Source organism: Lepidochelys olivacea (assembly GCF_965140295.1).
Source record: "Lepidochelys olivacea isolate rLepOli2 genome assembly, chromosome: 1".
Lineage (NCBI taxonomy): Eukaryota > Metazoa > Chordata > Testudines > Cheloniidae > Lepidochelys > Lepidochelys olivacea.
The window spans coordinates 241,110,693-241,179,432 of NC_140411.1; the positions used below are offsets into that span (position 1 = coordinate 241,110,693).

At 43.6% G+C, this 68,740-nt stretch overlaps 1 protein-coding gene across 3 annotated transcripts; it reads left to right on the forward strand.

The window, feature by feature from the left end:
* Nucleotides 1–7,385: 7,385 nt before the first annotated feature.
* Nucleotides 7,386–36,715, forward strand: LOC311517215 (aldo-keto reductase family 1 member C3-like). Of its 3 annotated transcripts, none has more exons than XM_084621852.1 (10): nucleotides 7,386–7,504; nucleotides 15,750–15,909; nucleotides 20,034–20,201; nucleotides 21,605–21,721; nucleotides 23,000–23,077; nucleotides 25,857–25,979; nucleotides 32,577–32,686; nucleotides 32,925–33,090; nucleotides 34,047–34,129; nucleotides 36,429–36,715. In XM_084621852.1, the coding sequence occupies exons 1-10, from the start codon at nucleotides 7,401–7,403 to the stop codon at nucleotides 36,466–36,468; spliced, it is 1,149 nt and encodes a 382-aa protein (XP_084477978.1). In that variant the 5' UTR covers nucleotides 7,386–7,400; the 3' UTR covers nucleotides 36,469–36,715. The 3 variants fall into 3 exon arrangements, with proteins under 3 accessions (XP_084477978.1, XP_084477979.1, XP_084477980.1); XM_084621853.1 differs by lacking the exon at nucleotides 7,386–7,504 and adding an exon at nucleotides 7,577–7,692; XM_084621854.1 differs by lacking the exon at nucleotides 7,386–7,504 and adding an exon at nucleotides 15,297–15,328.
* Nucleotides 36,716–68,740: the final 32,025 nt, after the last annotated feature.

A 68,740-nucleotide genomic window follows, 5' to 3' on the forward strand; every position in this document is an offset into this window, starting at 1 on the left:
CTTGAACATGGGTGACCAGACTTGCACAAGTATTCCAAATGAGGTCTGTCTTGTGCCTTGTACAATGGCATTAATACTTCTCTAGCTCTGCTGGAAATGCCCTGCCTGATGCATCCTGGAATTGCCTTTGCCTTCTTTGCGCATCACATTAATGGTTCATAGTCATCTTGTGAGTGACCAACGCAACCAGGTCTCTCATCTTCTGTTGCTTCCAACTGACAAGCCTCCGGCTTAAAGCAGAAACTCTTATTATTCGATCCTAGGCGCATGACCTGACACTTGTTCTGCTGAATTTCATCTCCAGTTTCATCCAGATTCCTATATAATATTAAGATCCTTTTCTGTATTGATGATAGTTGCATCCCGATTTTGTATTATCAGCAAATTTCATTAGTACACTCCTACTTTTTGTACCAAGGTCATTAATCAAAATGCTTAATAAGATTGGTCCCAGGACGGATCCTTAAGGAACTCCAGTAGGAATCTCCCTCTTGTTCGATATTTCAGCACAATCCATTGCCATCTCCCCTTTAGCCAGTTGCTTACAATGCTTGTCCTAATCCCCAACTTCTCTAATTTAACTCAGTTTCCCACATGCTACCATGTCAAATGCTTTACTGAAGTTCAAGTATATTAAATCTACTGCATTTCCCTTGTCTAAAAAATCAATTTATTTTCTCAAAGCAATCAGATTAGTCCAGCATGATCTCCTTTGGGAGATCCTTATTGCGTTATTTCCCCTTTCCCAGTTACCTTCTCTTCCTCGGCACTTTCCAGCCCTCTTGCCCCCCGCCCCCACTTCTCCACTCTTCCACAAGGAATTACTATACTGGGGTAGCAAACTTACTGACCCTTCAAGCCACATACAACAATCTTCAGAAGTTTGAGAACCAGGGCACTCCTGCCGGGTCCCAGGGCTTAAGCCCTGAGCTGTGGCAGGCATCTCCTGCAGGGCTGAAGCCTCAAGACACCCCTCCCAACTGGGCAGAAGCCAGATTTTTACCAGGGTTTACTGGCCCCGCTCGGTCACATGGTGCTGCTAGGTCCCCTCCCTGTGTGGCAGCTGCTGGAGCCAGCAAGCTGGGAGCTGTGGCCATAAGGAGAGGCAACTAGAATGACCAGACAGCAAGTGTGAGAAATCGGGACAGGGGTGGGGGGGTAATAGGAGCCTATATAAGAAAAAGACCCAAAAATCGGGACTGTCCCTATAAAATTGGGACATCTGGTCATCCTAGAGCAGTGGTGAGGTGAAGCCGGTTCCCACCGGTTTGCTAGAACCAGTTGTTAAATTTAGAAGCCCTTTTAGAATCAGTTGTTCCGTGAGGGACAACCGGCTCTAAAAGAGCTTCTAAATTTAACCGATCAAAAGTGATGCCTTAGGCACCGACTCCATGGGTTCTCCAGGGCTGGAGCACCCAAGGGGAAAATTTGGTGGGTGCAGAGCACCCACCGGCAGCTCCCCACCCCCCCCCCCAAGCCCTAGCTCACCTCCACAGAGTGATGTGGTGCTTTCAGGGGCAGATGCGGAGCGGAGGTGAGCTAGGGCCAGGAGCAGGGCCAGGAGCTGCCAGTGGGTGCTCCAGCCCTGGAGCACCCACGGAGTTGGCGCCTAAGGCACCACTTTTGATGTGATCAGTGGGGGGGGGGGGAGCGGCCGCTCCCCCTGCTCCCCTCCTAGCTACGTTCCCCTGCCCCTAGGAGCCAGAGGGGCCTGCCAGATGCTTCCTTGGAGCTGCCCCAGGTAAGCACCTCCGGGACTCCCCACCTCACCCCCCAGCAGGTCTCTTTGGCTCTTAAGGGTGGGGTGGGCACCCAGTACGGTGGCCCACAAGACCCTCCTGCCCGGTTCTTGGGGCAGTCAGGGGACGGGGGAGGTGGGGGGGGGGTGGATGTGGCAGGGGTCCTGGGGGGGGCATCAAGGAACATGGGGGATTGGATGGGGCAGGAGTCCTGGGGGGCGGGGGTGGGCCATGACCCCTTCATGGGGTGTGGAGAGAACCAGTTGTTAAGATTTTGGCAGCTCATCACTGCCCTAGAAGCAACAGCTGGGAGCTGCAGGGAGAGCCGCTGAGGGTAAAAGGGAGGCTGTGCTTGGGGGCATGAGTCAAGCTTGGGGGGGGAGGGGGGACAAACCTTTCAATTGTGCCCCACCACCACCAGCAGCAGCAGCAGGCACCAGTGGTCTCTGGCAGAAGCCCCTAGCCCCATCATCCCACCACAGGGAAGAAGCCCTAAGGTTCCACCCCCTCTGGTAGGTGAAGAATGGGAGGCATGGGGGGCTCTGCAAGCCGCACTTTAACTGTTAAAGAGCTGCATGCGGCTCATGAGCTGCAGTTTGGCTCCCCCTGTACTATACAGTAGAACCTCAGAGCTATGCACACCAGCATTACAAACTGACAAGTCAACCACCTGTAACTCCCAAGGAGATGACATAGATTCCTGGGACTCTGTCTGTGGGCAGCTCAGGGAGAGGCACACTGTCCCTGGTAGGGTGGGGAAGCCAAGGCAGACTCAGAGTCTGCCCAGCAACCAATAGGGAGTGAGAGGCCCTCCCAGGGAGAAGCCATTTGGGAGTCAGTCTGGAGCCAGCCAGGAAAAGGGCAGGACTGGCTGTGTAGGGAGCTGGGGAGTCCCAGGCCTGCATGTAGGGTTCCCCCTGAGAACAGGCCTCTAGGGACCTGACAGCAGATCCCTCCGCAGGGTTTTTTCCTTCCCCACTGATGATTCCCAATGTGTAGCATTTGCTGGGAAACTTCCCAGCCAGGCTGAGTTCGCCCTCCAGCTCCCTAGGTGAGACCAGCCACCACATGGTCAGCTCTGCTCTGTCTGCTAGTCCAGGGAAGCTGCCTGCTGAGTGTGTGACTGGAGGCTAGCCTAGGAGGCTACCGTTTGGTTCTTAGTGTAGTTGTGTAATCTACACCTTGAGCCCTGCACCCCTTTGTGGTGAGGGGAAATCCTGGGACCCACGCAGCCTGATTCCTGCCTGAGGAGGATCCCTGCCAGGAGAGAGTGGCCCCTCTGCAGTGACTGAGGAGTCAAGAGTTATCTTTCGAACCTGAGGATCATTCATGGAGTTTGTGAGTGCACCATTGTTTAGTTAGTTAGTCAGGGAATTTGTTCTGGGGACCCCCTACTCCTGAACTGTGTCCTCAAGCCAGGGAGTAAGGGTTTGAGGATTTTATAACCTGCTGCATATTACGCCTGTGGATGGATTTATCGCCTTCTCCCACTTAAAGAAAAGGAGTACTTGTGGCACCTTAGAGACTAACCAATTTATTTGAGCATGAGCTTTGAGCATGAGCTCCCACTTGTGAGTCCTTTGGGCTGTGCTGAACCCAGTCAGCCACGCTGCTAAACCACTGCAGAGAAGAATTTTGTGGTTATAGGTCATCAAGGGCCCCAGCAAAGTATGCATACCAACGGGACCCTAATTTTACATTTTGCTACATCAAGTCACGGGTATTTGCAGTGTGGGCACTGGTGACCCTAAAAATAGTGTTTTACCCTGTTATGTTGTATTTTTCTCCTGTTTAATATCATTATTGTGTTTGTTTCTTGGAAGTCTCCAACTATCTGGCAAGTAAGTGGGGATTAGTCTGTAGTTAGAATTTTCCGCCCAAGCTGCCCTGGTGACCCTGCCAGGAAGGAGTAAGGGGGGTGGAGGCACGGCCAAATAATTTCATAGGAAAAAAAGAAAGAAGATACACCCCACTGAGTGGGTGGTGGGATCCAAAAAAACCCAGACCTGTCCATCAAAACCTGTAAGCGGTTTGGCATTAAAGAAGGTAACCAGGTAGAGAGGGGGCGCTATACACACATCATTTGGAACAGAAAATACACAATCGGGCAGCAGCAGAGGCAGAAAAAAAAGCAAATACAGTACAGAACTGTGTTAAACATAAACTACTGAAAAAAGAGAGAATTTAAAAAAGAAAAAGATTTGACAAGGTAAGGAAACAATTTGTGTTTTTCATTTAAATTGAGATGCTTTAAAGCAGTATTTTTCATCTGCATAATAAAGGTTCAAAGCTGTATTAAATCAATGTTCAGTTGTAAATTTTTGAAAGAACAACCATAACATTTTGTTCAGAGTTACGAACAGCCTCCTTTTCAAGGTGATCATAACTCTGAGGTTCTACTGTATTAGGAATAGAGTTTAGCAAACAATTGATTTTTTTAGTTCAGGGCCTTAACCAAAAAATCTGAAAGAAAATTCTGGTTTGATTAGAATGGAAAACACATTTTTCAAAAAATTTCTTCAAATCAAAAATTCAAATTTTGTATTGACAAAAATATTTTAAGTCCATTCAGTTTTTGATTCATTTTGAGTTCACCAAAATGCTTTCCCTCAAAGCAACATGATTTTGTTTAGTTTTTCTTTGAATTAGGCAGTTTGAGGTGTGCACCCTTTCTGTGTGTGTGCATTTTTAAAAGAAAGTCAACTTTTTGATTTGAAACACTTTTATTTAAAATAAAATGTTTCAAATGAGAGAGAATTTTCAACTGAAACCATTCACTGAATTTGACCTGGATTCAACAAATAGTTTTGGGCCCCGAAAAATTCATTTTTCAATGAAAAACTAATTCATGAAAAAAACTTCACCTAGCTCTCTCTACTTAAGAATATCTTACTCCCAAGAACCTCACCCATGTGTCCCCCAAATATATTACAGTACGAAAAACAAATACAAAATGATTTGCCCTGCTGGAGAATATAGATCCATCTTTAAGAATTTTTTTCAAAAAATTCTTTCTATTGCCAGCACCAATTCAGACCCTCAGCTGTTAGCAACGTTGGAAGCCATATCGTAACCCACCTGTCAGCTGCCACCATCACCATGTTAAACAAGGAAGGAGAGAATTTGGTGCTCTTTAACTTCCTGTCTGCATATAGTAACATAATATTAATCTGATGCAGATATGACTCGCACTTTGAGAGGATCAAATGCCTTCTCTATACTCATTGTGGTGGATCTACGAGCGCTTTTTTATTTGTCCTGAGTCTTTGTTTGATTTATAATGGAAGAGAACAGCCAGATTTACAAGAGTATGTTCTGATAAACAAAGATTTATCAAGGTATTTTCCCTGTTAATCCATGACTGGTGTTCAGAAAATATGTATGCTGTGAATATTAGTTGTTTTTTCTTTTTGCCTCTCAGCAGAGATGAATCCAGATTCAGTGGTTCACTCTGAAACTGTCCTGGGAGGAATAAGATATTGAGTTTGCAGGAAGTGGCAGAAACCAAGAAACATTGCTACCAAGGCTGTAAATGGCAGTTTAGAGTCACAGACTCATGTCGTGCTCAGGGCTTAAGTAAATGTGTTTGCTATTCTGGTATGCAGTATTATCCACTCTGAGAGCTCTCATGGGGATTGATGTCCCTCAGCCTACCATCCGCACTATTTGAGTTTGGATGCTTCTGTCCACGGGGAAGAGATACATTGCTCTCCTCATTAAAATCCTGGGACCTTTGCGAGGCAACAGATTTGGTGAGGTTTAAGGTGTCCCTGATACGTCTCTGAAAGGATCCAAAACAGGTAAATCCAGGATAGTTTGGATGCTGACAGCAGTTGAGAGGCTGTGTGTGTCATCCTCTCAAAATCACCCGTTGACTTTTCACAGAGCTGCATGAAGACTTCTGGGGTGAGCATGTATTGCTGGATTTGCTGTGATTCAGTGGGGCTAAGGACAATCCTCTTTGATTCATAGACTGTGTGTATTGTCTACTCCATCTCTGAGCCAAGGACAGCATGGCCCTCCTCCTTTCCCTCCTGTACCTCAGAGGAACAAATGTAGCATAACAGTGCTGTGCTTCAGCCAGTAGCTAATGTGCCAATAAGCTAATGTGCACTTCCCAGTTTAGTGGCCAGCCCCTTAATGATTGCCTGGCTCTGTCCTTTGGAAGCATTCACTTTCTCTCTACTGAAGTGCTCCAGGGAATTTGTTTCAAATATCCCCTAAGCAACCAAACATATGCTGAGACCCAATCAGTGCACACAGCAGGCCATTCTCACCCCGAAAGCCTTGGCAAGTGCTGGCATTCAACTTTATTCTAAAACCAATTACCTCAAAGAGACCTTAAAAAGAGATTTCTGAAGTTCCTAATTTGTTGTTAAAAATTATGGGTTTTGACTGGACATTCTGTGGAGTCTGTGCTTATTATGAAGAAATTTACCTCAATCTTTCTAAAGACTGATTGAGGTGCCAAACTTAATATGGTATCAAAAATTCCTGTGTCACATTGGGTCCTCTGAGGAGTCTGTGCATTTTAATTCCTTTTCTGAAAAAGCTTTACATCAGAAAATCTCTTCTGAAGCCTGTTTTGAGGCTCCTATTTGAATACGTTGGAAATGCAGCAGGCTTCTCCATTGGGCTCACGGGCAAGAAATTTGTACAAGACCATTTTCTTTGTTTGATGGCACGAGGCCAGGACTGTCTTTTCAGCAAGGCACTGCACAGCTGCAGCTTTGATTCAGAGAAGGTCTTGATGAAGAGCCAAGTCCCTCTTAGCCAGTCAGATTGCTTTAGGAATGGAATTTGGAGAGCACCATCTTCTCTGGCCCTGAAAGGACAGAGGGGCGAGTTCTGACATTCAGCCTGGGGAAGGAATGGCTTAACTAAGGCCAGGATAAGAATCATCTCACCTTGAAGAGGGGTGTTTCTTACTGATCTCCCTATGAAGAGCAGCCCAAAAAGGGAGAGCTACAGGAAGGCTCCAAAGAACCCAGTTAAGGGCCAGAGAGAGCCTCACTTCACAGGGTCAGAAGGACAATAACTACAGTTGAGAGCCACCAGCCCAGCACATATCATCCTTAAAGACTTTAGAATCCCTGATACGGTTCTTCTGCAGAAATATGTGGGGCCACAGGCGGCAGAACCCATCTAGACCCAAGGAGTTCTTGTGATCAGTAGTTATTATGCATATTGTTAAGTGTTATGCCCTAATGTTGTTCACCGAGTTCGGTGGTGTTTAGTGTAAACAGTCTCATTAACCAATGTCTTTTCACTGAGTGTAAAGGTCCTGTTTAATGTCTCATCTGTGCATCATTCTTGGGTGAATGATCACAAGGCAAATCACTTAACAAGTCTGACTCTGTTTAATTTCAGAATCAGTTTAATTTATTAATCACCAAAAAAGAAGAAACTCTACAAAATATTTTTCTCATTAATAAATTAAAGTTGATAGTGTGACTTTTGGGAGGGATTTTTTTTTTTTACTGGCCAAACTTCAGCCTGAAATGGACATTAATGTCCAAGTGATATTAAGCTGCTATAACGTATTTATGAGTTACCCAATACTGACTCCATTAATGCCAAAATAACTCTTTCCTGTTTCCTTTAATGTTTCTTGGAACTGAAGAACATCTGAGGGTGAGGATCTCAGCCAGAGATCAAGCAATGGAATTAACACGGTTTGCTGTTTCTACCTCAGCACTTCTTTTCAGTGAGACTCAGAAATCTCAAGAGCAAGAGAGGGAAGAGAGAGGTTACCAGTGCCAGCAGTAAGTCTTCTATAACTCTGCTTTTGGCCTTTTCTGTTTGTTTTTCTTGAAGGTCTTGCTGTCTGTGAATGGCTGCATTCCTTGGTCTAGGCGAGAGCATGAATATATTTCTGCCTCATGCAGTGTGTGAAAATTCCTTTCCCCCTAAGAGAGAGCCTCAAGGAGACATCCTGTAACTTCCTGCAGAGGTATGGTTTTGTGGCTTTATTCCACACAAATCATGCTATTAGTCCAATTCATATCAATGATGGCTGTTTTAGATCGTCCTCAAATGTTACCAATCAAACACATTCCCATTGTATCTCACATAGGACAGATAGCGTGCATCTTTTTCATTCTGCTGACCCTGTGACCCTGCCATGCAGCAAAAACGGTTTCACTTCTGCATCTATGCTTCCTGGGTTTAGCAGGGCTGTGAATGCCAGAAATGCAGCACAATCAGATCCTGATATGAGAAAATATATTCTATCAATCAAAGGAGACACCAGCTACTTAAGCAGTAGTGTTGACAGGCTCCCTTATTGGCAGAGGTGAAAGTAAGCTGGTACGGCATATCAGCAAGAGCCGGTAAGCTGTGCTGGACCGGACCAGCTTCCCCAGACTGGCAATTTAAAGGGCCTGGGGCTCCCTGCAGTGGCCAGAGCCCCGGGCCCTTTAAATTGCCACCCAAGCCCTGCTGCCAGAGCCCTGGGGTAGTGGCGGCAGGGCTCCAGTGGTGATTTAAAGGGCCAGGGGCTCCCAGCTGCTGCTACCACAGTGGAGCCCCAGGCCCTTTAAATCTCCGAGCCCTGGGTTAGTGGCAGCAGCCAGGAGCCCCTGAGACTTCCGGCGATTTAAAGGGCCCAGAGCCCTGCTGGGGTAGTGGCAGCTGGAGCCCCGGGCCCCTTAAATCGCTCCTGAACCCTGGGGCTCCGAGCTGCCTCTGCAGCTGGTAGCTCTGGGGGTGATTTAAAGGGCTAGCGCAGCTGGAGCTCGGGGGCCTTTAAAGGCCCCACCTCTTCTGGTTGAGGCCACGCCCCCTGCTCAGGACTCCGGTGTACCGGTAAGTCCTTTAAGTTACTTTCACTCCTGCTTATTGGTGAAAGTGATGATGTCCATAATCCAAAGAAGAGGCTCCATTGCAGGAAAAGTAGGTGAAGTGCATTCTTTGAGGTTTTTTGAGGGTAAATTGATCAATGCCTATGAGGTGCTCCGATACCAACGTGATGGCAGCCATATAAGTAACTAATGGCATAGTTGTGGACAAACTAATATCTTGTTTGCAAGGAAAAAATAAGTACATTGTTATGTGGACTCCATTTTATACCTAGGCAGTGAAGAATGTCATTAATGCTGTTTGTCCTAGTATTTAGCAAGTCTATTATCTTTGTACATTAGTTTACATACAGTGTTGCGTACAACCACCTTACAGTATGACCCTTTTGATAAATAGGCAAAGATGGCGGCATTACAGAGAGATTTTAGAAAAACTGTCCTTAGATATTCAGCCTTGGAGAAAGAACAGATTTGGTGACATTCTATTTTGTTCTTTAATTCTTAAAGACTTGACATATTTTTCACCACCCTGAGCTAGTCTGGAAATCCGGGAACAATAAATGCTTGACTCTTAAGTTTGACTCTATTGATCTCCTCATTATCCACACTCCCTGTTCTCTAACAGTAAATATTTATATCCTAAAACATACTCCAGAAAACTAAGTCCAACTTCCTTCTTGAAGAATTAGCCTATGATGACTGCTTCAAGGAACCCAAAAAACAAATGACAGACTAATGTATATAGTACAATACAATATTTTGAGGGGAAATTCTTCCTGTCTCCAGTTGGTAATCAGTTTATATTCTGCTTCATCTGGATTAATAGCCTTGTAGATTTAATTATTGCTAGTAAAACAATAGATGCTACCTGTTCTTTATACTATTTTGGAAATTATATTCCTTTAAGGTAAGCCATCCACTAAGGGCCTGATCCAAAGCCCATTGGAATCAATGGAATTATTTTTATTGACTTATTTGGGCTTTAATTCAGACCCTAAGGTGCCAAATATTTTAAACTTTCTCACATAAAATATCATGAATGCAGTAAAATAGAACAGGAAATTATTCTCACTGATGGTTTTTATTCCTAAATTAAAAGGTGATTAAAAAAAAAAACTAATTGTCATTGTTTTATGGTTTACATTCCTCATTGCCTCTCCAAATAATGTCTTATCCAAGACCATTTTTTGCACATGAATACAAACATTCTATATTAAACCCAAGTGTGCACTTTGATTCAAAGCTAACCCTAGTGCCTCAGAAAATTCAATAGTAGATATAACAAGTAGTTTATAAATCTTATCTTGGTTTACTGTATTGAAGCCCATGTATAGGCTTTTTTAACTTAGATATATACTTTCTGAAAAGTGTTTAACTTGTATTAGCCAAACTTTCACTTGAGTAGAAGGCTATAGAGGTATACAATTCCTTGTATAGATAAATTCTCCAACTCGGTTTGAAAATTTGCAATAACTAGTATCGGGAGAAGCAGAAACTTCAGTTCAAGGTAGCTTTTGATTCAGGTGAAATGTCCTGTTACAATGGAGAAGAAATTTAATAAAAAATTTAATCTTAAATAACTCTTAGGTGTTATCAGTAGGGAGAACTCTTCATGGTGAATGCCCTAGTGCAAACAAGTGTACCTAGGAGTATAACAATTAGGGTTGGAACAGGACTTTGCAGGTCATCTATTCAGTTGTCCACTGTAGGCAGGATTGAGTTAAATAAATCAAATTCTGCTCTACATTACTCTAACATAAATCCACAAGAAATGACTGCAACTGAGTTACTTTGGACTTAAACACGTGTAACTCTTATGGAGCATATGTAACACCTAAGCTCCTGTGTAATTCCTTCCCTTAGCATTGCTCAGCAGCTACTGGGCACAATGCAGAATTGAATCTTCTGCATCCTAACATTCCTGTGGGGAAGTTTGCGTCTAGTTTCAAAATTGTCAACTGGCCCTTTTGTCTATAAATGGTGGAAACAAATTCCCAATTTCTGGAGAAGTTTGGATCCAAATCTGGAGCTGAATTTAGAGTTTGAATCGTGTGTGTTAAACCTAAATAATTCCAGCTGCATCCAAAATCCATTATTCTAGGTTCAATGTTTACTAAGAATAAACATCCCCTGTAACAGCCTTCTACTTTCTGTGCCTACAGACAGTTATAGGTATGACCCAATTCAGCTTTATATGTTTATAAATAAATGTGTATGAATAATGTTTATATATAAGCTTTATATAATGTTTGACAATTATTATATTCTGAGTCTATTTTACTTCCAAGTGAATAAAGCTATTGGTTATAAACTCTGCTGCAATGTAATATAATCTCAATGAAGACTACACAGTAGGGTTGTTTATTATTGTATTTATTAGTTGTATTACCACAGTGCCAGGAGACCTTGTCATGGAGTAGAACCCTATTGCACTAGGTGCCATCCAAACACAAAAGAAAGAGGTGCTCCCTTTCTTATGAAGTACTACACAAGAGAGAACAGATGGATACAGGAAGACCATGGAGAACAAGGAAACAATATACCCCCCAGGCTGGGAGAATCGTGGCCAGCACTCTCAAGAGAAATCAAAGGGTGGTGGTTAATGACTCCCTTCTAAAGGGGACAGAGGCATCCATCTGCATGCCTGAGGAGGCATCCATCTGCATGCCTGATCTGGTATGCTGGGAGGTGTGCTAACCCAGTGAGGTGACTTTAAACTAGGTCTGATGGGCAGGAGGCAAAAGCCTAAGACCTGGGTGAAAGGTCAGAATCTAGGGGGAACATTGAAAATTGCAGCATGGACAAAGGAGAGACAAGAAAATGTAGTGGAGAAATCTAATAAACATTTTAGATGTCTGTATACTAATGCAGGAAGTATGGGGAATAAACAGGAAGAAGTAGAAATACTAGTATATAATCACAAATACCTCAGGCCCTACTAAATTCATGGCCATGAAAACAGTGTCACGGACTGTGAAATCTGATGTCGTTCCACCCACCCACCCACCCCACCCCCGCAAAATATGGTCTTTTGTGGGCTTTTACCCTATACTATACCGGAGACCAGCGTTTCTCAAGTTGGGGATCCTGACCCAAAAGGGAGTTGCAGGGGGAGTCACAGAGTTATTTTAGGGGGGTTGCAGAATTGCCACCCTTATTTCTGCACTGCCTTCAGTGCTGGGTGGCTGGAAAGTGGAAGCTGTGTGACAGCACCAGCTCTGAAGGCAGCGCCCCACCAGCAGCAAAGCAGAAGTAAGGGTAGCAACACCATACCATGCCATCCTTACTTCTGCACTGCTGATGGCGGTGGCTCTGTCATCAGAGCTGGGCTCCCTGCCAACAGCCACTGCTCTCCAGCTCTGAAGGCAGCGCCGCTGCCAGCAGCAGCGTAGAAGTAAGGGTAGCAGTACCGCAACCTCCCTTACAATAACCTTGTGACTCCAACCCCCACAACTCCTTTTTGGGTCAGGACCCCTACAATTACAACACTGTGAACATTCAGATTTAAGTAGCTCAAATCATGAAATTTACAATTTTTAAAATCCTATGACTCTGAAATTGACCAAAATGGACCATGAATTTGGTAGGGCCCGATAAAGACGACATAATTGGCATCATAGAAACTTAGTGAAATAATTCACATGATGGAATATTGGTATAGAAGGGTACAGCAAGTTCAGGAAGGATGGGCTGGGAAAAAAGCACGAGATGTTGTCTTGTATATCAAAGATGTATACGCTTCCGCTGAGATTGAGACAAAAGTGGGAGGTAGACCTCTTGCTAGTCTCAGGATAAGGATAAAAAACGGGGGAAGGGTGATGTCATGGTAGAGGTCTACTATAGACTAGATAACCAGGAAAAGGGGGTGGATGAGACTTTTTAAAAAAACTAATAAAATGGGTGGTGATGGGGGACTTCAACCCAACAGATGTCTGGTTAGAAAATAATACAGCAGGGCATAAATTATTCAGCAACTTCTTGGTATGCACTGAAGACAGCTCATTATTACAGAAGGTGGAGAAAAAGACTATGGAAGAGGCTATTTTGGATTTGATGCTGACAAACTGGGAGGAAGTAATTAAGAATCTAAAGGTGAAAGGCAGCTTGGGTGAAAGTAGAATGAAATGGTAGAGTTAATGATTCTAAGGAATAGTAGGAGGGAAAACAGCAGAATAAAGACAAAGGTCTTCAAGAAGGCAGAGTTTATTACTCAGAAAATTGTTAGTTAAGAGCCCCTGGGAAGCAAGTCTGAGGGGAAAAAAGAGTTCAGGAGAGTTGGTAGTTTTTTTTAAAAGGGACATTTTTAAAAGCACGAGCAAACTGTACCAATGCAGAGGAAGATAGGAAATGTGGTAGGAAGCCACCCTGGCTTAACCAGGAGATCTTCAATGACCTAAAACTCAAAAAAGAATTATACAAGAATAGGAAAATAGGTCAAATTACAAAGGATGAATATAAAAAAAAACCTACAAGCATGTAGGAACAAAATTAGAAAGGTAAAGGCACAAAATTAGATTAAACTAACTAGAATAAGAAAGCATTTTGTAAATACATGGGACCCAAAAGGAGGACTAGGGACAAGTTAGGCTCACTTTTAAATGAGGAGGGAAAGACGACAACAGAAAATGCAGCAATGGCCAAAGTGTTAAATGCCTTTTTTGTTTCAGTTTTCACCAAAAAGTTAGCAATGATCAGCTGGCTAACATAGAGAACAACAGTGTAAATGGGATAGGCTCTGAGCCTAAAGTAGGAAAAGAACGTCTTAACAATTACTTTGACAAGTTAGATGTCTTCATGTCTCAGGGCTTGATGAAGTACATCCTAGAATGCTTAAGGAACTGGCTGAAGAGATCTCTGAGCCATTAGCGATTATATTTGAAAACTCATGGAGGACAAAAGAGGTACTTGAGGACAGGAAAAGGGCAAATATAGTACCTATCTATAAAAAGGCAAATAAAGACAATCCAGGGAATTATCACTCATCCTAACTTCGATCCTGGGAAAGATAATGGAGCAAATAATCTGTAAGCACTTAGAAGATAATAAGTAACAGTCAATATACATTTGTCAAGAACAAACCATGTCAAACCAAGCTGTAGCCTTCTTTGACAGAGTAATAAGCCTTGCAGATAACTGCTACTACTTCCCCTATCAGTGGCTCACAATTGAGCTGGAAGGGCATTTAGAGTGGGGTTCTGGAAGAATCTGTCCTGGGTCTGGTTCTAATCAATATCTTTGTAAATGAATTAGATGGTGGCATAAAGGGTACATGTGTAAAATTTGTGGACGATACCAAGCTGGGAGGGGTTGCAAGCACTTTGGAAGACAGGAATAAAATTCAAAATAATCTTGACAAACTGGAGAAATGGTCTGAATTAAATAGGATGAAATTCAATGAGGACAGATGGCAAGTACTACCCTTAGGAAGGAATAATCAATTGCACAAGTACAAAATGGAAAATGACTGCCTAGGAAGGAGTACTGCAGAAAAGGATCTGGGGATTATAGTGGATGACAAACGAAATATGGGTCAACAATATAATATTGTTGGGGAAAAAAAAAAGCAAACCTCATTCTGGGATTTATCAGCAGGAATGTTGTAAGCAAGACACAAGAAGTAATTCTTCTGCTCTGGTCAGTACTGATAAGACCTCAGCTGGAGTATTGTGTCAATTTCTGGACATCACACTTCAGGAAGGATGTGGACAAATTGGAGAAAATCCTGAGGAACGCAACAACAATGATTAAATGAAAGCCCTGGGGGAGTGGCAAAAGGAGGATGGAGAGGGGAAATGTTACCAAGTATGCTTCTGCAGCTGCCCCTGCCAGCTACCTGGAGTTTGTCTTCATTCCCACTTATAGAGGAGAAGAATAAGCAGCCAGGCTGTACCAATGGATGCCTGTAGATGGGGAGTATCTCAGGAGTGGAGCAGCTCACAGGTGCTTTTGCAGCAGACCCTGCCAGGTAGCTGGGGTTCATTGCCACTCCCAGTTCAGGGGGAAGAGTAAGGGTACATCTACACTGACTTTTAAAACCCACAGCAGTGAATCTGAGTCTGGGTCCAGAGACTCAGGTTTGTGCTACAATGCTAAAAACAGTAGTGTAGACATTCAGGCTCAGCCCCTGAGGCCTGAGCTCCAGCCCAAGCCACAATGTCTATCTTGCTGTTTATAGTGCCCAGCTCTTGTCTGTAGACCCAGGCTCTGAGAGCCCTGCAGGTTTTGCTGACTTATCCTGAGTGGCCTGGCTGTGCCACTGAATGCTATGGTCATGGGCTGTATTTAAAAAAATTTAGTAGAAAGCATTGCATGTCTGCTCTTTGAGAGACCTGCAGCGTGTATTCCATTGTTCTAGCCATACAGTTGCACTTGGATATTTTATTAAAACTATTTTCTTTAGATTTGTGGTCCACCCCAAGTATTCATTTAAAGATGTATATTAAAAAGAATCATTTCACTATTGCTGATTTTTTTCTTCCACATAATAAAGAATCAGACCCACATTTCTTCTCCTTTTTGCATTACTGGGGTTATTCCAAGAAGAACACACTGCTCTGGGAGCCCAGAGCACACTGGTGAAGTCAAGAGAGCTATACTGTACATTTTAAATAGAAATTCAGAACAACTTCTTTTATCATGGTTCTAGATTATTGGGAAGCAATGAAGGTCTCTTTGTAATGCAGTTATCGAGTCTTGTTACTGGTTTTGTTAAAAACCTTCTCATCTTTATTTCCCTGAGCCAATAGATCAAGGCCACTCAAGTTTGTAATTTATGGGAGCAATTAAACAGTAGGCAATTTTCTTGTACTATTTTCACAGATAATTTAATTTTTATTTGCTTCTTCTGAGTGTAAAAATTTAGTAACATGTGATAAGTGTTCTAAAATGCTTTGTTAAAGGTTATAACAGTTTTCCTAATTATATTTTGCTGGAATGCTTTGCCTCCATTGTAGAGTGACTGTGAATTTGAAGGGAGATCTTTTGTACGCTTTTCTTCTGTGTCACATGGAAGCAATATTAAGTCAATAGAGTTTGAGGAAAGAGACCGATCTTTGAACCTGTTGATAGTGATTTTTCTGAGAGCTTTGTCATTTTGCATTTATACTTTTTTTCCCTTTATGCCTGCTGCACCAAACTTGGCTACTCTTTTTGGTACACATCATAGAAAAATACAACTAAAATAGAAATTCCTACTGTTTTCTTTCTGAAGCTCTTGCTGGCTCATACAGCAGTGCTGCAAAATTTCAGCATTCAGAATAGAATCGAGGAAATACTGTAAAGAGATGGAATTTGACAAGGACCACTGTATTAGGATGAATGATGGGAACAAAATTCCTGCAGTGGGATTTGGTACCTATTCCCCTGATGCAGTAAGTAAATCTTTCATGGATTTCTTTGTCCTGAACCTGTTGATTAACATTGCTGGGCATGGCTATAACCATTACCTGTAGCACTCCAAAAAGGGCTGCAAGATGAGATCCCTGTATATCTAATTTATAAAACTATTGACAATGTCTGAAAAGTGCTTTGGAGGTTTGAATGAAAGATGATGCCTGTATATAAGTGTAAGAATATCATTCTGTAAGAAATTATTTTTGTTTTTTATTATTTGAGTGAATCTCATGCTGATTCATGACTCCTTGACCTAGCTTTGCCAAAACACCTGATCAATAGCAACCCCAACCACTCACACCTTGAACCCCGACATGCATCTATCAATCCACCAATGTCCTGACCTCCAGCACCCAGTTATGCTAGTCCAGAGTCACTATGTAACTACCTGCGCACCTTTGCCCTGACCTACAGCACTCCCTTTTCCAGTTTTCAGCCCATATGACTCTGCCAATGCATTTTGGTCCCAACTTGAGCTAAATGGAAACCAATTTCCTTTAAAGAGAAGTTAGTTATTTTTAGCTCTTGTAGTACTGCTCACTGAATTACACTGAGGGAAGGAAAATGAGTACATTTCCTTTTTCTCCCTTTTCAGCAGTCCTGCTACTTGCTGATCCCAGTGTGGAGGGGACTGGTCTAGTGGTCAGAGCAGGGGACTTGGAGTCAGAAGATCTGATTTTGCCTCTGAGTCACTTATGTAACCTTCGGGCATCTTACTTGACTCTTTGTGTTTTAGTTTCCCCATTCTCTAAAATGATGATAAATACTTGAATGAACCATTCTGGGTTAGTTCATAAGGATAAAATTTTCAAAAGCACCTAAGTGACTTAGAAGCCTACATCTCATTGAAAGGCACTTGGAAATGGCACTGCTTTTGAAGATTTTATCCTAAGAGTTTGTAAAATTGCATTGGGCCTCTCGGATGGAAAGTGCTAAAAAGTTATTAAATTCTGTAGTCTTTACGCATTTTTTACTCCTTATTCTTATCCATGACTCAGGGAGAATTAAGCCTGACTAAATACTGTGTTTAAAAAAAAAATGTAAGGGTCCCTCTGAAGAGGACAGCTGCGTGTGGCTCTTTTTCCTTCTACCTGGTACGTATAAGCCTTGTGGCACCATGGCATGTATATTGTCCTAGGAATAAAGGTGAAGCATAGACATTTTCTGTAGAGCTCAGTGACTCAGCTCTTTCCAGTGAGTCCTACTAATCAGCAGAACTGATACAATCTTTCTTCTCCTCCTCCTCCTCCCAGAAAAGACCACCTCCTAAAATATGACTTTCCTACACACTACAATCTGCGTCAACTGCAACTGTTCACTCAGGCCTGTTTCTAAGTTATACTAAGGCACTTTAGGACCTCCACTCTAAAGTGGGTGTAATTTAAGGCCCATCACACTGCCAGCAGAGGTGATGCATGGGATTTGAAAACCACATCCTGCCAGGAGCTGGTGGATTGGAAGCTGGTGGGAGCTGCCTGACCAGCTCGAGCCCTTGAGACTCTGCACTGTGGAAGCCGGCAGCCCTCCCTGCCCGTCTCCCTGAGCCAGGCCACCTATGTACAGCCAGGGGCTCCCCAGGCAGGGAGGGCAGCACAGATCCGAGCTGCATCCCTGATGCGCTCTTGCCTCTCTCCCAAAGGAGCCCGATGATGCAGCACGGAGCCCGGCTGCCATGAGGTACTCCCCAGGATGCTCGCTCACTGCTGCCCTGGTGCTCCTGGCTCTGCTGCTGCTCCTCAGCCCAGAGGCGACACATGGGTCAGTCAGATGCAACCCATCCCCCCAAAAAAAACTTTAAATGTTGTGCCCACCCACCATCAAGAGTTACGCATCATCTCTGACCGCCAGAGTGATGTAAAGGGCGTGACATTGCACTCCAGGTGTTTTATGGAAATATTCTTATGAGTGTGAATATGATGTAACTGGAATATGCTTTATGCAAAAAAGCTCTTGTAAGGTATCATAACAAAGTTTATAACATACTGAATATATTCCTCCTATTTGTATGCATGTATCATTCTTGTATCTGAAGCTAGAAATATGAAGTATAACTAAGGTCCTATTGTAATTATGCAAAGTGTGGGGCATTAATAGTGGTTTAGAATCTTGATGGCTCACATTGATCAGAAACTATCAGTTGTAAGTGGCCTTAGTTACTTGAAAACCTTCCTGTGGTACGAGTGGGCCAGCCCATGGGGAATGGAGACAAGGGGTCTTACAGTGGCATGTGACCATGTTACCTGATGATGAAATCCATCTTAAATGTGGTACTTTTCCATTTAGAAGGAGGGGTGGGGACCCAGAGAGACAAAAGATTCCCACCTTGTGCCAAAGCTATAAAAGGGGGTGGAGCAGGACAAAGGGGGACCAGTCATTAGAGAACCCTTGCTTACCACCTAAGATGTCTTCTGAAACTAACAAGGACTCTACCAGCGGAAAGGATTGGGCCCAGACTAGGAAGCAGTCTAGTCTGTAAAAGAAGCTTATTGGAACATCTCTGAGGGTGAGATATTATCTCTAATCAGTTTCTTAATGGATTAGTCTTAGACTTGTGTGTTTTTGCTTTGTTTTGCTTGGTGACTTACTTTGTTCTGTCTGTTATTAGTTGAAACCACTTAAATCCTACTCTTTATACTTAATAAAATGACTTGTTTATTAATAAACCTGGAGTATGTGATTAATAGCTGGGGGAGCAAACAGCTGTGCATATCTCTCTATTGGTGTTATAGACTAACAATTTACACATTTAAGCTGCATAAGCTTTATACAGTGTAAAATGGATTTATTTGGGGTTTGGATCCCACTGAGAGCTGGGTGTCTGGGTGGTGGAGACAGGTAACCTGCTGAGCTGTTTTTAATTAAAGTCTGTAGCTTTGGGGGCATGGTCCAGACCCGGGGTCTGTGTTGCAGCAGGGTAGCATGTCTGGCTCAACAAGGCAGGGTTCTGGAGTCCCAGGCTGGCAGGGAAAATGGGCTCAGAGGTAATTTCAGCACATCAGGTGACAGTCCCAAGGGGATCTCTGTGACCGAACCCATCACAAAAGTGCCTTAATGTAATAAGAATGTGGCCCACTTGTATTTATAAGGCCTGATTCTCCTTTCACACTAGGTTTTACACCATTGTAACTTCATTGACTTCAATGAGAGCAGATTTCGGCCCACAGGCTAGATTCTCTTTGATAATGGGAGAGAAATTGTTCAACAAATCCCTAGCTGAAGCTTGAAAAATAAAATTTAAAAAAGGCAAATGGGAAATCAGAAAACTTCTGCCTCTACCAAATTTGGGAACTGGCTTTCTTTGCCTTCTCTAGTACTCCCCAAGAAGTTCATTAGCCCCTCATTTAGGTCTTGCTTATCATATTTTTTCTTTATCACACCTGATTTCTCCACTAGGAAGCATGGCTGTCGTCAGATTTTTTTTAATCATTAATTTCAACAGAGTCAATATGGACATAGCTGTAAGAAAGCTGAGTCATTATCAAGAACCAGCAGGGGTTCATAAAATCATAGTTCTCACCAAGCAGTTCTAATAGCTGCCTTTGTTACAACTACTCATGAAAGGAATGTGGTCCTGTCAAAAAAGAGTTCAAAACCATAATCAGTTTTGGCAAAATCATGAGTTTGACTTACAAATCATGAGATTTTTTTTAAATAGGCAATAGCTCAGCCAGACTGGGGGTTCTAATCCATAGTGAATGTTGATATTAGATTCTTACAGTTCCTGGTCTCGAGGTCCTGTACTAATTGTCCTTTGAATCTTGTAAAAAGGAAAGCTGAAATTATGGGCCTGATTCTCTGTTGCCCTGCATTTTAAGGAGTCATTTACTTCTGTGCACAGTGAGAGCAAAAAAACCTGCTATATCTGAATAGTAGCTTTTTACACCTACATTCCCTTTACTTTGTTGTGGTGTAAATGATAACACAAGCTGCAGGGCAACAGAGGACCTGGCCCAGAGTCCTTGAATTTCCTTTAAGGTAAATTCAAACTTCTAAATGTGCCACTCTACTTTGAAGTGTTTCTGGTGGGCATCAAAGCTCTAAATCACTGGCATAAAATATCCCTAATCCAGAGATATTGACACCATACCTTCTTAACCGGTAGGTTCAAAAAAGTAAATGTGAGGAGGCTACAAAGGTGGCTATTGAAGTTGGCTTCCGCCATATTGATGGAGCCTTTGTATATGGGACTGAGGAGGAGGTTGGGCGAGCCATTCATGAGAAGATTGCAGATGGGACAGTCAAAAGAGAGGACATATTTTACACAGGAAAGGTAGGTGGGTTTTGTTTTAACACAGATATTTTTATTCTACTGCTTCCAGTGCTAATTTTTTTTCTAATTTATGAAGAATGGTGTAACCTACTCAAGGCCAGTATTGAAAAGATTCCCCGGCGGGGGGGGGGGTGTATTATTCACAGACTTGGGAAATTGCTTTCTATAAAAAGTTACCGGCTCATCTCTACATGTGTGAATGTGAAGCTAAAACGGCCTCTTCATGCCCCTCAAAGTACAGATCACCAGACAGAACATTTTATTTTATTTAGCCACAATGAGCCTTTTTAAGCTTCCTGTGCACAATGGTGACTCTGCTTGATAGACCATTTCTGTTTCTTTTAAAGTGTAGATTTATTTTGAAAAGTGATTGTGTAAAAATGGCACCTTCTTATTCAACCAACCTGCTCCCTGTGTGCATTCACAGTTCTATCTGTGTCTTCAGTGGAAGAAAAATTAAGCTGTCACTCCTTTCAGCTCTACAGAGACAACATGACTAAGGGAGAGTAAGGTGGATTTTATTCCTCCTCAGGTCTCATCAACAAAATTGTTTACTAATTGCCAATCAGTTACACTTCCACAAGACAATTAAAAGGAAGAGATTATCACTGAGCAAGATTTTTAGACATTGGGGTTGCAAAGATGTCACAAAGAGCATAATTAGTTCTCTAGTGTTTTTATTGCTGGAGATGATGAACAAGAAGCGAAGAACCCAGCTTGATCCAGCTTGAGTTTGTGGAACTGTCAGTTGGAAAAGCATCCTTTTACTTGTAAATGGGGCACATTTGTATTGACTGAGAGTCAATATTTAACACCAAACTCTCATTTTTACAGAGTCACTTTTCAGAGCAGAACCACACAGTACGTGAAGAATCCACAGCAAAAAAGGAGAAAGGGCTTCTTGGGGTGGGATTCTTTCCACATTAGAACTGATGTCTTGTTAGAAATGGCATTTGTATGAACTCCCATCTCCTGGTTCCCAGAGACAGACCAGAATTGTGTACAGGACTCAGTCACGTACCAAGGGACATCTTCCATTCCATTCTTCCAAGGGTCAGCTAGTTAAGTCAGACAACAGAGTGACTCCTAATAGCGAAGGAGAACAAATTTAGCCAAAAAGATTTTAACCTTGAGAGTGGCTTCACATAGGGTTCCTGTACTGATCAAATGCACTTCTGACATCCTGGCTGCATTTCAGCCCCTCACCCTGCTTCTTCAGGAGACATTCACTTCTCACCTTCATGTGCATCTTTGCACGCAACCACCTCACAACACAACCCTTCTGCTAAAAAGGCAAAGCCAATGGCATGTCATGAATAAAACAATTTAGAAAAGTGTTTTTTACAGAAAGAAGAGATGAGAAAACTTCTTCAGAAAAAACAGTTGTTTTTGAATCATTACAGCTTGGGAGTACCTTTCACCGTCCTGAACTTGTCCGAAGCTGCCTGGAACAATCAATGAAGAAACTTAAGTTTGACTATCTTGATCTCTTCATTATCCATACCCCTATGTCTCTAAAGGTAAACAATTCTTTAAAAAATATACACAGGAAAACAAATGTTTGGTAGCATATCCAGAGCAGAGCTGTTTTTTAAAAAAGACCCATAGTCCATCTAGTCGTATGTCCAGCCTACAAAAGTGGCCTATGATGGGTGCTCGAGGGGAAGGCAAAAGACAAAAGAAAAACTAATGCATGAGGCACACTCTATAATGCAAAAAATGTTTTGGGGGGGAACTCATATTGTGTCTCATTCGCAGTTGATATATAGTAATCATGTAGGTTAACAGTTTTATACTTTTCATTCTTGCTATTAAAACATCATATGCTACCTGGGTTCACACTAGGCCACTGAATATATATATATATCTTAGTGCATTGGCAAATTTACAAACTGTCTGGGAAACTCTCTAAATTCTAATATACACTTAATGATCAAAAGCTAACTAATTACTCCGGAAACTCACCAGTAATCTATAAAACTAATCTGAGGTTACTGTGATTTCTTGTGGGGTTTTTTAATCAGCTATAACCTCTTCAGTTCATTAAGTCAAGCTTCTTTCTCTTTGTCAATGAAGATGTCATTTCATGTGATACCATATCATGATTTATCTGTACTATGTACTATCTGTACTATCTCTAGGCCCTAATTGCTTTCCATTTGCATGCTTTGTTTTCACGGCATATAAACATGATTTCTTATGAAAATAGTGTTTCACCGAGCTAATTAATTTTCCAGTATTAACATTTATTGTCTTACTTACTCAAAATTATTTCTAGGCATCTAGGGTGAAATTTGCTCACGGAATACAATCTATATTTCAGTTATGTATAGGCCTTTTACTCAAAAGTGGTGTGTAGATCAATTCTGTAGCTCAGTTTGATAATTTACATTGTCTGCTCTTCCTCCAAAGAAGTAGAAAATTCAGTTCAGTTCAAAGTAGTTTTAATTCAGATGATACCGGTTTTGTTCTGGTGCTGCTGGAGTCTTCCATTAGGGACTTAAAAGAAAAGGAATTAATAAGATAAGATAACTCTTAGGTGTTACTGGTCAGGAAATTCTTGGTGACTGGGCAATGATCCAGCTCTCAGTCTCTCATCTAAATGTTTTTGGCTTGTGGGAATCCAAATGGTTTAGATAAAACCATTCTATTATTTTTACCAGCTTTAGAGTTCGACACTTTGCCTCCCCCCCCCCCCACTCCTCCTGGTTACAACTCCTTCCTTGGCCACAAAATAATTAAAATCCACTTGTGTAAAAAACATCATGACCAAGGGGGATTTTCCTTTTGTTTTTAAGCCTGGGCCAGATTTATCACCAATGGATGAAAACGGAAAACTCATTGTCGATATTGTAGATCTGCGTCAAACTTGGGAGGTGAGTGACATGAATAACACAGTGTTAATTAAGAGCCCATCCAGTTTCCTTAGGCAGCCACTCTGACTGTTACCCAGAGAGTGTTCAGAGTTCTATCTGCTTTTTTGTCGTATGACCTCTTTAGAGGTCTAGGGAGAATGTAATTGTTATGTATGTGGGAGGCTGGGATTGTTAGTACGATATGTTGTTGAACTGCCTATTGATAAAATGCAGATTCACATCAGCAAGTAACTGTATACAAACTATGTACAAACGGCACCATCACACTTAACAGGTCTGCCCCTTGTGTGTATTGAGCATCATTGCTTTAGTGACAAAAATAAGCTTGGCTGCTTTTTGCTCCAGTTAGCCCAGCAGCACCAACCAGCGATGCTCCTTCTTGTGAATCATCAACAGGTTTTCTTACTAAAATCAAATCAGTGACACCCACGTTAAGAAGATGATGTTGCTCAAGTGTCACTGAGGGTATAATCTGAAGATGTTGGGGCTGCAGAGGTGCAATTGAACCGTTCTTATTAGTATTGATGCCCAAGTTGGAAAGAGTCCAGCTTAACTGTCAGGCTTCAGTCAGGTCTGCATACAGTTTTCGTCCGACTTTAACTATTTCGTTTAGGGGTGTGATTTTTTTTTTTTAACAAAACAGTTGAATTGGTGCAACCCCTAGAGGGTTTTACCAGTACAGTGGTACCTTGCACTGGGGTATTTTCTTTCCCTAAATTTATGGGAATAAACTATACCACTATAGGCTCCTTTATAGCAGCATGACTGTACCCACTGGGATAGATTATACCTTTCTGGCACACACACACACACACCCCGGGGCAAGAAGAGGCATCTCTCTTGTCTCAGACATCCTTTTCTGGACAATTACATTACTATAGTTCTAGTTCCAAGTGCGGAGTATGGCCCCTGCGTACACCTGATAGACAGCCTGTCCCCTTCTAGGGGTATGAAATAGTCCAAATGAAGAAAAGGGCACAGTAATTCTGCAGCCCTCAAAAAAGGCCTTGTCCCTGCAGTCTCACACAGAGTGAAGGTTTACAGTCCCTTGGCAGGAGATCTGGACTACTTGTCCCCTATGTGCCCAAGCAACCAAGGCAAAGTCCCAGGGCTCCAAAAAGAGAAGTATAGAAAAGTCAGTCCTCTACTTCCTCAGAGGCCCCAGGAGGCCAATGTGCTCAAGCAATTTCCCCAGGAGACAACCCCTGCCCTCTGGGGAGCTCTAGCTGGGATCACGCCAGAGTCCTACTCAGACTGAGCCATTATCCTCCCTTTTAAGCACTTGCCGTTCGCCAGGCTTGACAAGCCTCATAGTTGCGGTGGATTGTGTGCAGAGAAGCTCTTTAACCCTTTCTGACTGCTGTGGGAGCTTCCCCATCATACTAGAAGAGGTCTACTACATCAGCATCAGACTGATATACAGTAGTTAAAGCAGCACAATAACTGTGCATAGACCAGACCTTCAATGAGTGTTCAGGGCTGCTAGTTAAGTGAAATATATTTTCAATTGTAAACTGAGCAGATTTGAGGGGGAAATCACTGAGACACAACAAACATGAAACCTCACATGTCATTTTTACAGAATCACTTTACAGATCAGAGCTGCACCTGTTCTGAGGGCAGGGATATTGTCAAAGGCATTGTCAGGGACAGAATTGTAGTCTGGGCTTTCCAGGTGATGTTTTCCAAGGAGGAGGAATGAAATATTCTGCCCTAGAGTCAGCCAAGATGAGGACTCCATGAGATCCCTAATTCTTTAGCTAATGCTCTTCGAGTAGCTCAGCATTGCAGCTTATTAGTGGGCCAGCCAGTCAACACTGAAGAGCTAGGTTCAAAGTCTGCCACGCTTACCCACATTACAAAGTCCACCACTCAGTTAAATATCATTGATGCGTCTATATCAAGAGAGGCCAGAAATGAAATACAAAGGGATATCAGGTCAGACTCGAGGTGCATTGGCAGAGCTTCGGGGGAGGTTAGCATAGCGTATGCTCACATTATCCCTGGTTCTTATTGGTGCTATTAGTTCCTCATTTTCATAAGTACTAACTTAACTCCCTCATTTAAAAAGAGAAAGCTAAAACTTCCCCTGTGATATGTGCCTTCCCTTCAGTGGACTCTAGCAAGCTTTTTCTATTAAATGTAAAAAGTAAACTGAATTTACACTATCTGTTTTCGTAGCACTGCTTGTGATCTGAGACTCCAGTCATTTCCTGGTGTATCTCAGACACCACAGTATGGGTACTATCAGTAAATACAGACATTCTAATGGTGACCACTGCACTTGTCCATCTCCTTCCGTATTTCTTGTGTTTCCCCCTTAATTTTCATTCTCCATTTTTTTGTGCTATAAAGCTCTTAAACTGGTGTTCGTAGTCCCATATTTATGTGGTACCCTTATTTCTGTATTGTTCACTAGTAGTGATTGGGTATTGTTATGTCTTTGAGTTCTTTGTGTATGAAGGACAAACTAGAGAGGAAGCTACGGGGAGAGGTGGTGGCCAGATAGTCTACTTTCTACTGGGGGAAAAGATGATTTTATTTCACAGTGGATTGGACAGAGATCTGATGCCTAAGTGAACGGTTGGAAAATAACTGTCTGTCTCTAAATCAGAGTTTCTTTCTAGAACAAATCAAACTTCCCCTACTGTGTAATGTAGTAATATTTTGGTGGAATAATTTTATATTGAGTGGGCCCAGTTGAGGTTAATTTTTCCAGTCTCTCAGAAATTATACTACCAGTAGTGATAATAGAACTGGCCGTTGTTGTTTTCCCCAGGCCATGGAGGCATGTAAAGATGCAGGCTTGGTGAAGTCCATTGGAGTGTCCAACTTCAACCGCAGACAGCTAGAAATGATCCTGAACAAACCAGGGCTCAAGTACAAACCTGTTCTCAACCAGGTAAAATGCTGACCTTTGGGTGGAGACATAAAAGTACTGAGTTAGACACAGGCGGCAAGTTATATGGGCCCGTGGTGTCCATGCTCCAACAATATTCATGAAGGTGGGCCGGCTCCACCAATGTTTGCGCCTCAGGCCCTGCGCTTTGGGGGGCTCCATGGCTTGGCAATGTGGGGCGCTCTCACCTCGGGGGGCAGCTCCCCCGCCTCCCCACAAGAAGCTCCCCCCGTCCCCTGCATCCCTGCATGCTGCAGAGTCTCGGTAGAGGCAGGGTAGCTCCACTTGCTGCTTCCGTCCTCCCTCTCCCTGCAGCACTGACCGGGCTCCCAGAGCTGCCTGGCTGCGCCTCCACAGCAGAGACAGGGAGGGAGCCACAGGCAGCGGCGCTCAGCCCCGGGCAGAAAGAGAGCAGCAGGAATCTGTCACTGTCAGACAGATTTCAGAGTAGCAGCCGTGTTAGTCTGTATCTGTACAAAGAACAGGAGGACTTGTGGCACCTTAGAGACTAACAAATTTATTAGAGCATAAGCTTTCGTGAGCTACAGCCCACTTCATTGTCAGACAGAGACACACAGACACGGTTGTGGGGACAGACAGATGGAACCAGGGGCGGGGGAAAGGAGCAGTGATGGGCACCTGGGGCTGGCATAAAATACAGAGTACAGAGGGGGCTTCCTGGGTGGGGGGGGCTATAGCAACATCCCCCACCCCCCAGAGCAGATCCGGGCCGCAGCTGGCGTTATCGCTCCCCTCCACTCCACAGACACCCACACAACCCTCTGCCCCCCCGAAAAACCCCCACTGGCCCCTGTGCCCCGGTCACCCCTCTCCAGAGAGCCCACCTTTTGTGCCTCCACAGACAGCTCCCCTGCCCACTGCCTCCCCTGCTCCTGAGCTCCCTACCATCTCCCCCTTTGCCTCCCCTCCCCACCCCAGCCCATTGGCCGGGAGGCTCCCAGCCTGTTGGCAACTGCAGCCAATGGGAGCTGCAGCTGAGGCAGGGAGCCTGCTTGCAGATGCAGACCTGCCTGGCTGTGCCTCCACAGCACCAGGAGGGGGAGCCACAGGTGAGCAAGCCCCGGTCGCCGTCATCGCAGGCCCAGCCATTCTCTGGGTATTTAACTTCACTGAGGCAAGTAATTCAATCTACTCTTCCTTTCCAGGCAGTGTGTGGCTTTTCCTGTAAGAAAACTTACAATTTCTTTGCAAAGAAGTCCAGTTATAGTTTTTTCACTTGAGAAGTATATTTTCTGGTGGTTCATAAGCTCATTTATTTTGTTAACTCAGTTTCATAGGCAATTTTAAAAGTCACTTGAATTGTACCTGTTTTTTCCCATCAGTCCAAAAATACATGGAAGAAGTGCAGATTTTTATTGCTGTGGGCCAAACCACACTGTGCAGAAATGTAAATGTCAGAGCTAGAAAAGCTCTGCAAGGGTAACAGTCCCTTCAGGAAATTGTCCTCAAATCGCTCATTCTTCTGGGCAGTCCATTCTATTGTTCCCTCCAGTAGCGATAGTGACCAGTATCTCCACCCACAGCGGAGTTGCAGAAGACTGTGTCAACCCTGCAGCGACTCCAGGGCTGGAGCACCCACAGGGAAAAATTAGTTGGTGCTCTGCACCCACCAGCAGCCAAGCTCCCCCTTCCTTACCTCCTTCTCCCCCCACGCCCCAGCACTCTGTGTCCCTGCTCCTTCCCTCTCCCTCCCCCTCCCAGTGCTTCCCCCCCACCCCTGCCACCTAACAGCTGTTTGGCAGCGCTTAAGACTTTCCAGGAGGGAGGGGGAGGAGCGGGGATGCGGCGTGCTCAGGGGAGGAGGCAGAGAGGAGGTGGGGCAGGGGCAGGAACTTGGGGGAAGGGGGTGGAATGCAGTGGGGACTTTGGGGAATGGCTGGAATGGGGACGGGGCGAGGGGGGTGCAGGGGCAGGGCTGGCGTGGGGTCGAGAACCCACTGGGAATAGAGGAAGTTGGTGCCTATGACCCCTTTGGCCTTCCTAGGATTCCCCCTACCATTACTCCCTCTGGATCTTTCCTCGCTCATGAAGTGAAGTCTGTCATTACAGGTTCTTATCTCTGTAATGTATTTAATTGTGATGTATTTATTAAGTGTAAATTAATGCACTATGGGAGTCCCCCTTCAGCCCTCTATATAAATTGATCCCCTTCTTTCAATATGTTTTGCCCATAGGGTTTTCTGCAGCCCTAGGGCAGCCAGCAATAACCGCTGTGCCTTTGCAATGGGGTGAGGGAAGGGGACCATGGGTTTCCCTATTTATGTGATTTGCAAGAAGTGTTATAATTACTTGGTACTAAATCTGTTTAAATGATAAAAGTGCCTTGTAAAATTCCAAAGCAAGTTCATTTTCATTTCTCATATAATAATCTCATATACAGTATACACACATTTTTCATTAATTATAGGAGTTGAATTTATTTTTGTTGTTGTTGTTGTTTGTTAGCCAGGTTACTGGTTTTTTTCCCAGTGTGGAAAATTATGTGCTATTTCACGGATTGAATGACATAATTACCACCCCCCACCCCACCCCCCAATGTCAGTCACTAAATCGGATAATATTGTCAAGTGTCTGTCTTGCAACATGGTGGTGTCTACCCCTGCCCCGCACTTCAGGGGGACATGAGTTCCAGGGCAGCCTGGGAGGTCAGCAGGGGGTCTGGCACCAGCAGCCGCAAGTGACCCAGCCCCAGCCCGCTCCGCTCCACCCCGCTGGCTCCCAGTGTTGCTCAGAGATGGAGGTTTGGGGGAAGGGGTGGAATAGGGGTGGGGTAGGAAGAAGCAGGGTGGAGCAGAGCGGGCTGGGGCTGGGTTGCTTGCTGCTGCTGGCGCCAGGCCCCCTACTAGCCCCCCAGTCTGCCCTGGACCATTCTCCCCCTGAAGCGCAGGACCCCGGGCGGTTGCCCCAGTCCATCCTATGAATGGGACAGCTCCCCTTGGGCTCCCCTTGGGCAAAAATTATACAAACCTGGCACCCATGGAGTTAGAAGAAATTCAGAACTTGTAGTCAGTGAAGAGTTTCATTTATGGGGGGAACTAATGCCCAGCCTCTCTTTTAAATCAAAGGGGAAACTTCCTTATTGCTCCACTTCAAGTAGACACAAGCCACAATGGTTAGACCCTGATATTGAACTCCTCAGAATTTGTGGGTGTTGCGACCAGCTGACGTTAAAGACGGGGCCTTAGCAACAATAGATTCAGGTTCAGGTTCTGAAAAAAAAATAGTTCCATGTTGTTTGGAACAAGGGCTTTGTTTGTGCCCATCACTGAAATGATGAAAAACTTATGCATATCAAGAAAGAATGAAGTAGAAAATACTGTAAAGGAAACAGTCTCTGAGAGAGGCAGGAGAAAGATAACCACAGCCACCTCCCTGTACATCCAGAGATCCTCATTCCCCTGCTATGGGAATAGACTTTCATAGCAGCAGCCTTTCTCTGCTTGGAATCTGAGGATGTTCTGTTATCAGGTTGTCCAAACTCATACTGTCGTCATCATGAATAGGTCGGAATATGAACAAGAGGCTGCTAGGCAGCTCTCCAACACCACTACCCTCTGATCCCACTGAGGGTTACCAAAAGAAACTACACCATCTCCTCAAGAAACTCCCTGAAAAAGCACAAGAACAAATCCGCACAGACACACCCCTGGAGCCCCGACCTGGGGCATTCTATCTGCTACCCAAGATCCATAAACCTGGAAATCCTGGATGCCCCAGCATCTCAGGCATTGGCACCCTGACAGCAGGATTGTCTGGCGATGTAGACTTCCTCCGCAGGCCCTACGCTACCAGCACTCCCAGCTATCTTTGAGACACCACTGACTTCCTGAGGAAACTACAATCCATCGGTGATCTATCTGAAAACACCGTCCTGGCCACTATGGATGTAGAAGCCCTCTACACCAACATTCCACACAAAGATGGACTACAAGCCATCAGGAATAGTATCCCCGATAATGTCACGGCAAACCTGGTGGCTGAACTTTGTGACTTTGTCCTTACCCATAACCCATACATGGGGCAATGTATACCTTCAAATCAGCGGCACTGCTACAGGTACCCGCATGGCCCCACAGTATGCCAACATTTTTATGGCTGACTTAGAACAACACTTCCTCAGCTCTCGTCCCCTAACACCGCTACTCGACTTGCGCTACATTGATGACATCTTCATTATCTGGACCCATGGAAAAGAAGCCCTTGAGGAATTCCACCATGATTTCAACTGTTTCCATCCCACCATCAACCTCAGCCGGGACCAGTTCACACAAGAGATCCACTTCCTGGACACTACGGTGCTAATAAGCGATGGTCACATAAACATCACCCTATACCGGAAACCTACTGACCGCTGTTCCTACCTACATGCCTCCAGCTTTCATCCAGACCACACCACACGATCCATTGTCTACAGCCAAGCTCTACGATACAACCGCATTTGCTCCAACCCCTCAGACAGAGAGACACACCTACAAGATCTCTATCAAGCATTCTTACAACTACAATACCCACCTGCTGAAGTGAAGAAACAGATTGACAGAGCCAGAAGAGTACCCAGAAGTCACCTACTACAGGACAGGCCCAACAAAGAAAATAACAGAACGCCACTAGCCATCACTTTCAGCCCCCAACTAAAACCTCTCCAACGCATCATCAAGGATCTACAACCTATCCTGAAGGACGACCCATCACTCTCACAGATCTTGGGAGACAGGCCAGTCCTTGCTTACAGACAGCCCCCCAACCTGAAGCGAATACTCACCAGCAACCACACACCACACAACAGAACCACTAACCCAGGAACCTATCCTTGCAACAAAGCCCGTTGACAACTGTGTCCACATATCTATTCAGGGGACACCATCATAGGGCCTAATCACATCAGCCACACTATCAGAGGCTCGTTCACCAGCACATCTACCAATGTGATATATGCCATCATGTGCCAGCAATGCCCCTCTGCCATGAACATTGGTCAGACTGGACAGTCTCTACGTAAAAGAATAAATGGATACAAATCAGACGTCAAGAATTATAACATTCAAAAACCAGTCGGAGAACACTTCAGTCTCTCTCGTCACGCGATTACAGACATGAAAGTTGCGATATTACAATAGAAAAACTTCAGAAACAGACTCCAACGAGAGACTGCTGAATTGGAATTAATTTGCAAACTGGATACAATTAATTTAGGCTTGAATAGAGACTGGGAGTGGATGGGTCATTACACAAAGTAAAACTATTTCCCCATGTTTATCCCCTCCCACCCCCACTGTTCCTCAGACGTTCTTGTCAACTGCTGGAAATGGCCCACCTTGATTATGACTACAAAAGGCCCCCCCCCCACTCTCCGGCTGGTAATAGCTCACCTTAACTGATCACTCTCGTTACAGCGTGTATGGTAACACCCATTGTTTCATGTTCTCTGTGTATATAAATCTTCCCAATGTATTTTCCACTGAATGCATCCAATGAAGTGAGCTGTAGCTCACGAAAGCTTATGCTCAAATAAATTGGTTACTCTCTAAGGTGCCACAAGTACTCCTTTTCTTTATACTGAGAAATGTGGCTTTCAGGCAGTAGGCTCAGAGGGAGATGATTCAGATGGACTATGTTGTTTTCTTATTCATTTGCCTACCCTTCACATAGATATCCAGGTGTATTCAGTACATGCTGGATAAAGAGAAAGAACTGAATTATATATGATAAGCAAAATAACACAGGATATGCACAGCATACCATAGTCAGCTTTTGAAAGTAATTTTGCCTCTCAACTAATCTTTTTTCAAACTTGGCAAAGAACAAGTTCTGTATGGAGGATACTATATTGGTAGGAGGTAATTTTAAAGTTTTAAATCTAAACTGTTTTAAATTTCATTATTAAAATATACAAGGGAAAAAATGTCTTATCTGGTGAAAAACACAGTTGGACAACTCAAAAATGATTGAACTGTTGTTGTTTGAATTCCTTCCTCCAACCCAAAAATCATTTGTGAGTTGAGACCAAGCATGAGAAATTTGGACCAAGAGACCACTTTCAGGGAAGTTATCAGCCACTGAAAATAAGGGCTTAGAATGAGAGTGCCATCTTGTCCATAACTGGTCCCAGTACAAACCCCTAGAACATCCACTAGTAACACATTCAATCTCTCTCTCCAACTAATGGTCATTGCTTTAATGGCAGTGTTAGTCCAGGTGATGATTTTGATCCATATCCTAGCTATGTAACAATACACGATGGGCCAAAACTAGTATCAAAACAATTTACTGAGGTTTCAGTGGGACTAGACACATAAGTAAGGCAAGCAGGACTTGGTCCTGACTATAAATCCTTATTAAGCCTACCCTCTCACAACATGTCTTGGCTTCTGTCCTTTAGTACATAAACGGATACTTGGGATTTATCAGCTAACCTGCACCCGAGGGTCACTTGCACTGCCAGGCTGTATTGTAATTGAAGATATTTAATATTTTAGTATACTGTGTCGCGTTAACGTAATGTCTGATGTTTCTTTTGTCTGACTGCTGCTGCTCATATGATCTGAAATCTCAATTCTGGGTTGCGGGTTGATTCTGCAGGTTGAATGTCACCCTTACCTCAACCAAAGCAAACTGCTGGCCTTCTGCAAATCCAAGGATATCCTCCTCGAAGCCTATTGTGCTCTGGGCTCACAGAGAGACAAGATGTGGTAAGGAAAGAAACTGGACTGTGCTCCCATGTTTAGAACCTCAATAATGGGTTAGAGGGTACTTTCCCCTCCTTCCATCTTCAAAGTATGTGACATTTATAAAGTTATACAATAAAAATGAGAGCTGGAAAAGACCTAGTAGTTTATTTTCAGATTGCACAGGCATTGTCCTCACTAGGTTGAGATGACTGCATTCCTGATCCCCAGAATGCTCCCTGTTTCTCTGTTTCCCTTGTAGGATAGACCAGAGCACCCCAGTTCTGCTGGAGGACCCAGTATTGGGTGCAATTGCCAAAAAATACAAACGAAGCCCCGCTCTAGTAGCCCTGCGCTACCAGCTGCAGCATGGTATCGTGGTCCTCTTCAAGAGCTTTACCAGAAAACGTATTGAAGAAAACTTCCAGGTAAAACAGGAGTGCAGAGAGAAGAGGATGAGGGGGACACCTCCCTATGTGCAGATTTATATGGGATACTATGGAGGATTGAGAACTTTTGTGCCCTTGTACAGTATGGCACTGCAGGATCCTGCCTGAGAACTATCAGACATTGTGTAGTGCAGTTCTCAGGCAGGTTCTCTATTCTTAGAGAAGGCTTTTGCCACTTTAATATTTGAACTGTGTAACTTGGCACCCACTAGAGAACAAATAATAATATGGGGAGAAAAAACCCTGGAGTCCTCCTTGTCTGTCCCAAAGGAAACATTCTGAGGGAGCAATTGATTTGTGGAGCCCTTTTCCAAAATGCTACTCTTGACATCAGGGGAATATAGGCCCCTCTGAGCTTTGGAAAGACAAATGATCTTCCAATAGGAATGTGCTCCTTTCCTGCCTTCAGCCTCTTGCCTAGACCATGGGTCCTCTCCAAACTCTGCTCTGTCCTCCCCTGCCCATTTTAGTCCAGAATCTTAAACATCCCAGGTAAATCAGGGTATAGCATCCCTCGTTCTACTTTCCATATCCAAGGAACAAACCATACAATATGAGACTGACAGATTTATTCTAGATTAAAGGAAAAACAAACCAAGAAAGAACATCTATGTGAGAGAGCACCGTGTGTATCTCCTCTGTAACATGCCATTTATATCTCAAAATGGCAGCTGCCGCTACAGACAGCAGATTGCTAAAAGTTCAAAGGTGAAATACACAGAAATTAGAATCACAACAGTTACATATCTAGATACCCTTCACCTCTGAAATATATAAAACACAGTGGAAAGAGCAGACCCAGATTAATATACCTATTTCATTTCCTTTTCACTTAACATGGGGCTTGTGCTTCTGTAAATGCACATACATCCCACTATTAGAAGGGCTGTGCCGAGCAGGAATAACCCAATGTTTTATCCTGTCTTCCGTGTCAGGTTTTCGACTTCCAGCTCTCTGAGGAGGACATGAAAACCATTGATGGGCTGAACAAAAACCTTCGCTACTTGAACTTAATACAGTGAGTCACAATACTTTGTATTTTAGAACTCTGTGGAGAGGCAGGAGAAAGGCAGCAGTGGTCACCCCACAAAGAAATAAAGTTTTGTGTTATACTGACCCTCGTGATCACAAAGGATGTACTTAGGATCATAGCTATTAGGACTGGAATGGAGTCATAGACTTTAAGCCCAGAAGGGATGACCAGATTCATAGAATATCAGAGTTGGAAGGGACCACAGGAGGTCATCTAGTCCAACCCCCTGCTCAAAGCAGGGCCAATCCCCAATTTTGCCCCAGAACCCTGAATGGCCCCCTCAAGGATTGAACTCACAACCCTGGGTTTAGCAGGCCAATGCTCAAACCACTGAGCTATCCCTCTCCCCATTTAGTTTGACCTGTATATCGCAGGCTATCAACACCACCCAGTACCCACTTGCTGAACCCAACAACCAAAACCAGACCGAAGCATTACAGCCCACAGGAGACCAGGACACAAGGTGGGTGAGGTAATATCTTTTACTGGACCAACTTCTGTTGATAGAGAAACAAGCTTACACAGAGAGCTCTTCTTCATGTCTGGGAAACTTGTCACAACTAAATATAAGATGGAACAGATTGTTTGGTATAAGTAGTTAACACACATTTCAAGGGGCCATTCAAGGTTACGCCCCTTTAACACCCCTCCATTCAGAGGGGGGAAAGAAAGGAGGGAAAGGCAGCTGGGGGGGGTTGTTAGTAGATTATAGATTGTTGTAATAATCTATAAATCCAGAGTCTCTTTTCAGTCCATGATTTTTAGTGACTAGTAAAGTTATGAAGTTAAGCTCCCAGGTTCATATTTTGAAAATGTTGTGCAGGTTTCCTTTGAGGATGAGGACTGATAGGGTGTTTTGTATTATCATTTTCCTGTGTGAGTTCATTTGGGAATTTAGTGATTGTCTGGTTTCACCCATAGAGTTCTTGTTGTTAAGGCATTTAGTGCACTGGATGAGGTTTACCACATGTTGTGATAGGCATGTGTAGGATCCATGGATCTTGAAAGGTGTATAGTGGGGGGAAAGGAGGTTCAGCTCACCAGAAGCAAGCTCCCTACAGACTGGAGCCTATCCCTCTCACCCACAGAAGTTGGTTCAATAGAAAATATTACCTCACCCACCTTTTCTCTCTAATATCCTGTGACCAACAAAACTACAACAAGATTGCACACAGGAGACTAGAAAATTATGTGCCACAGGCAGTGAATAGGAGAGACCGACATGCACCAGTGCCTGAGGCCCCCACAATGACAGGATTTGGCCCATTATCCCAACACATTCCTAGTAGGTTATCTCGTTTACCCTTGCTCCAGTTTCAAGGCAAAATAACAACTTCCCTTGAATGCCAATGTCATTGTGTCATCATCCTAATGGTTATAAACGTTTCCAATGTTCTGGAAACTCTAGGATCAGTTCAGGGCCCCTCTGGGGCATTTGTTGTGTTCTAGTGGTATCAACATAGGGATCTCCCTGGTGGTGAAGAACCCACAGAGCAAGGTCCTGTGCCATACCGTCCAAGATGTTGGCATAGGGGATTCGATGAAGGCACTTCTGGGGAGAGAGTGTGGCCAGAGTGCTGCTGTGCTCCAGCAATCCCCAGCTAGGAGAGAGCATCTTAGGAATTAGCCCAAGGATCAGAAAGTTGCAAACTTTTCATTTGTGAATACACCCCTCTCCCCCCCACCTCAGCTCTGCACAGTGCCACAGGGTGCAAGGAGTTCAGTTCTCAGTTGCATCCAAACAACCCTGATCTTTGCAGAAGTGTAGGTCTAGGTTAAACATTCTTTGATCTGGGTGGCCTTTACATCTGCAATGGGCTAAACCAAAACACACCCAAATTTTGGATCCAGATCGGGATCTTAACTATACAGTTTGGGCCTGTCTGTATTTTAAAGACAATTTTTCCCTGCTTCATAAAAGCCCACTATTATTTGTTCTAGCCTCACTGTTTACTGAGAATAATCATCTCTTGTAACAGCATTCTGCCATAGGCAGTCACAGACAGTTATGAGACCATTCTGTCATGTTTTCTCCAAGCTTTATTAAATTCCAGGTGAACACAGGTATTAGTTATAATAGACTGTGCTGTAATGTAAAGTCCTCTAAATAGAGACTATACATTAGAGCACTCACGTGCTGAGGTAGTACAGTGACGGACCTAAAGAAAACCCTAAAATGGATAGATAGCATTCTATGTCTGCTCTTTGAGATTCCTGTGTTTTGCACTCAGATGTCCTAGTAATGCAATTACGTGGGGATATTTAATAAATATTTTCTTTTTAGACTTGTGGACCACCCTCAGTTTCCATTTAAAGATGAATAATGGAAAGAATACTTTCAATATTCCTGATTTTATTTCACATGTGAGGAATCAGACACACATTTCATCTCCTTGCTCCATTCCAGTGATTAGTCCCTGAGAAGCGCCCTGTTCTGGAAGCCCAGCTTGTGCTGGTGATATCAAGAGATCTATATTGTACATTTAAACAGAAATTCAAAACAACTCGGTCTCTGAATGGAACGGTTCTGGATTGCTAAACGGGAAACAATAAAGGTGTCTGTGTAATGCATTTATTGAGTCTAGTCTCTGTTCTTTGATAATTGTTTCTTTTCTTCATTCTCAGAGCCAACAGACCCAGGCCCCTTAAAAATGCTCTGTGTGAGGTGCTGTAGGTCCGCAAAGTGTGGTTGGCAGAGCTAGCTTGACAAATGATAGGGTCAGTCCACTTTGGTGGGCACTGATGTCACTCAGCAGCTTGCAGCAGCTTGACTACTCCCTCAGTCTCCATACTTCAGTAAATAAAAGTAATACTTAGGGTCTGTATTTGCTCACTGGCTCAAGCAGGAGCGAAGCAATGTTACAAGCTTCAAGAAAGAACTGGCAAAAACCATTCAGTGGAGGACAGTGGAGCTCTGCAAAGATACATCTGTGGGGATGAATGATGGGCACAGAATGATCAACGCACTTTTCACAGATTATTCCAGAGTAGGAAGTTTGTGTTTGTTGTATGAAGTTTGGTGCTGTGCATGAAAATGAGCAACTGACAGCACTAAGATCTAGAGAGTGAGGGTAGACACTGTACAGTTTCCTCCACAGAGCTCTCCATCCCAGCATGCAGCACTTTCTGCGGTTCCAACAATGGGCCTCATGCAGTTCTGCAGTGCACTTCATCTCTGACTTGCCATCAGGTTAGCTGTTCCATTCATGGGTCGACAGCCTCTCTGCAACACTCATCAGTCCTGACCTGCTGCTTGCTTTGCTATTCCAGTTCTTTCCTCATTTAACTGTCAATTGTTCTATATCAGGTAGTTTTCATACACTTGCTAAGGATTTCTATACTGCGATATTTGGAAAGAAAAGGAGGCAACAGAGCTTAGTTTTGTTCATTCAGCTATTTGTTCACAGCTTGTTCTCTATTGCATTATATCTTCTAAATTCCTGTCTGACTATAAGAATATGTTTACAACTGCAGCTTCTATTGCTGTTTTTGGGAGTCCATTCCACACCTGAATTCCACATGCTGTGCTTAAAGGCATGTCTACACGACTTTCAGATCCTTTCGGAGCTTTAGTTCATGTCCCATTGTTTTTCACCCTATTTATCTTGAGCAATTTTGTGGCATCTGCTTTCTCTGGGCCGTTCAAAATGTTAAACACCTCAGTCAGGAGATGTGCCCTCAGCACTACCCTGTATTTCTGGAAAAAAAAACCCCAACGATAACAGTAAGCTGATGGTAGGTGAGTGTCACTTTTTATAAGCAGGCAGAAGAACTAGGTGATCTCATTTGTAACTTAATAACTACTTACAGTCTGCCAGCAGCAGCCTTTTTTCGCTAGCTCACTCACTCTCTGATTGTGTAGTACATGTTCTGTGCCAGATAAACAATAAATGTGCTGACACCATTCAAAACTGTATTTGCTTCATGGGGTGAGCAAACAAAGACTGACCTTGAAAAGAATAGGGGACTTAGGTAATGGGATACAAAGCCTTTTATCTCTTTGTCACTCCCGGGTTCAGAGTCCACCTAAATTAGTAGTGACTAAGAATCACTGTGTTGTATTTATGGCTCTCTCACCCATAGATCCCAAGCACTTTGCAATGGAAGGTAAGTATCACTATCCTAATGTTATACATGGGGAAACTGCAGTAAAGAACTTGCCCATGGTCACCCATCAAGACCCAAATCTTGAAATCAGATTAGCATGGGCAGGCTCTTGAGCCCATGCAAAATCCCTTTGATGTCACACTCACTCATGTACATTTGGCTGCAGAATTAGCGATTGCTCCCTTTACTTTTTGAAGCAGTCCTTACTCGCTCAACTAGCCTCATGGACTTCAGTAATATTTCTTGTGTGAATAAGGTTTGCAAGAACAGGCCCTTCATTTTCAAATGCATTGCAGTCAATCAATATGGTCAAACCTTGAGCTCCTTACTCGATTGATTGAAGGACTGAATTACAGAACTCTCATTGACTCAAATAAATAAGGACCTGAGGCCTTGACTCATTATGCAGATTATCAGTGCTCCAATGGTTCAACTTGTGATACTCTCTGCTGTACATCAAGGGCTGCTGAAATCAAGGGAGGTTGCACTGGTGTAAATGAGGACAGAACTTGCCTCCCCCCTCACACACACACACCCCACTTTTGGATAATTGCTGATTTAGTAACTTTTACAGAGTCCCTATGTGGTTCTATATTTGTCTTTCAAGAGATTTCAAGAATAAATGTGTTCAGTTTACAACTGAAAAGATGTATTTACTGACTGCTAGCCCTGCAAAATTGACCTTCAACCTAAGAGGCAAGCTGTGTTCTTTTCTTCTTGGGTATCATCATCAGTAAAAGGGTTGTGAAAGCCAAGTTCTGCTCTCAGTAACACCTGTGCCATCCCATTATCTTTAATGGACTGACAGAGATTGGCCTATAGAATTTGATAGGGATTAAAGTAATAAAATTCTATAGAAATTCAACAGAGTTCTCTATACAGTCTCTAAAAGCTTTTTGAATGATCACTTTTCTGAAGCATTTTTAAACCAACTTGAGACCTTATTAGAGAATTACATCTGTTCTATAGACTCCTTTTAGATTGGTTTAAAAATTCTGTAGAACTATGGTCATTGTCTATTAAATTTTTTGGACTTTTCCATAATGGAAAATTTACTTTTTTCACTCAAGTAAGCAGAGGTGAGTGTGAATACACACAGAGAAAGCGTCTGAGTAAGAAGGTGACATTTTACACAGTCACTTTTCATACTGGAACCACACTTTAAAATATCATCCCTGAACCAGACATATTGAGGCTTTTTGTCTTTCTGTTTTTAATTCATGGGTTCTAAAAAGTAAGTGTGAGGAGGCTGTAAAGGTGGCTATTGAAGTTGGCTACTGCCATATAGATGGAGCCTATTTCTATGAGAATGAGGAGGAGGTTGGGCGAGCCATTCGAGAGAAGATTGCAGATGGAATGGTCAAGAGCGAAGAAATGTTTTACACAGGAAAGGTAAGTTGGTTTTGTTCTAAATACCATCACTTGTTCATAGAATATCAGGGTTAGAAGGGACCTCAGGAGGTCATCTAGTCCAACCCTCTGCTCAAAGCAGGACCGATCCCCAATTAAATCATCCCAGCCAGGACTTTGTCAAGCCTGACCTTAAAAACTTCTAAGGAAGGAGATTCCACCACCTCCCTAGGTAACGCATTCCAGTGTTTCACCACCCTCCTAGTGAAAAAGTTTTTCCTAATATCCAATCTAAACCTCTCCCACCACAACTTGAGACCATTACTCTTTGTTCTGTCATCTGGTACCACTGAGAACAGTCTAGATCCATCGTCTTTGGAACCCCCTTTCAGGTAGTTGAAAGCAGCTATCAGATCCCCCCTCATTCTTCTCTTCCGCAGACTAAACAATCCCAGTTCCCTCAGCCTCTCCTCATAAGTCATGTGTTCCAATCCCCTAATCATTTTTGTTGCCCTCCGCTGGATGTTTTCCAATTTTTCCACATCCTTCTTGTAGTGTGGGGCCCAAAACTGGACACAGTACTCCAGATGAGGCCTCACCAATGTCGAATAGAGGGGAACGATCACGTCCCTCGATCTGCTGCTGTTCTCTGCTTCTTTCTGTGCTGCTTTTCAGCAGCAAGAAAACAGTGACTTTAGTGAAGGGGTTAGTACAAGTTGTAGCAGGCTGACAGGATTTGGCTGAAACACCCCTCTTGTTACCAGGTGCTAATCCTGTGGGGAAAGTGTTATATGCATTTAGTGCCAGCTGGAGCTTTAGCAAGCATGGTGCCTAGATACAGTTACCAGATAAAAACTACATTGAACTGAAGCTAAGGGAGAGTAGGTGTTAGTAACCTAAGGGTAAAAGCATTACAGGGATGCTCAGATAATCCCAAAATTAAGCATTACAGACCAGGAGTTAGAGATTTAAGGTTACACCTCAAAGAAATCCAGATACGTTAGGCTATGTAAATGCACAGGTTAGGCACCTAAACAATCTTAATTCCTCCACCCGAATTATGTACGCAATAGCCATAGAATTAGGTTTAGTTCATTGTTTGTGGTCCCAGACTGCACTAATTTGATTTTGAAAGACACATTAGATGTTTCCATTTTCTACCCTTGTCAAGGTTCCTTCCCCACTTTGAACTCTAGGGTACAGATGTGAGGACCTGCATAAAAACCTCCTAAGCTTACTTTTACCAGCTTAGGTTAAAACTTCCCCAAGGTACAAACTATTTTACCTTTTGCCCTTGGACTTTTGCTGCCACCACCAAATGTCTAACCGGTATATTACTAGGAAAGAGTCGGTTTGGAAATGTCTTTCCCCCCAAAATCCTCCCAACCCTTACACTCCCTTTCCTGGGGAAGGCTTGATAAAAATCCTCACCAATTTGCATAGGTGACCACAGACCCAAACCCTTGGATCTTAAGAACAATGAAAAAGCATTCAGATTCTTAAAAGAAGAATTTTAGTAGAAGTAAAAAGAATCATCTCTGTAAAATCAGGATGGTAAATACCTTACAGGGTAATCAGATTCAAAACATAGAGAATCCCTCTAGGCAAAACCTTAAGTTACAAAAAGACACAAAAACAGGAATCTACATTCCATTCAGCACAGCTTCTTTTCTCAGCCATTTAAAGGAATCAGAATCTAACGCATATCTAGCTAGATTACTTACTAAATTCTAAGACTCTTTTCCTGTTCTGTCCCCGGCAAAAGCATCACACAGAGAGAGGGAGAGGCTTTGTTTCTCCTTCCCCCCAGCTTTTGAAAGTATCTTGTCTCCTCATTGGTCATTTTGGTCAGGTGCCAGCGAGGTTATCTTAGCTTCTTAATCCTTTACAGGTGAAAGGGTTTTTCCTCTGGCCAGGAGGGATTTTAAAGGTGTTTACCCTTCCCTTTATATTTATGACAACCCTCATGGTATGAATGTTCACTTTTCAATGCTGCGGGGTATGATGATGCAACATTAATTGTCAGGGCATCTACAGACTTTGTATATAGGTGTCATTTTTATTATTTAAATAAAATAATGCATACTATGCTGTATATCTAGTGACATTTCATGCCTGAGGTATCGTAGAATAAAGTTATTTAGGGAATCAGCCTTCTCAACATACAAATCTGATGGCAATTGTTCTCGCTTCACTCTTCACAGCTTTGGAGCACATTTAACGCTCCTGAGATGATCCCCTCAGCCCTGGAAAAGTCACTGAAGAGCCTGCAGTTTGACTACATTGACCTCTGTATTATTCATACACCTCTATCTTTAAAGGTAAAAAAGAGTTCTGTCTTAACACTGCAAAATCTCGTCCCCACAGTTCCCTTTTTGCTTTAAGACAAGACCGTATGTTAACTGCTTGATTCAGAGACACTGCTGTAAGGAACAAGGGGCTCTACAATACTAAACAATTTTCCTACGTATGTTTCTTCCAGATCAGATGTAAAATGAGCTTTCGCTTATATTAGGGATGTGGAGATAATCAAGAGAACTAATAGACTGAACATCCATCAAGTTTCAGAAAGAACTTTGCACTTAATAATAAAGGTTAAATGTGCTGTGAATATTGAGTTACTGACATGTCACAATAGCTTAATATTTCTAGAATTTCTCCAGAAAGCAACTCATGTAAAACATCAAACTGAAGGGAAGTTTATCTGACAATTTTTTTTTGTTTTTAAGTCGAGATGATTTACTCCCAGGGGATGGAAATGGAAAATAGATTTTTTTACAATGTAGACCTGTGTGCCACTGGAAAGGTGGGTATCATGTACGAGTATAACATTAAAACACATTTGCAAAACTGTCATGAAAACTTACCAGGCGAGGCACAAAATCTACTTACCCATGAGTGTATGAGAAAACAATAATGAGATCTATATTTCAGGGCATAAACTAAACTCTAATAGGGGTTTAGGAAGAAACTTTTCCTGGAGGTAGGTTATTTCATAGCTGTCCACTGTGGGTTTCCTATATCTTCCTCTAAAGCAGATGGTAGAGGTCACTCTTGGAAAGAGGACTAATTGGGCCACTAGTTTTCTCCAGTTTGGCAGTTCCTATGATCCCACTAACCCACAGAAAAATGTTACTCACCTGGGAGAATGGGAGCATGGAATATTGTAAGGCTATATTAAGATACAAGGCAGTGCTTTATTCGTCCAGTAATGATGGCTAAGGTGTGTTGCAAGAGTCCTTCCTGATGCTGTTTTTCTTAAAGAAACAAAGAACTTCTCTAAACACAAATGTTGTACTGCTTATTTCCCTTCTGGGGGAAATAACCTATATCTGATTCGCAGATGCAGTCAGGTATTTCAATTTCTCAATACATGCAGTTATAGGCACCAATAAATGTGCCTGCCTTTAACTACAGGCATGGACCTGGAGGCCATTTTGGACATGTAATGTAGAGATAATGATGTTGCAGGTCTTGAATCCAGACCCAGAACTCCCCACTCAGCTGCCATATTCGGGCCTCCACCCAATGGTTACTGAACCTAGGTGGGCTGAGAAACTACTAGGACTATAGCACCAGCCAATGCACCACCCACAAGCTCTGATTGGAGGATTGCCCAGCTTCACCGATTGCCAGCAGGAGCAACAGGTAGTTTGTCTGAGCAACAAGATGGTTTCCTATTGTGGCTGCATTGGACCCTGCTTGAGCCTGCCTCCTGCACTCAACCCTGTTAATGATTCCTGCTCAGCTCCTGCTTTATCCTAGCCTTCACGCCTACTCCTGCCATGCACCTGCTCCATGATTGATCCTTTCCTGCCCTTATGCCTCATCTCCAATCCCCAGTGACCAGTCTTGACTCTGACCCTGGCCTCATTATTTCTGACCCTGACTCCATCTTGACCCTTGTCTCTGGCATTTGGCATCTGACCTCGGCTCTGACCCGCAGCTTCAATTCCTGGTTCTGACTTGTCTCCTGGCTCTGGTAACTGTCTCCTGTCTCCTGGCTCTGGTTCTGACTTGTCTCCTGGCAGTTGACTGGGAACTCCAAAGCCTGGGTTCAAGACCCGGGACATCACAGTAGTAAGGAAATCATAGTTATTTGAATTTTTACCCTTCTGGCTCTGATATATGTGATTGGCCTTCAGATAAGGAGTCCTGTATGTCCTTGTAACATTAATATTTAAAGTTTGCCAGGTTACCTAAAGGATTGTATTTTATTTCAAAGGAAGTTCTGATATTTTAATATAATTTATCTTCTTAAAGTAGAAATGCATTTAGGTGCTCTGCTGAAAGGCATATTATAAATACCTAAATAAATGCAGCAGATAATAGATATTTGTGGGGGAGTTGTGTGACTGTCACTGTTTGTACAAACTGAAATCTCCATTTTTCTAATGCTTTAGGTTGAATGTCATCCTTACCTCAACCAAAGGAAGTTGCTGGAGTTCTGCAAATCCAAAAATATTGTCCTGATGGCTTATAGTGCCTTGGGATTACACAGAGATGAGAGATGGTAAGGAAAGAAGCTGACTGCATCACACAGGGAAAAAGAGTCTCATCAATAAAAGAATGCATCTGATTCTCCACTGCCTTGATCTTGTGTGGCCATTTATGCGGGTGGAAAGCGGGCATAGCATGCTACCAAATTGGCATGGATGTGTTTTGCACCCATTTCGCACAGATATAAATGACCACACAAGGAGACAGGCAGTGGAGAATTTGGCCTAATATGTTTGCTAAATATCTAATGATAAATGAGTATCGCCTCCAAGAGGCTAAGCTCTCACTGATCCCAAGATCAGATACGCTCACTCTGCGTCTGTATTCCCTTGCAGGGTGGAAAGCTCTCCAATTCTGCTGGAGGATCCAGTACTGAACGCTCTGGCCAAAAAATACAACCGAAGCCCAGCTCTAGTAGCCCTGCACTACCTAATAAACATCTTAGATGTCTGTATTCTAATGCAAGAAGTATGGGGAATAAACAGGAAGAACTAGAAAATATTAGTGAATAATCACAAATACGATATTATTGTCATCATGGAAATTTAGTGAGATAATTCACATGACTGGAATATTGGTATAGAAGGGTACAGCTTGTTCAGAAAGGACAGGCCTGAACAAAGGGAGGAGGCGTTGCCTTCTATATCAAAGATGCATACACTTCCACTGAGGTTGAGACAGAAGTGGAAGTCAGACCAGTTTCTAGTCTGAGTAAGAATAAAAGGGATAAAAAACCAGGGTGATTTAATGGTAGGGGTCTGTTACAGGTTACCTAACCAGGAAGAAGGGATGGATGAGACTTTTTTAAAACAACTAACAAAATCATCCAAAATGCAGGAATTGGTAGTGATGGGGGACCTCAACTAACCAGACATCAGCTGGGAAAATAATACAGCAGGGCACTGATTATTCAGCAAGTTCTTGGAATGCACTGGAGACAACTCATTATTACAGACAGTGGAGAAAGTGAGTAGGGGAGAGGCTATTCTGGATTTGATTCTGATAAAGAGGGAGGAAGTAGTTGAGAATCCGAAGGTGGAAGGCAGTTTGGATGAAAGGGAGCATGGAATGGTAGAGTTTATCATTCTAAGGAATAGTAGGAGGGAAAACAGCAGAATAAAGACAAAGGACTTCAAGAAAGCAGACCTACCTACCAATTCTCTGTGTTTGCTAAGATCCCATGGGAAGCAAGTCTCAAGGAAAAAGAGTTCAGGGGGGTATCAGTTTTTTAAAGAGACATTATTAAGGGCATGGGAGCAAATTATACCAGTGCAGAGGAAAGATAGAAAGTATGGTAAGAGGCCACCCTGGCTTAACCCAGAGATCTTCAGTTGCCTGAGTCATACAAGAAGTGGGAACTCGGTCAAATTACATAGGATGAATATAAAGAAAACCACAAGCATGTAGGGACAAAATCAGAAAGGTCAAGGCCCAAAACGAGATTAAAGTAGCTAGGGATATAAAGGGTATCAAGCAAGCATTTTACAAATACATGGGAAGCAAGAGAAAGGCCAGGGACAGGGGAGGCCCATTTCTAAATGACAAGGGAAACACAAGAACAGAAAACACTGCAATGTCCGAAGTGTTAAATACCCTTTTTGTTTCAATTTTCACCAAAAAGATAGCAATGGTCAGACAATCATCCTAGAGAACAACAATGTAAATGGGGTAGGCTCTGAGGCTAAAGTAGGAAAATATCAAGTTAAGAATGACTTAGACAAGTTAGATGTCTTCAGTTCAGCTGGGCCTGATGAAATACATCCCAGAATACTTAAGGAACTGGCTGAAGAGATCTCTGAGCCATTAGCAATTTAGCTTTGAGAACTGGTGGAGGGAAGGACTGGAAAAGGGCAAATATAGTGTCACACCCGCACTGTCCCCCCCATCAGGGGGTTCCCTGGGAAGGCAGATCAGCACTGCATGTTGCTAACGCTGTTGCAAGCATCGCAGAGCATTTTGGGGAGGGTCAAAGGTGTGAGTGTGGAGTGGAAGATTCCTTTGCAGGCTGTGAGATGCCGAAGGGGGAAGGAGGAAGAGAGCAGAGAACTCAATACTTCAGCTAGCTCAGTCAGAAGATAAGACGCTGGCCCCCAGTCCAAGGTCACGGAGCCCGACGAGAAGTCTACAGCTATATTCATATTTTAGCCAACCCCAGCCAGCCATAAGAAAAGGAGAACTAAGCTGAGCAGACTGCAGAGATTGCAAAAATGAATGAGACAGTGAAGGCCAACAGAAGGGGTGGGGAACGAAGTTTCACGTTCCTGGAGCCGATGTGTTTTGGAAAAGCTGAGGAGGCCACAGAGACCCAGTTTGGACTGCTACAAAGAGCACGGGGAACAGAGGTCACTGAACAAAACGTCCCCAAAAGAACCCAGGACTTAAAAACCTTTTTGAGAACTGAGGCAAATCAGAGATCAATAGCGAACGCTGGACGACCTGTGCGCACAGGACAGAACTCCTGTCCACCCCTCCCACTCTTCTTCTTACGTTACACCCAGGCCTGGCCAGCTTCAGGTAATGCATGTGTGAGTATGAAAGTAGTTTAGGACTTGGGGCACTAATGCTTTCTTCCTTCCTCTGAGTGACGTGGGAAACCCTGCCCCCAGCACTCTCTGCTGTTATTTTATTATTTTATCAATAAAGCTTTAAAACTCAGTTACGTGGTATGCTCTGTCATCATCCCCCTAAAGGTTCTGCGGATTCAGCCTGATCACCTGACGCCCCAGACAGATTGGTAACATAAATCTGTCACAATAGTACCTATCTATAAAGATGAATAAGGACAATCCATGGAATTATAGACCATTCATCTTAACTTTGGTATCCAGAAAGATAATGGAGCAAATGATCAAGCAAGCAATCTGTAAGTACCTAGAAGATGATAAGGTAATAAGTAACAGTCAACAAGAAACCATGTCAAACCCACCTAATAATTAACAAGCCTTGTGGATGGGGAAAGCTGTAGATATCATATATCTCGACTTTAGAAAGTCTTTTGGTAGTGTCTCACATGACCTCTTAAGCAAACAAGAGGTCAGTAGCCTAGATGAACTTACTATAAGGTGGGAGCACAAATGGTTGGAAAACCATACTCGTAGTAGATATCAATGGTGTTCTGGGCCAAGGCGTTTGAAGCACCGCAGGCCGGCAGAGGTACTCTGAGAAAACGAGACCCACACGCAGCTAAGCAGCGAGTTATTGGCTTTATTGAAGGTTAGTGACACACCCGCAACGGGGACTCCAAGCGTTGCTGTCACGGAGGCGAAGAACCCAGCACACCGGAGCTTTGCCTGGGATGGAGTCCAACGAAGGGGTAAACAGCGAGCCCTAATAAGCAGTACACAGAAACAGCTCATGAATATATAATTAGGCACTTTTTTAAAGGGGCTTTCCGCTACCTGGTGACAGGCCATGCAAGGCAGACAAAACCGGCCTAAAACCGGTTACAGTTGGTTCTTCATGTTTTACAGTGACCAGGCGACTTCGAGAAAGCGGAAGTTCCCTAGCTAGGCCATAACAAAGTCTTCTGCAGTCCCTTACAAATGGCTTACAATCAAGCTGGAAGGGCTTATCGAATGGGGTCCTGCAGAGTTTTATTTAGCCACAATGACCCTTTCTAAGCTTCCTGTGCACAATGGTGACTCTGCTTAAAAGTGTAGATTTATTTTGAAAAGTGATTGTGTAAAAATGGCACCTTCTTATTCAACCAACCTGTTCCCTGTGTGCATTCACAGTCCTATCTACTTCAGTGGGGAAAAAATTATCACTCCTTTCAGCCCTACAGAGAGAACACAGCTAAGGGAGAGTGAAGTGGATTTTATTCCTCCTGGGGTCTCATCGACAAAATTGTTTACTAATTTCCAATCAATTACACTTGTACTACAAACCCATTAAAAGCAAGGGATTATCACTGAGAGCAAGATTTTAAGAGAGTGGGATAGAAAGGTGTCAAAGAGCATAATTTGTTCTCCAACATCTTTATTGCTGTAGGTGATGGATAAGAAACAAAGAACCCAGCTTGATCCAGATTGAGTTTGTGGAGCTATCAGTTAGAAAAGCATCCTTTTATTTGTCAATGGTGCACATTTGTATTGAATCTCTGACAGTCAATATCGAACACCAAGTTCTCATTTTACAGAGTCACTTTTCAGAGCAGAACCACACTTTAAATGGAGAACTGATGGCAAAAGAAGGGTGTTCTTGGGCGGGATTCTTTCCACATTAGAACTCATGTCCTGTTAGAAATGGCATTTGTATGAACTCCCATCTCCTGGATCCCAGAGACAGACCAGAATTGTGTACAGAACTCAGTCACATACCAAGGACATCTTCCATTCCATTCTTCCAATGGCCAACTAGTTAAGTCAGACAACAGAATGACTCCTAATAACCAAGGAGAACAAATTTAGCCAGAAAGATTTTAACGTTGAAAGTGGTCTCACATAGGGTTCCTGTACTGAGCAAGTGCATTTCTCACATCCTGGCTGCATTTCGGCCCCTCACCCTGCTTCTTCAGGAAACATTCACTTCTTGCTGTCATGTGCATCTTTGCACACAGCCACCGCATAACACAACCCTTCTGCCAAAAAAGTAAAGCCAGTGGTATGCCATGAATGAGGCATTTTAGAAAAGTGTTTTTTACAGAGTCAGCCTTTGAGAAAGAAGAGAAAGAGAGAACTTCTTTAGAAAGAACAGTTGGTTTTGAATCATTACAGCTTTAGAGTACCTTTCACCATCCTGAACTTGTCTGAAGCTGCCTGGACCAATCACTGAAGAAACTTAAAAGTTTGACTATCTTGATCTTTTCATTATCCATACCTCTGTGTCTCTAAAGGTAAACATTTCTTTTAAAAATATACACAGGAAAACAAATGTTTAGTAGTATATCCACGGGCCAGAGCAGAGCCGTTCTGAAAAAAAGACCCATAGTCCATCTTGTCGTACGTCAGTCTGCAGAAGTAGCCTTAGATGGGTGTTCAAGGGGAAGGCAAAAGAAAAACTAATGCATGAAGCACACTCTTTAATTCAGTGTTTTTTGGGGGGAAACCCACATGGTCTCTCATTGGCAATCAATATATATTAAGCATATAGGTTATGCTTTTAATCCTTCCTATTAAAATATCATATGCTACCTGGGTTCACTCTATGCCACTTCAATATCTATATAATCTGTGAGGACTGGCAAATTTACAAACTATCTCGGAAACTCTCTAAATTCAAATATACACTTAATGATCAAAAGCAAACTCTAGTTACTCTGGAAATTCACCAATAATCTGTGAAATTAACCTTGGATTACTGGGATCTCTTTTGTTTTTTAATCAACTATAACTTCTTTCGCTTATTAATCATGTGTTCATTTATTCAAGCTTCTTTCTCTTTGTCAGAGAAGATGCCACATATGTTTTATCTGTAATATTTCTAGGCACTAATTTGCTTTTGACATGCATGCTTTGTTTCACTGCGTATAAACAGAATTTCTTATGAAAGTACTGCTTAACTGAGCTAATTAATTTTCCAGTATTAATACATATTCTCTTATTGACACAATTATTTCTAGGCAGCTAGGGTGAAATTTGCTCAGGAAACAGAAGCTACACTGTATATTTTAGTCATGTATAGGATTTTAACTCAAAAGTGATATGTAGATTTACAACGGCTGCTCTGTCCCTAGAGAAGTAGAAACTAGTTCCATTCAAGGTAGAATTATAGGACTGGAAGGGACCTCGAGAAGTCACCTAGTCCAGTCTCCTGAACTTATAGAAGGACCAAGCATTATCCAGCCATCTCTGGCAGATGTTTATATAACCTGTCCTTAAAAATCTCCATTGATGGAGTTTCCACAACCTCCCTAGGAAATTTATTCCAGTGCTTAACTATCATGATAGTCAGGAAGTTCCCCAGGTTGTCCTTATTTTCCTTTTTATAGATTGGCAGTATATTTGCCCTTTTCCAATCCTCTGGAATTTCTCCCATCTTCCATGAGTTTTCGAAGAAAATCGCTAATAGCTCAGACATCTCCTCAGTCAGCCCCTTGAGTATTCTAGGATGTATTTCATCAGGCCCTGGTGACTTGAAGACATCTAACTTGTCTAAGTAATGTTTAACTTGTTCTTGCCCTGTTTTAGCCCCATATCCCACCTCATTTTCACTGGTATTCATTATGTTAGAGGTCCAATCACTACTAACCTGTTCAGTGAAAACTGAAACAAAAAACTCATTTAGCACTTCTGGAATTTCCACGTTTTCCATTATTGTTTTAATTCAGGTGATTTAAGTCTCGTTCTGGTGCCCCTGGAATCTTCCCTTAGGGATTTAAAAGAGAGAGAGTTAATAAGATGTTCATATCAGATAACTGGTAGGTGTGTTACTGGTAGGGAAATTCTTGGTGACTAGGCAATGATCCAGCTTTCAGTCTCTCATCCATTATTTTTAGCTTGTGGGAAGCCAAGTGGTTTAGATAAAACCATTCTATTACTTTTATCCAGCTTTAGAGTTCAACACCTTCCCTCCACCACTCCTCCTGCTTACAACTCCTTCCTTGGCCACAAAATAGTTAAAATCCACTTGTGTAAAAAACATCATGACCAAGGGGGATTTTCCTTTTGTTTTTAAGCCTGGAACAGATACATTCCCAAAGGATGAAAATGGAAAACTCATTTTCAATATTGTAGATCTGCATCAAACTTGGGAGGTGAGTGACACGAATAACACAGTGTTAATTAGGAGCCCATCCAGTTTCCTTAAGCAGCCACTCTCTGACTGTTACCCAGAGAGTGTTCAGAGTTCTATCTGCTTTTTTCGTCGTATGACCTTTTTAGAGGGCTAGGGAGAATGTAATTGTTATGTATGTGGGAGGCTGGGATTGTTAGTACGATATGTTGTTGAACTGCTATTGATAAAGTGCAAGTAACCATATCTAAACGGCACCATCACACTTAACAGGTCTGCCCCTTGTGTGTATTGAGCATCATTGCTGCCACCTTTAGTGACAAAAATAAGCTTGGCTGCTTTTTACTCCAGTTAGCCCAGCAGCACCAACCAGCGATGCTCCTTCTTGTGAATCATCAACAGATTTCCTTACTAAAATCAAATCAGTGACACCCGCGTTAAGAAGATGATGTTGCTCAAGTGTCACTGAGGGTATAATCTGAAGACGTTGGGGCTGCAGAGGTGCAATTGAACTGTTCTTATTAGTGATGATGCACAAATTGGAAAGAGTCCAGCCAGGGCTGGATTACCCAATAGGCAGACTAAGCACATGCTTAGGGCACAAGCAAAGCAGGGGGCACCAAAAAAATAAGATTTTTTTTAAAAAATTTGATATTTCAAAAAAGGCATCGAAGTAGTCATCATGGGAAAAATCAGAACTTTGTTAGACTTCCTTACACTCCACTACACACTCTTCCCCCGTTTTTCTGTTCTTTTTATTACTTATCCCCACCTAAACCAGGGGGGCATCCTACTAACATAGATAGAAATAATGAGAGGAAATCAGATCCTGTCATGTATTGCAATAAATGTTTTATTATTGATATATTCTTCTTTTATATATATATTATATATATACATAAAAATAGTGTACATTGTGTAATTTGTTGTTTTTTTTAAAATTCAGATAACTGAGATAAGGGGCAGGATGAAACGTAACCAACTGAGTGGAGCACAGAAATGTAAACTTGCAGAAAAAAAGAAACAAAAAACTGGTGAAATTTTCCAAAATCTTCCAAAGCTGACATTTTTCAAAGCGAATCCATCAGAAGCAACATCTTCTCTCAGTAGCACAGACGTTGTTCCAAAACCTGTAGGTGTTTCAGAGACTGACCCTTCTTCTATTGGTGAAACAAACACCATTCCAGAACATGTCTATGTGTCAGAGACTGTAACTGATCATCCTACTCCTGGTGGTAAAACAGACATTGTTCTAGAAGGTGTGGATGTGTCAGAGACTGAACCTGCTCATGCTGTAAAGAATAGGAAAAAAGATCCTGGTATGTGGGTTGATTTCAGTACTGATGATGTAGCTTACTGGATAGATCGTGGACCAAATGACTGTCAACACCACACTGGGCCATTTGAGAAATCACGTTGGACTTTTACCAATGGCAAACAAACAAGATATTGTCCACAAAAAATATTTTTTGGCATGAAAGCGAATGGTGAGAAATACACTTAAGAATGGCTACTGTATTCCCCATCAACAGGGTCTATGTACTGTTTTTTTGCAAACATTTTGCATATAAACCTTCAACATCCCAGTTTGCTGCAGATGGATTTAGTGACTGGCGGAATACTGTTTTAATTGAACAACATGAAAATAGCACTGCTCACAGAGATTCAATGTTGACATATTTAAATTGAAGACAGGGCTTTGCATTGACACAAAAATTGGAAGAACAAATTAAAGGGGAGCATGAATACTGGCAATATGTCTTGCAGCATGTTATAGCTGTTATTCAAACATTAGTTGAATGTGGTCTGCCTTTCCAGGGATCAAATGACACATTTGGATCATTGCAGAATGGAAATTTCTTGAGATTGTTGGAGCTTGTGGCTCAGTTTGACCCATTTTTAGCAGGCCATATCTCAAAATATGGGAATGCTGGTAAAGGTAACCCATCATACTTATCCAAGACAATATGTGAACTCATTGGTCTAATGAGTGACAAAGTTCGTTCAGCTATTGTGGATGAAATAAGTACTGCTGGGTACTTCAGTTTATCCGTCGACTCTACACCTGATCTTTCACATATTGATCAATTGAGTATTGTACTAAGATATGTGTCCCCAACAGATGGAAAACCAGTTGAACAATTTATAACATTCCTCAACATTCCTCACTTCCTTCACTGGTGAAGAAATGGCAAATCAAGTACTGCATTATCTGTGCCAAGTTTGCAAACTAGATTTCTCAAAGTGCAGAGGTCAGTCTTATGACAACGCTGCCAACGTGTCAGGGCGTTATCAAGGACTGCAGAAGTAGCTTTTAGAACAGAACAAATATGCCATATTCATACCACGTGCTGCACACTCTCTCAATCTGGTTGGCCGCAGAGCTGTTGATTGTTGTCCGGTGGCAGTAAGATTTTTCGCAACCGTCCATGTTACTTTATACATTTTTCTCTGCCTCAACACACCGATGGGCAGTTCTTAAAACATATTTGGGCAATGATCATGTGTTCAAATCTCTTTCTAATACTCGCCGGGAGGCACGTGCAGTGGCAACAAGTGCAATTCTGGAGTCCAACTCAAAGATTGTTGATGCATTAGAATGTGATTAGATTGTGAATGCATATAGCTGAAGACCAATCACAAAAGGGAGAAACTATACGAGAGGCGGAAAACATTGCAAACAAGATGCAAGAACTAGAGCATGTATTAACGTCGACCATGTGGAATGAAATTTTACAACACTTTTACCATACAAGTCAAGCTCTCCAAGAAAAAGAATTGGATTTGAAAACACGTGCAGACCTCTGTCAATCATTAGCAGACCACTTATACACTTTGAGGAATGATTTTGAAAGATTTGAAGACATATCAAAAGATATCTTGCCTGATACTAACTACAAAGAAGCCCAGTCCAGCAAGCGAATCAGGAAAAAACAAGCAAATGATAGCAGTTCAACAGAAACAACATAGAATCCTAGAGACAAATTTCACATATCTACTTACTATGCTATAATCGATACACTTGAAGCTCATATGAAGAGGAGAGGTGAAGTGTACAGAGAAGTATCAAGTAGATTTTCTTTTCTAAATTATATGGACTTATCTGATGAACAGTATTCACGAGGTTCCCAAAAGCTAGTTGACTCATACCCTGTTGACTTCTGTGGAGAAGTACAGCAGTTCCACTGTTATATGTGCTGTGACAAAGCTCTGTCCTTGTCTCCATGGGTCCTGCGTTTCCTGGCGGATTTTTCCTAGCCTCAGAGGCTCACTGTGACCCTCCACATAACCCTTCTCTCTCTGGAGACAAGGGTCACAGTCTACTGAGCCATTTTCATCATAAGCCAGCGAGGGAGGTTAGGAGAAGCTATCCTCCCTTGCACAGTCTCTGTTGTCTCCCAGTCTCAGTGATTAATCGGGGGGGGGGGAGGAAAAAAGAGTGGAGCCTGGGCCCGCCCTCTATTCTGGGCTCCAGCCCAGGGACCCTAATAGTATCAGCTATGGTAGCTGATCTTTTAGAAACATGACATGTACAATTCCCTGGGCTACTTCCCCACAGCAGCCCCCACTTCCTCAAGCTCCACTTCACCCTTACCTCAGGGCCTCCTTCCTTGTGCCTGATATGGTGTGTACTGCTCAGTCTCTCCAACAGCACAACTTCTTCCCACAGCTCCTGACATCTGCCCCCACCTGACTGACTGGGAGGCTTTTAACTAGTTACAGCCAGTCCCCGATTGGCTTCAGGTGTCTCAATCAACCTAGCATTCTCCCTGCCTTCTGGAAAGTTCTTAATTGGCCCCAGGTGTCTTAACTGACCTGAAGCAGCTGCCATTTAACTTATCCTGGTACCAGGGATTTGTTTAGCCTGGAGCTAATATATCTATCTCCCACTACTTTTCTATAGCCATCTGGCCTTGCCCCATCACAGCACGCAAAGTTTAATGAAACAGGAAAAATGAAATTCAGTCACATTGATCTTCATGACACAATATTGAAAGATGGAACACAATGTGTATTTCCAAATGTAGAAATCGCACTACATATTTTTCTAACATTGATGATTTACTAACTGCTCCTCAGAACGCTCTTTTTTTTCTCAACTGAAAAGAATAAAAAACCCTCAGAGAACAACAATGTGTCAGGACAGACTTGTTTCACTTTCTCTATTGTGTATGGAAGCGGACATGCTTCGTCGAGTCCGCTTCGATGAATTTATCCATAATTTTGCAATCAGAAAATCTAGAAAGAAGCTATTTTAATTTCAGCATACATGTAAGTTTTGTGTCATTTCGAAAAATAAAATTTTATTTTACGGTATAGTATTGTTTTTATTTTGAATTACATATGGGGGGGCACCATAATCTTTTCAGTGCTTAGGTCTAAAGGTCTTAATCCGGCCCTGAGTCCAGCCCAACTGTCAGACTTCAGCCAGGTCTGCATACAGTTTTGGTCCCACTTTAACTATGTCAGTTAAGGGTGTGATTTCTTTAACAAAATAGTTGAATTAGTGCAACCCGTAGAGTGAAGGCAGTTATACCAGTACAGTGGTGCCTTATACTGGTGTGTTTTATTCCCCTAATTTTTGGGAATAAATTACACCGCTATAAGAACTTTTATACCAGCACAACTGTATCCACTGGGATAAGTGATACCTCTCTGGCACCACCCTGGAGCAAGAAAGGGCATCTCTCTCATCTCAGACATCCAAGTGAAGAAAAACACAAAATACTTCTGCAGCCCACAAAAAAGACTAGGTCCCTGAAGTCTCACACAGAGTGAAGATCGATACTTGGGTGCAGATCTGGGCTCCTTATCCCCTATGAGCCCAAGCAGCCAAGGCAAAGTCCCAGGGCTCCAAAAACTAAAGTACAGAAAAGCCAGTCCTCTAATTCCTCAGGGGGCCCAGGAGGCCAGTGCACTCAAACAGTTTCCTGAGGGGACAATCCCTACATCCTGGGAGCTTCAGAGTCCCACCCAGACTGAGCCAGCGTTCTTCTTTCTAATCACTTGCCAGGCTTGACAAGCCTCATAGGTGCGGTGGGTTGTGCTCAGAGAAGCTCTTTAACCCTTTCTTGACTGCTGTGGGAGCAGACCCATCATACTAGGAGAGGTCTACTACACCAGTGTCAGACTGATTGATAGAATTAAACTAGAACAAGAACAATACATGATCCAGACCCTCAGTGAGTGTTCAGGACAGCTAGTTAAGTAAAATATATTTTTTTATGTGTGAACTGAGCAGATTTGAGGAGGAAATCACTGAGAGACAACAAACATGAAACCTCACATGCCCCTTTTTTTTTTTTTTTTTTTTTTTTTTTTTTTACAGAATCACTTTGTAGAGCAGAACCACACTTTGAGATGCTTTGGACCTCCCTGTTCTTAGGACAGGGGTATTGCCAAAGCCATTGTCAGGGACAGTCTCGGCTTTACAGGTGATATTTTCCACAGAGGAGGAATGAAATATTCTGCCCTAGAGTCAGCCAAGATGAGGACTCCCCTGTGACATGTGCCTTCCCTTCAGTGGACTCTAGCAAGCTTTTTTTATTAAATGTAAAAAGTAAACAGGATTTGGCTACAGTATCATTGTTATCATAGCACTCTTCTGATCTGAGATTCTGCAGTCCTTTCCTATTATCAGAGCAGGGAAACACTGGCGTATCTCGGACACCACAGAATGGCTACTGTCAGTAAGTACAGACGTTCTAACGGTGACCACTGTACCTGTCCATCTCCTTCAGTATTTCTTGTGTTTTCCCTTTAATTTTCATAGTCAATTATTTTTTCACTATAAAACTCTTAAACTGGTGCTCATAGTCCCATACTTATGTGGTATCCTTATTTCTGTATTGTTCACTAGCAATGATTGGGTATCGCTATGTCTTTGAGGTTCTGTATGTGTAAGGGACAAATTAGAGAGAAAGCGACTGGGAGAGGCAGTGGCCAGATTGTCTGCTTTCTACTGGGGGGGAAAAGATGACTATATTTCACTGGATTGGATGGAGATCTGATGCCTTAATGAATGGTTGGAAAATGACTGTCTCTAAATCAGAGTTTTCTTCGAGAACAAATCAAACTTCCCCTACTGTATGTGTAATGATATTTTGGTGGAATAATTTTATATGGAGTGAGCCCAGTTGAGCATAATTTTTCTAGTCTCATGGAAATTATACTCCCAGCAGTGATAATGGAACTGGCCATTGTTGTTTTTCCCAGGCCATGGATGCATGTAAAGACACAGGCTTGGTGAGGTCCATTGGAGTTCAACATCAGACAGCTGGAAATGATCCTGAAAAAAAAACAGGGCTCAAGTACAAACCTGTTCTAAACCAGGTAAAACTCTGGCCTTTGAATGCAGACCTAAAAGTACTGAGTTAGAAGAAATTCAGAACTTGTAGTTAGTGAAGAGTTTCATTTATGGGGGAAGAACCTCAATCCTTAAAGGAAGCAGAAACTCCAGAATGTCTTTCTCAGCAGGAGCTAATGTCCAGCGTTTCTTTTAAATCAAAAGGGAAACTTCCCTGAACATCCAGAGATCCTCTCCTACTACCTCATTCCCCTGCTATGGGAATGGACTTTCAGAGCACCAGCCTCTCTCTACTTCGAATGTGAGGATGATTTATTACCAGGTTATCCAAACTCACACTCAGAAATGTGACTTTCTAATTGATTTGCCTACCTTTTACATAGTTACCTAGATGTATTCTATACCTGCTGGATAAAGGGAAAGAATTGAGTTACATATAATAAGCAAAATGACACAGGATATGCACAGCATCCCATAGTCAGTAGTTGAAAGGAATTTTACCTCTCAAGTAATATTTTTTTAAACTTAGTATAGCACAATTTCTACACGGAGGATTATATATAGGTAGAAGGTAATTTTGAAGTTGTAAATCTAAATGCTTAAATTTCAGTATTAAAATATGTAAGAGTAAAATGTCTTATCTTGAGGAAAAATCTATTGTTTCACAGTTGGACAACTCAAAAATGACTGAACTGATTTTGATTCAATTTCTTCCCTCCCTGCCAAAAAATTAATTTGTGAGTTGAGACCAAGCATGAGACATTTTAGACCAAGAGACCACTTTAGAGGAAGTTATCAGCCCCTGAAAATAAGGGCTTAGAATGAGAGTGCCATCTCGTCCATATGGACAGTTACAACTGGTCCCAGTAAAGATCCATAGAACATCTATTAGTAATTATCTCACTACAACTAATAGGCATGGCTTTAATGGCAGTGTTGGTCCAGGACATGATTTTGATCCCTATCTTAGCTGTGTAACAATACACAATGGGTCAAAACCTGCTTGTAGAAGACTTAATGAGGTGTCAGTGGGACTACACGCATGTGTAAGACAAGCAGGATTTGGCCCTCAGTTTATAAGTTTTTATTAAGCCCATCCCCATACAGCGTGTATTGGCTTCACTGTCCTCTACTAGATAAACTGTTTCTTGGGAATTGTTATCATCTAAACTGCACCCCATGGTCACTTGCACTGCCAGGCTGTATTTTAATTGAAGGATATTTTATTGAAATTTACTTCAATATTTTAACATTCTGTATCCCCTTGACATAACATCTGCTGTTTCTTTTGTCTGACTGCTGCTGCTTATATGACCTGAAATTTCAATTCTGGGTTGGGGGCTGATTCTGCAGGTTGAGTGTCACCCTTACCTCACCAAAGCAAACTGCTGGCTTTCTGCAAATCCAAAGATATCCTCCTCGAAGCTTATTGTGCTCTGGGCTCAAAGAGAGACAAAAACTGGTACGGAAAGAAACTGAACTGTGCTTCCAGGTTTAGAATATCAAAAATGGGTTGGAGGGAGGGGAAGGTACCCTCTGTCTTCAAAATATCTGGTATTTATAGAGTTATAGAATAAAAATGAGAGCTGGAAAAGACCTACTAGGTTATCTTCAGATTGCACAGGATAGCTCAGTGGTTTGAGCATTGGCCTGCTAAACCCAGGGTTGTGAGTTCAATCCTTGAGGGGGCCATTTAGGGATCTGGGGGGAAAAAATGGGGATTGGTCCTGCTTCAAGCAGGGGGTTGGACTAGATGACCTCCTGAGGTCCCTTCCAACCCTGATATTCTATGATTCTATGATTGTTCTCAATAAGCTGAGATGACTGCATTCCTGATCCCCAAAATGCTCCCTGTTTCTGTGTTTCCCTTGTAGAATAGACCAAAGCACCCCAGTTCTACTGGAGGACCCAGTATTGGGTGCAATTGCCAAAAAATACAAACTAAGCCCTGCTCTAGTAGCCTTGTGCTACCAGCTGCAGTGTGGTATCGTGGTCCTCTACAAGAGCTTCACTAGAAAGCATACTGAAGAAAACTTCCAGGTAAAACAGGAGGGGAGAGAGAAGACAATGAGAGACACACCTCCCTCTGTGCAGATTTTGATGGGACACTGTAGAAGGCTGAGAACTTTTGTGCCCTTGTACAGTATGGCACTGCAGGATTCTGCCAGAGAACTATCAGACTTTGTGTAGTGCAGTTCTCAGGCAGGTTCTCTATTCTTAGAGAAGGCTTTTGCCACTTTAATATTTGAACTGTGTAACTTGGCATCCACTAGAGCCCTTTCCCAAAATGACTAATGCTACTCTTGACATCAGATGGGAATATAGGCCCCTCTGAGCTTTGGAAAGACAAATGATCTTCCAATAGGCGTGTGCCCCTTTCCTGCCCTCAGCCTCTTGCCTAGACCATGGGTCCTCTTCAAACTCTTCTCTGTCCTCCTCTGTCCACTTTAGTCGAGGATCTTAAACATCTTTCCCAGGTAAATCAGCGTAAGGCATCCCTCGTTCTATTTTCCATACCCAAGGAGCAAACCATACAGTATCAGACTGACTGATTTATTCTACATTAAGGGAAAGAACAAGGAAGAACATCTACATGAGAGAGCACAGTGTGTGTATCCTCTGTAATATGCCCTTTATTTCCCAAAATGGCAGCTGCCTCTGCAGACAGCAGATTCCTAGAAGTTTAAAGGTGAAATGCACAGAAAAGAAAATCACAACAGTTACATAGCTACATATCCTTTACCCAAGGTTGGATTACCGTATGGGCCAATGGGGCCCGTAAACAGGGGCCCTGGCCAATTTGGGGGGCCCGCAGGAGCGGCCGGAACTCTAGCAGAGCCCTCTGCTCCTCCTTTCTCTCCCCTTCTCTGCTCCTCCTCTTCCCCCTGAGATCCCGCCTCCACCCCAGCCAAAAGCCCGTGGAGGTGGTGTCTGGTGAACAATGCTTAGTCCCCCAAATCCTCAGGCAGAGCTGGCTGAGCACTGCTCACCCAAGCCCCACGCACAGCTAGCCCAAGCTCACTGAAGGCCTTCCCCCAGCCCCACCCGGCAGAGTGCTCGACCAAGCCCCTCTCCCTTTTCACCTTCCCCATGAGGCACTGAGCTCCCACGAGCACCTCTTCGCCTGTGCAGAGCTGGCTCTCTCCCCTCCCCCATGTGGGTTGGCCCAAGTCCTGCCACTCAACGCCCCTCCCCCGCTCCTTTTTGGCAAAACTGGGCATTTGTCCCATTTTCTTTGGCAAGAGCAAAAATGCCCAGTTTTGCTCAAAAAGTTGGGATGTCTCAAGCCAAAATGGGACATATGGTCACCCTAGGCCAGGGATCCCCAAACTTTTTCTGTCACGCCCCTCCTTACCTAGTCCGTGCCCCCTCCCCAGGAGCCAGGGCCAGAAGCGGGACTGGGTTTGCTCTCAGGGGCTGTGAGTGGGGGTGCAGTCAGGAGGAGAGCCACAGCTGGGGCTGGGTGCAGCCAGAGCATAGCTGGGGGGTAGGGCTGGGCCCTGCCGTGCCCCCCAACATTTCTCCATACCCCCTAGGGTGACATGTCCCACAGTTTGGAGACTACTGCCCTAGGCTGTGGTAAGAGCTGCCCACAGAGCCCAGGCAGCTGTGGGGACCCCAGAACCTTTCACCTGCCTTGGGCAGGGGGCCCAAGACCAGCCCTTGTCCCTGCCCCCCAGGGCGCGCTTCCCAGGGGACGTGGAGGGTCCAGGGCTCTCCACAGTTGCCCAGGCTCCCTGGGGAGCTCTTAACATGGCCCAGCTTCTGGCCAGGCCAGGGGGAGGGGCCTTGGGGGAAGGGGAGGAGCAGGGGGTGGGGACCTATCGCAGGAGCCGGGGGAGGGGCAAATGTTCTTTGTGCCTGGGTCCCCAATATATCTTAATCTGCCTCTGTCTTCACCTCTGAAATATCTAAAATACAGCGGAAAGAGCAGGTCAGGATTATTATACCTTTTTTCATTTCTGTTGGCTCAGCATGAGGTTTATGGTTCTGTAAATGCATATGCATCCCGCAGGAATAACCCAATGTTTGATCCTGTCTTCAGGGTCAGGTTTTTGACTTCCAGCTCTCTGAAGAGGACATGAAAACCATTGATGGGATGAACAAAAACCGTCCCTATGTGCATTTAAAACAGTAAATCATAATACTTTGCAGTATTTTAGAACTCTGTGGAGAGGCAGAAGAAAGGCAGCAGTAGTCACCCCACGAAGAAATAAGGTTTTGTGATATACTGAGCTTAGTGATGACAAAGGATGTACTTAGCATCATAGCTATTAGGACTGGAATGGAGTCATGCAGTTTAAGGCCAGAAGGGACAACCAGATCATTTAGTCGGATCTCCTGTATATCACAGGCTACCACCACCACCCAGCATCTGCACACTGAACCCAACAACCAAAACCAGACCAAAGCATTAAAACCTACAGGAGACTAGACACTTATGTGCCACACACAGAGAACAGGAAGGACTCAGTACACCCGTGCCTCCGGCCCTCACAATGACAGCAAAATGGACCTGGAGGGTCATTTATTCAAACCCCCACAGTTAGGCAGGAGTGATTTCATTGGCTCAAATTCTGCTCTTCATTACTCCGGTAAAAATCCACAGGAAATGACTGGGCCTGAGTTCCTCTGGATATACTGAACCCTGGATTTGGACTGTTATCCCAACACATTCCTAGTGGGATAACAACTCATTTAGCCTTGAGTTTTTCCAGTTTGAAGGGAAAACCACAACTTCCCTTAGATGCCCATGGCATTGTCTTATCATCCTGATGGTTATAAAGATTTCCAAGGTTTCAAACTAGAGATGGACCTAAACTCAAATTCTGGGATCAGTCCAGAGTCCCTCTCTGTAGCCTTTGTTCTGTTCCAGTGGTATCCGCATAGGAATATCCCCACCAGAGGAGAGCCCGATGGAGCCAGGTCCTTTGCCATACCCTCCAGGACCTTGGCATAAGGGATACACTGAAGGCATTTCTGGGGAGAGGGTTTGGCCAGAGTGCTGCTGTGCTCCAGAAATCCCCAGCTAGCAGAGAGCACGTTGGGGATTAGCCCAAGGTCAGAGAGTTGCAAACTTCACCTTTGTGGATACCCCCCCTCCAGATCTGCACAGTACCACTGGGTGCAGCTGAGAACTGAACTCCCTGTACCTTAATAATCCTGATCTTTGCAGAAGTTTGGATCTAGATGAAACATTGTTTGATCTTTACGTCTGCAAATGCGCTAAACCAAAACACACCCACATTTTGGATCCAGATCAGGATCTCAACTTTACATTTTGGGCCTGTCTGCATCTTAAAGACAATTTTTCCATCTTCATCAAAGCCCACTATTACTTGTTCTAGTCTCACAGTTTACTGAGAATAATTATCTCTTGTAACAGCATTCTGCCATAGGCAGTCACAGACAGTTATGACCCAATGTTTTCTCCGACCTCCATTAACTTCCAAGTAAACACGGGTATTAGATATAAACTATGCTGTAATGTAATGTCATCTCAATAGCTACTGTACATTAGAGTACTCACCTGCTGAAACAGTGGAGTGATGGGCCTATAGAAAACCCTACAATAGGTAGAAGATATAGCATCTCTACTCTTTGAGATTCCTGCATTTTGCACTCAGATGTCCTAGTAATGTAGTTACAGGTGGCTAGTTCATAAATGTTACCTTTTCTTTTTAGATTTGTGGGCCAGCCTCAGTTTCCATTTATAGATGAATAATGGAAAGGATCTTTTCACTGTTCCTGATTTTATTTCATGCATAAGGAAAACCAGACATACATTTCATCTCCTTGCCCCATTCCTGTGATTAGTCCTAGAGAAGCACCTTGTTCTGGAAGCCCAGCTTCTGTTGGTGATGTCAAGAGAACTACACTGTACATTTAAACAGAAATTCTAAACAACTCAGTCTCTGAATGGAATGGTACTTGATTGCTAGTGGGAAAAAATAAAAGTATCTGCGTAATGCACTAATGGAGTCTAGTCTCTATTCTTTGATAATTAGGTGGGATTTTTTCATTCTCAGAGCCAGCAGACCCAGGCCCCTTAGAAGTGCTCTGTGTGAGGTATTATAGTCCCCAAAGTGTGGTTGGCTGAGCTGGCTTGAAAAATAAGGGGGGTCTGTCCACTTTGACAGGTGTTGACTTCATTCAGCAGCTTTCAGGATTTGACCCTGAATATAACAGAAACTATAGACTAAAAATCCCACAAAGTGGATTCCTTAGCTCACACAGATCTTAAAAACAGGCAACGCTTCATAAAAATTAGACCTAACGCAGTCTCTGTTCACCAAGCAACGTGCTATTTAAATATTACTCAGGGCCAAATCCACCCCGAGCACTATGTAGGCCAGTGTGCAGTTGTGGAGGCCAAGACCAAAAGAGTAAAATCCAACAAGATTCTTTTTATGAAGACATCAATCCCACAACTGCAGAAACACTTGCAGCAGCAGCCCTTGACCCAGTCTTGACACAAACCCACTCACACTTCCCGTTTCCTCTTAGATTTTCTAAACTCAAGGACTACAATTCCCAGCATGCACTACTGGATCTCGCAACACCACAGCCAGCTGTCCCCAGCATTCTATCACCAATTGGGAATGGCAGCAAAGCCACTGAAGGCTGTTAACAACCTCTGCAGTCTGCAGTAGTGTCTGCTACTGCTGCTCTCTGACCCCTTGGGGTGAAAGAGGAAACAGCTGGTGGATCTGTGGAGGGGCTGATCCAACAGCACCACCCTTTCTCTGATCTTGGCCAAGCCACCAGACGACATGTAGATGGCGCAAAGCAACCTACACAGAAAAGCTAGGAATCCTCCAGTTTTCTCTTCCACTGCAAAGGAGAGTCAAGACTTTAGCTTTAAATGCAGAATTCCAGCTCCGCAGCAAGTAAATCAGCACAGCTCCACTGAGGTCAAGGGATGTGATGCTCCTTTTACTTCCACCTTCTTAGTAAACCACTGAGTCACACCTGTGCAGCTGAGAAAGGAATTTGACTCACTGGCATTACACTAATTTAAACCAGCTCATGAACTGGCCCAGAATATTTGGAGGTAGTACAGACAATGTGGCCAATAGAGATTCATAGAATACAGCAATGAGCCATGATAGGGTATGTTACATTGCTCCACTATTGCCTCAAGCATGTTGAGAGTCACTTCTCTGCTAAAATGGAGCTGTACCGATGTACCCCAGCTATAGATCTGGCCTATAACTGCCAAGAAACCCAGCTACCTGTGATGCACTACACCTGGGCTGCGGGAGAGAAGTGTTACTATATAGGCCTGTTTGTTAGCCTGAGATAACATTTTGGGTTTGATTTTTGATACCCTTATATCCTTACTAATATGTGTGAACAATGAACAAAGACACTGTGTGTTGCTTCTGCCCAGCTGGATGGGTTTGTTAGCACAATGAGAAAGATAAGGAACAGCTCTAAAATGTTACTGGGTATGGTGGGAGTGTAATATATGGGCGTACACTGGAAGGCTGCCTGGCTCCTCTCTCAAGCCAAGGTAAAGCAACCAGTTAGGAGGGACAAGGGGGACAGTGGGGGAGGCACAAGACACACTAAAAGCCAAAGAAAGGCCTGGCTTTGGACAGGACACAACCTCACTCCTTACCCCTCCCAGGGGATACAAAAGAGGTGGTACCAAGCCCCCAGACTCAAGACCCTCCAAAATGGAACATGACCATAAATTGTAAGGGGTGAGACCAGGGGCGTACACTGCAGGTATATTTGGGCCTGTTAGGAGGAGGTGGGAATGGGGACATGGGTAAAGGCTCTGCGGCATCAGAGCTATGGGCATGCTTGCTTGAAACGAACCCCAATAAACATTGCATTGCCTGCACTTCGGACTTCTGGTCTTCTGCTTTCTGTCTGCATGACAAGAACCAGGGGAAAGGGTGAAGGGAAAGCCCCTAACATGACAGAGTGGAACTTTCTCTTATAATGCAGCTCCCCATTTTTCTTAGTTTATCTCTGCATTAAGAAGATAAATTGGAAGTTATCTGAATTCTCCCAGACGGACACTTTGTACGGAATAATCCTGCATTTGCTGGGAAATGGGCTGGATTATTATTGTTGAACTACTACTAATGTCCTCAGCCCTCTACCAGGCATCATGATGGGGATAATGTAGCAGATCTTTTCTGTCTGTGATTCATAGAAGACGGTAGCTGAGCAAGACAAAGATGGGCATGAGACAAAGTTAAAGGGCTTATTTTTCTTCTTCCTCTGTTCCTTTTCTGAGATAGCAGAAACCCACAGTGCGTAATTTTGTGCTTCTTACTTTTATATTAATGTGAAACAAAGCGCACTAAGGAAAATGCTGTAAACGGGGAGGAAAAGGCCATGACTCTTACGCTTGGGAATAACCCGGGATGTTTTCTCAGATAATTCCTGCACTGATCTACTGAAAGCACACAGCATTTTGTTCTCTGGAGGCAATGATTTAAATGTGCAAACATTTCAGCAAACAACAAAAATTTCTGGCTGGGGCAATTATCCTTGGAAGACACTAATAGTCATTCTCTTTTCACAGCCTATTGGCTCATGCTCCTACTCAGCAGAGGCAATGTGAAGGTTGATGTTCATACAGACAACATTTGAAAGCCAGATGTATGAAGTTTGGGGGAGAAAATTAACTTTTAACTCTACTGAAATACTGAGTGTGTCACTGATGGTCTATGTATATTTAATCCTGCCTCAGAGAGCACGGACAAACTAAGGGTATGTCTACACTACGGAATAAGGTCAAATTTATAGAAGTTGTTTTTTTAGAAACCGGTTTTATATATTTGAGTGTGTGTGTCCCCACAGAAAATGCTCTAAGTGCATTAAGTGCATTAACTCGGTGGAGTGCTTCCACAGTACCGAGGCTAGAGTCGACTTCCGGAGCGTTGCACTGTGGATAGCTATCCCACAGTTCCTGCAGTCTCCGCTGCCCATTGGAATTCTGGGTTGAGATCCCAATGCCTGATGGGGCTAAAACATTGTCGCGGGTGGTTCTGGGTACATATCGTCAGGCCCCTCTTCCCTCCCTCCCTTCGTGAAAGCAAGGGCAGACAATCGTTTCGCGCCTTTTTTCCGGAGTTACCTGTGCAGACGCCATACCACGGCAAGCATGGAGCCCGCTCAGGTAACGGTCACCGTATGTCTCCTGGGTGCTGGCAGACACGGTACGGCATTGCTACACTGTAGCAGCAACCCATTGCCTTCTGGCAGCAGACGGTGCAGTACGACTGGTAGCCATCCTCGTCGTGTCCGAGGTGCTCCTGGCCACGTCGTCTGGGAGCGCCTGGGCAGACATGGGCGCAGGGACTAAATTTGGAGTGACTTGACCAGGTCATTCTCTTTAGTCCTGCAGTCAGTCCTATTGAACCGTCTTATGGTGAGCAGGCAGGCGATACGGATTGCTAGCAGTCATACTGTACCATCTTCTGCCGGGCAGGCAAGAGATGAGGATGGCTACCAGTCGTATTGTACCATCTTCTGCCGGGCAGGCAAGAGATGAGGATGGCTAGCAGTCGTACTGTACCATCTTCTGCCGAGCAGCCATGAGGTGTGGATGGCATGCAGTCCTTCTGCACCGTCTGCTGCCAGCCAAAGATGTAAAAGATAGATGGAGTGGATCAAAACAAGAAATAGACCAGATTTGTTTTGTACTCATTTGCCTCCTGCCCCGTCTAGGGGACTCATTCCTCTAGGTCACACTGCAGTCACCCACAGCGAAGGTGCAGCGAGGTAAATCTAGCCATGTATCAATCAGAGGCCAGGCTAACCTCCTTGTTCCAATAAGAACAATAACTTAGGTGCACCATTTCTTATTGGAACCCTCCGTGAAGTCCTGCCTGAAATACTCCTTGATGTAAAGCCACCCCCTTTGTTGATTTTAGCTCCCTGAAGCCAACCCTGTAAGCCGTGTCGTCAGTCGCCCCTCCCTCCGTCAGAGCAACGGCAGACAATCGTTCCGCGCCTTTTTTCTGTGCAGACACCATACCAAGGCAAGCATGGAGGCCGCTCAGCTCACTTTGGCAATTAGGAGCACATTAAACACCACACGCATTATCCAGCAGTATATGCAGCACCAGAACCTGGCAAAGCGATAACGGGCGAGGAGGCGACGTCAGCACGGTCACGTGAGTGATCAGGACATGGACACAGATTTCTCTGAAAGCATGGGCCCTGCCAATGCATGCATCATGGTGCTAATGAGGCAGGTTCATGCTGTGGAACGCCGATTCGGGGCTTGGGAAACAAGCACAGACTGGTGGGACCGCATAGTGTTGCAGGTCTGGGACGATTCCCAGTGGCTGCGAAACTTTCGCATGCATAAGGGCACTTTCATGGAACTTTGTGACTTGCTTTTCCCTGCCCTGAGGCGCATGAATACCAAGATGAGAGCAGCCCTCACAGTTGAGAAGCGAGTGGTGATAGCCCTGTGGAAGCTTGCAACGCCAGACAGCTACCGGTCAGTTGGGAATCAATTTGGAGTGGGCAAATCTACTGTTGGGGCTGCTGTGATGCAAGTAGCCCACGCAATCAAAGATCTGCTGATATCAAGGGTAGTGACCCTGGGAAATGTGCAGGTCATAGTGGATGGCTTTGCTGCAATGGGATTCCCTAACTGTGGTGGGGCCATAGACGGAACCCATATCCCTATCTTGGCACTGGAGCACCAAGCCGCCGAGTACATAAACCGCAAGGGGTACTTTTCAATAGTGCTGCAAGCTCTGGTGGATCACAAGGGACGTTTCACCAACATCAACGTGGGATGGCCGGGAAAGGTACATGACGCTCGCATCTTCAGGAACTCTGGTCTGTTTCAAAAGCTGCAGGAAGGGACTTTATTCCCAGACCAGAAAATAACTGTTGGGGATGTTGAAATGCCTATATGTATCCTTGGGGACCCAGCCTACCCCTTAATGCCATGGCTCATGAAGCCGTACACAGGCAGCCTGGACAGAAGTCAGGAGCTGTTCAACTACAGGCTGCGCAAGTGCAGAATGGTGGTAGAATGTGCATTTGGACGTTTAAAGGCACGCTGGCGCAGTTTACTGACTCGCTTAGACCTCAGCAAAACCAATATTCCCACTGTCATTACTGCTTGCTGTGTGCTCCACAATATCTGTGAGAGTAAGGGGGAGATGTTTATGGCGGGGTGGGAGGTTGAGGCAAATCGCCTGGCTGCTGGTTACATGCAGCCAGACACCAGGGCGGTTAGAAGAGCACAGGAGGGCGCAGTACGCATCAGAGAAGCTTTGAAAACCAGTTTCATGACTGGCCAGGCTATGGTGTGAAAGTTCTGTTTGTTTCTCCTTGATGAAACCCCCCGCCCCTTGGTTCACTCTACTTCCCTGTAAGCTAACCACCCTCCCCTCCTCCCTTCGATCACCGCTTGCAGAGGCAATAAAGTCATTGTTGCTTCACATTCATGCATTCTTTATTCATTCATCACACAAATAGGGGGATGACTACCAAGGTAGCCCAGGAGGGGTGGTGGAGGAGGGAAGGAAAATGCCACACACCACTTTAAAAGTTTACAACTTTAAAATTTATTGAATGCCAGCCTTCTTTTTTTTGGGCAATCCTCTGTGGTGGAGTGGCTGATTGGCCGGTGGCCCCCCCACCATGTTCTTGGGCGTCTGGATGTGTAG

What these genes read in the sequence shown, in the direction of transcription:
- LOC311517215 (XM_084621852.1), top strand. Translation starts at nt 7,401, where the DNA reads ATGGAATTAACACGGTTTGCTGTTTCTACCTCAGCACTTCTTTTCAGT. An exon ending in ATACCCCTATGTCTCTAAAG is followed by an intron (nt 21,722 to 22,999) that starts GTAAACAATTCT and finishes TTTGTTTTTAAG; the next exon opens with CCTGGGCCAGATTTATCACC. An exon ending in TCACAGAGAGACAAGATGTG is followed by an intron (nt 32,687 to 32,924) that starts GTAAGGAAAGAA and finishes TTTCCCTTGTAG; the next exon opens with GATAGACCAGAGCACCCCAG.